Source organism: Urtica dioica, chromosome 1 (genome assembly GCF_054948205.1).
Source record: "Urtica dioica subsp. dioica isolate 48M chromosome 1, U.dioica_male_clone48M_v1_H2, whole genome shotgun sequence".
Classification (NCBI taxonomy): domain Eukaryota; kingdom Viridiplantae; phylum Streptophyta; class Magnoliopsida; order Rosales; family Urticaceae; genus Urtica; species Urtica dioica.
Genome location: NC_142756.1, coordinates 12,322,923 through 12,395,011, shown reverse-complemented (window position 1 = coordinate 12,395,011; position 72,089 = coordinate 12,322,923). Strand labels below are relative to the sequence as shown.

General features: G+C 37.5%; 4 protein-coding genes and 1 long non-coding RNA gene across 5 annotated transcripts; all 5 read left to right on the top strand.

Moving 5' to 3' along the window:
- Positions 1 to 22,528: 22,528 nt before the first annotated feature.
- Positions 22,529 to 24,694, top strand: LOC149407280 (uncharacterized). The gene is made up of 6 exons (XM_089619729.1): positions 22,529 to 22,610; positions 22,695 to 22,909; positions 23,036 to 23,315; positions 23,404 to 23,892; positions 24,139 to 24,185; positions 24,278 to 24,694. The coding sequence occupies exons 1-6, from the start codon at positions 22,529 to 22,531 to the stop codon at positions 24,692 to 24,694; spliced, it is 1,530 nt and encodes a 509-aa protein (XP_089475855.1).
- A 17,630-nt stretch (positions 24,695 to 42,324) lies between these two features.
- LOC149407279 (uncharacterized) lies at positions 42,325 to 43,100 on the top strand. The gene is made up of 3 exons (XR_016301386.1): positions 42,325 to 42,444; positions 42,593 to 42,678; positions 42,881 to 43,100. It is a non-coding gene; the product is annotated as an uncharacterized LOC149407279 (long non-coding RNA).
- A 7,164-nt stretch (positions 43,101 to 50,264) lies between these two features.
- LOC149407278 (uncharacterized) lies at positions 50,265 to 50,774 on the top strand. The gene has a single exon (XM_089619720.1). The coding sequence runs from the start codon at positions 50,265 to 50,267 to the stop codon at positions 50,772 to 50,774; it is 510 nt and encodes a 169-aa protein (XP_089475846.1).
- A 320-nt stretch (positions 50,775 to 51,094) lies between these two features.
- On the top strand, positions 51,095 to 59,418 carry LOC149407277 (uncharacterized). Its single transcript, XM_089612495.1, has 12 exons — positions 51,095 to 51,248; positions 51,457 to 51,552; positions 51,652 to 51,699; positions 51,827 to 51,898; positions 53,656 to 53,751; positions 53,851 to 53,898; positions 54,026 to 54,097; positions 55,855 to 55,950; positions 56,050 to 56,097; positions 56,225 to 56,296; positions 58,966 to 59,024; positions 59,196 to 59,418. The coding sequence occupies exons 1-12, from the start codon at positions 51,149 to 51,151 to the stop codon at positions 59,274 to 59,276; spliced, it is 888 nt and encodes a 295-aa protein (XP_089468621.1). The 5' UTR covers positions 51,095 to 51,148; the 3' UTR covers positions 59,277 to 59,418.
- Positions 59,419 to 64,413: 4,995 nt separating this feature from the next.
- On the top strand, positions 64,414 to 68,739 carry LOC149407276 (uncharacterized). Its single transcript, XM_089619715.1, has 4 exons — positions 64,414 to 64,665; positions 65,167 to 65,330; positions 67,830 to 68,160; positions 68,377 to 68,739. Exons 1-4 carry the CDS (start codon positions 64,414 to 64,416, stop codon positions 68,737 to 68,739), a joined length of 1,110 nt encoding a protein of 369 aa, XP_089475841.1.
- Positions 68,740 to 72,089: the final 3,350 nt, after the last annotated feature.

Sequence of the window (72,089 nt, the reverse complement as noted above, 5' to 3'; positions counted from 1 at the left end):
ATGTACTTCTTGTAGATGGATTGAAGGCAAACTTAATCAGCGTGAGTCAATTGTGTGATGCAGATAATCATGTGCTATTCAATAAAAAAAATGCCAAGTGTTCGACAAGAAGAATTAGTGTGTCTTGGAAGGGGGGAGATCTTCAAACAACTGTTATCTTTGGAAGCTGGTCGAAAAACGTCTCGAACAACATGGCTGTTGAGCAGGTCCGATGAGATGGATCTCTGGCATAAGAGGATGGGACATCTCAACATGAGAACCATGAAGAAAATTGCTACTGAAGGACTAGATAGAGGACTCCATACACTCAAGGGAGAGCTCAACATTGTGTGTGGAGACTGTCAGATGGGAAAGCAGACAAAGGCTATTCATAAAAGCACTGCACAAATCAACACCAAGAGACCACTAGAACTTCTTCACATGGATTTGATGGATCCTATGCAGACTGAAAGTATTGGGGTAAGAAGTATGTATTTGCATGTGTTTTGGACGGAACTTGGTTTAGAATATAAGCGGCTTTTTCGAGGGCACATCCCCAAAAGGAAAGAGGGAGTGATGAGTAACTCATGATTGATCTAACCATCTCTATAAGAGTTCGGTTTCTTCTCTCTGACACTCCGTTTTGTTGAGGTGTGCCAGGTGCGGTAAGCTGAGTAGCGATTCCTTCTTCTTTAAGAAAGTCATCGAACTCTCCAGACATATACTCACCACCTAGATCAGATCGAAGTGTTTTGATCACTTTGCCAGTTTGCTTTTCGACTAAAGCCCTAAAGACCTTAAATACGTTAAAGGTCTCGGATTTATGTTTGAGCAAATAGACAAAACCATATCGCGAGTAATCATCGGTGAAGGTAACGAAGTATTCGTATCCCCCACGTGCCTGTTGGCTGAGCGGACCATATACATCAGAATGTATTAGTTCCAGCAACTCAGTGGCTCTTCGACCCTTATCGGAGAAAGGTCGCTTAGTCATTTTTCCTTCTATGCAGGATACACAAGTAGGTAGTGAACCTATTGCAAAGGCTTGGAGTGGACCGTCCCTCACAAGTCTCTTAATCCTATCTAGACTGATGTGACCAAGTCTTAAGTGCCATAGGTATGTTGATTTTGTTAGATCGGAGGATTCAGAAAGTTTGATCCTCTTTGGCTCCCTAATTAGATCATTATCTATTTCGGTGTCTAAAATGGAAGGTTGAGTGGGATAAATGTAAAAAAGACCATTCTTCATATATGCATCAGTGACAAAAGAATTTGAAAAAAGAAATACGAATTCCATTCTTCATAAACTTTAAATAATAATGTTGCTCTAAAAGTTGAGCAACAGGTATTAGGTTTTTCCCAAAGGAAGGAACATAATAAACATTATTCAAATTTAAAGTGCGATCTTCAAAAGATAGCGTCACGGATCCCACAGCCTTCGCAGACACCACGCTCCTATCACCCCACTTGAAGCAGAAGTCGTCATCCTCTAAGCTTTTGTTATTCCTAAAACCAGTTAAGGAACAACAAATATGGTTAGTAGCAGCGGAGTCAATAATCCACGATGATACATTATCAGCTACTAAACAAGCTTCAGTAATAAGTACAATACCTTTTACTTTGGTTTTGAGGTAGGCGGGACAGTTCCTACGCCAGTGACCAGGCTCATTACAGTGGTGGCATTTGTCGTTAGACTTATCCACCTTCGGAGCCTTTGGCGCCTTCTTCTTCGTTTGAACCTTAGGTTGGTTCTCCTTCTCAGCCTTGCGAGGTCTCTTCTTAGATCCAGAGCTGGAGGCAGTAGCATGTACCTCTCCTAGAGCCCTCTTTTTCTTAGTGAGTGCCTCAGCGGTTTGAAGTTCCTTCATGAGCTCGGTAACAATGTACTCTAGCTTGTTCATGGAGTAATTCAATTTGAAGGTATCAAAAGTTTCGGGGAGAGTTTCCAAGATCATATCTATTTTAGTCTCCCTATCAATCTTAGATCCAAGGATCTCCATTTCATTTAGATAGCTAATGATCAGCATCATATGATCTCTAACGGGAGTCCCAGCCTTCATGCGACAGTTCATAAACTGTCGGACCGCTTGTTGCCTAGCTTGACATCCTTGCCCTCCAAACATCTCATGGAGATTGTAGAGCATATCGGTGGTAGTTTCGTAATCACGATGTTGTTGTTGCAACACATTGTTCATTGATGCCAGAATATAGCACCTCGCAATCTCATCGGATCGAAGCCAGGCCGCCAGGGCGTCTTTTTCCTCTTGCGTCGAATCTTTATTCGTTTGAGGACAGGGGGTGGTGAGAACCCATTTGTGCTTGTCAACAGTAAGGACTATGTCGAGGTTACGTTTCCATTCGACGTAATTGTCGCCTTCGAGTTTATTCGAGGAAAGAATGGTTGAGAGACATTTTGCCTATAAAAGTTGAAACAAGTTTATGATTAGTCTTTGGTTTAGGATTTAAGTTTTTAAACATTTGATAAAATCCAAAGGTGTTATAAACTAAACGATAATTTACTCCTTCGAGGGAAGGCCGCAAAAAATCTTCATTTATAAGTAAATGACACATCATTAATGCTTAGCCAAGGTGTCAATACACCAATTTTGACCAGCCACCTTTTAAATTGGTTTGATCACTCACATCCTTTCGCAGGGCCTCGAGGGAGGATTACTAGGGATTGAGTCTAAGTGTGTAACCAACCACTTAGTCCAAAATATTGACTTTGAAAAACAATCCGCCGAGGGGAGGTCTTGTCTCATTGTCTCACTCTTGGACTTAGCTCATTGAGCAATGATCAGTGCAAAGCGCCCTTGAGTACTCTCATTTAAGAGAGGGCCACGAGGGTGACTCTTAGTCTAGCGACAATTTCACTTTTCATTAGTGTTGGGGATCGTGGGTTACAAACAACAAGTATAACCCTCCCACTTAGTTTTTGGAGTTGGTTCATCGACTCTTGTAAGTTCGGAAACAGATTTCCTAGTTAGAGAGCGACAGAGCGGACAACTAGAAGAGAATCCTAGATCATCATGTTCAGAGCAGTTTAGTGCGTAAAGACACAAGGGACATACTCGGATCTTTTCCTATTTTCTATTTCGGGAAAGTGCGTGAGGGAAGTGTGAACTTCAACTCACTCGAACACTTGAGAGTTTGAGATTACACATCTTTTTATTTTTCGGCTTGTCTACAAGGAGACCTCCCACTCAAATTTTCAAGAGCATATAGATTTTGAACATATGTGATATAGATATAGTTTTGAAAACATTTTGAAACTTATTTGATTTGGATGACAAAATATTTTCAAGTTTGAAAACGAAAATGGTTTTTCAAAATTCAAACTAGTTTTTGTAAAAATTCAATTTCAATTAAACTTTCAAAAATCAAAACATTTTAATCTTACACATCATGTTTGCAATCATATGAAAAACATTTTTTCTCAATAAATTTTTCTCATTAGAGTTCTATAACTCATGGTAGTGGGGCTGAAAATCCGGAATTCTAAAAAAAACTGGACTTTCGGAACAGCCGCGCACCTCGGAGTAAAATCACCATAACTGGCGGCTCCGATGTCCTTTTGACCTGAAACCGGTGGCATTGGACAGACGACAGACAGAGATTTAATTTGAGTAAAGAATCATTAAATTTCAATAACGGAGCCGAGAGTTATGCCACTTTTACTGCGGGTTTTACTCCAGCTCGAAGAAAAATAAATAATTAAAGCTTGGTCATTTTTAGGTACGAAGAAGAATCGAGTGTAACAGAACGTTTTATGAAGGTTGTTAAAGCTTTTATTTGTGTTTTATCAACAAGGTAATAACATGGTATAAAAGAAATAACAACATGCATAAAACAATTCAAGTAAATAAAAGAAACTAGTAAGACAAGAAAACTAGTCACAAAATTTACTCGAAATTTTCTCAAATTTAAAAACACGATTTTTAATATAAAAAATTAAAAACTCTTAGAACTGATTCTAATGTGTTTTAATAACATCCCAAACTCATAGAAAATCAACATGATTTTTAATTTAAAGGCAAAAGCAATGAATTAAAAAAAAACTAAGATAACAATTCTAACTTGTCACAAAATTAGTAAACTTTCGAAAACGATTTTCAAGCTCATATTTTTAAATACATGTACATGCATATCTTTGACCATAGCTCTGATACCATTTGTTGGAATTGATCTAGGGTTTAAGAAAAAGTTTAACGCTTCGTTATGCGGCGGAATTTTTTAAAATTTTCTTTTTCAAGTAAAACAGTTTTTACTAACCTAGACAAAGTGCAAGCACATGTAAATAAAACTAATATGGGCATAATAAATTTACTAACCTCTTTAGAAGCTTGAACATTGATGAGCCTTCGGAAGGTTGAAAACGTTCCTCTCCCTCGCAGCACGTCTCTCTTTCTTTCCTCGGCAACTCGAGCAACCACAAAAGTTTCTATCACTAAATCACTCGAAATAAAAGGAATTAGTGTGTGGGCACTTTTAAACACTACGACTTAAGAACGAGTCTTGAAGTCGCAGAGCTAAACACTAGGTCAAATGAGGACCTAGGTGCCAAAACAATAAAATGAAATTGACTAGAGAGAGAGAGGAGAAGGGCGGCCACAAGGTCTAGAGAGAGAGTCTCTCAATCTCTAACTTATGTGGAATGAATAGAATGAGAGGAATGAGGGTCCTATTTATAGGAGAAGGGTTGGCCTTGGAAAGAAGTAGTTTCCTCTTATTTTCCAAGCCTTTATGAGAAATCTTTTATTGCCCATTCCCATCCAAGATAAGCGCCAACTTCATGCAAATCCCCAAGGGATTAGTTTCCTCTTTTGTTCCATGCCTTGCCTTTGACTCTCTCTTGGCCGAAATTCCTATTACCTTGTATAGGAAATTTGTTTCCTCTTTTTCTTTTGGCAAGTATCTTGATACATTCATGCACAAAATATTCTCTCTTTCTTTGGGTATGTTGGGCGCCTATAGCCTTCTAGAAAGGGCTTCTAGAAGCTTTTCCATTTGTTCATGACAACATGAAAAAGGCCCATTAAGAATTTTCAATAAAATTCTTATGAAATGAAATTAATCCACAAGGCCCAATTGAACTAACTTGGCCGAGTGATATCAAGTCATCAAATGACCTTGTCAAAAAATTTATTGACATTGATTTCATCCTATGTCTCAAAAGACAAAAATACCCTTTTGACAATTTTCGTTCTTGTTTTGACTTAACTTCCAGTTTAACTATTCCTACTCGATGTGATTCGTGATAGTGACCTCATGGACCCAAATGAACAAAGCTTGAGCTAAACACTTGGACTCAAAAGTTCACAAACCCTTTCCAAGTTTAGCTTAATGTCAACTGACTCCACTAAAGAGTTGACACTGAAAATCTCTCGGTTCAAATGAATTTATTTTCTACTCAAGAATTCAACCTAATTGTAATGAGTGGATCCACAGAATATTATCAGTGTTTACCCTTCATGAATATCATCAGCTAGTCGGGATTTACAAAATTACCATTTTACCCTTCTAGCTGTTATTTCCTCAACTCCTTTGTCGATTGTGAATAAGTTAGAAACAATGTATTGACGAGGAGCTAACAAGTCACATTGTTTCATCCAAAAGAGTTAGGACTCAATTTGGATACTGGCCAGTTCATTTATTTACACTCCAAGGAACAAAGCATGATGTGATATACATTGCATTTCAGCAATCTTGTACATGAATTCCATATCTATGAGAACTTCACAAAGTTACTCATGACATTCTCACAACTTAGTACTTCACCAATAGGCCTTGTTCGGAATCACATAGTGAGTCCAAACTCTGACTTTCTCAAATGAGAATACGTAAGGTGTGAAATGGCATGTCTCATTTCAGGATTAAGGTAAGCACGATGCAATTCATACGTAGTGACTTCGAGACATAAGAGGTTAAATGGTTTGTTCTTATCTTGTCTCTAGAAGTGCACTGGTCAATTCAGTACCTTCGGAAGATACCTAGAAGAACTATAGAGTCTCCAACTCCCAATGCCTCATAACTAGACATCAAAGATTCTTCTAACAATCATACTGAGGTCAATAGTCCTTTGACCCTTAGATTGCAAATATATCGTTTTAAGCAAACTACGAAGAGTTTGTTCATGCAAATCTACATTTGTCTCTTCGCAAGTTGTTAAGTTTGTTTATGGACTAAAGACTAATGTTTTATCATAAAGCTTCAAACAGACAAGGAAGAATGAATGAACGTTTCAACTTTTTATTAATGAATAAACAATTACAAGCAAGAGTCTTCATGAGACTTTATTACATCAAATGTACAATATAAGGATTACAACTCTTCTTGTGGGCACTATTGACAACAAGCTCAACAAAACGAATTGTCAGAGAGATGAAACCGAACTTTTATGGAGATGGTTAGATCAATGATGAGTTACTCATCACTCTCTCTTTCCTTTTGGGGATATGCCCTCGAAATAGCCGCTTACATTCTAAACCAAGTTCCATCTAAAACGGTTCCTGGTACTCCTTATGAACGACGGACTGGCCATAAAGAAATCTAGGCCGCATCAAGATTTGGGGATGCCCTACACACGTGCTGAGGCAAAAGACTAGCAAGTTGGCTAGTAGGTCAGAATTGTGTCTGTTCGTTGGATATCCATATGAAACCAAAGGTTTTACCTTCTATAGTCCCGAGGACGATAAGACTTTCGTCAGCACGAATGCTTGTTTCCTTGAGGAGGACTTTATGAAAGATGTAAAACCTAGAAGCAAAATTGTGCTTGAAGAAAAGTTGGGTGAGGAAGCTTCTACCTCATCTATAAGAACTGTTCTTACCCCAAATGAAACACAACCTAACTCTTCAGAATCTCGTCAAGTAGTAATTCGACGTAGTGAGAGGGCTACTCAAAAGCCTTACAGGTACATGTCTTATGGAGACACTCTCGTAGCCGTCTCTGACATGGATGATCCTGTTTCCTATAGCCAAGCGATGGCTTGTTCTGAATCAAACCTTTTGCTTAACGCCATAAAAGTTGGAATGCACTCGATGTATGTCAACAAAGTCTGGAAACTTGTAGACCTTCCTGAATGGATTAAACTCGTGGGGTGTAAGTGGATATACAAGAAGAAAAAGGGTCCGGATGGAAACGTCAAGACGTTCAAAGCGCGACTAGTGGCTAAGGGTTATACCCAAAAAGAATGGATTGACTATGAAGAAACCTTCTCGCCAGTCGCGATGCTTAAATCCATTCGCATACTTTTATCCATAGCTGCAGCTCTCGATTATGAAATCTGGAAAATGGATGTCAAGACTGCCTTCCTGAATGGCAATCTTGACGAGCGTATTTATATGGCTCAACCTGATTGTTTCGTGGAAGAAGGTCAAGAGACCAAGGTTTGTCAGTTGCTTAAGTCCATTTATGGATTGAAGCAAGCATCTAGGTCATAGAATATTAGATTCGATGAAACTGTGAAGAGATTCAGTTTTGAGCAATCAATAGATGAGCCATGTATTTACAAGTTAGTACACGAAGACAAAGTTGTGTTTCTGGTAATGTATGTCGATGATATATTACTCATAGGTAATGACGTGGGTAAGTTATCTGAGGTTAAGGTCTGGCTAGCAAAGCAATTCGATACGAAGGATCTAGGAGAAGCAGCGTACATTCTGGGGATCCAAATCTTTCGAGATTGGAAAAACCGGACTTTGTCGCTCTCTCAAGCATCTTATATTGATAAGGTGATGGATCGCTTCTCGATGCAAGACTCCAAGAAGGGCCAAACACCCTTTAGGCATGTAGTCTCACTCTCTAAGGACTAATCTCCCAAGACTGCACAAGAGATTGAGGACATGAGAAAAATTCCTTACACCTCAGCCGTAGGAAGTCTAATGTATGTTATGCTTTGTACTAGACCAGATATCTGCTTCGCAGTTGGCGTAGTTAGCCGTTTTCAATCCAACCCTGGACCCGAGCACTGGATTGCTGTTAAGCATGTTCTTAAGTATCTTCGAAGAACTAGGAACTTGATGCTTACATATTCAGGTACTGACCTGACTATGACGAGATATAATGACTCCGATTTTCAAGCGGATAATGATTCCAGGAAATCTACTTCGGGATCTGTGTTCATCCTTAATGATGGAGCTGTTGTGTGGAGGAGTATTAAGCAATCTTGCATTACTGAATGCACAACGGAAGCAGAATATGTGGCTGCTTGTGATGCATCCAAAGAGGCTGTATGGCTTAGAAAATTCCTTAAGTATTTGGAAGTCGTTCCAAACGTCCACGAGCCCATGACCCTTTATTGTGATAATAGTACGGCTGTCGCTAACTCAAAGGAACCTCGAAGCCATATGCGCTCAAAACATATTCAGAGGAAATACCATTTGATTAGAGAGATCGTGCAGCGCGGAGACGTGGAGGTGAAGAAGATCTCAACGGTGAACAACCTAGCAGATTCATTCACCAAGGTGCTAGCGAACAAGGTCTTCGACAAGCATCGGGAGGGATTAGGCATGAAAGACTACTCACATCTTCTTTGAGTCAAGTCGGATTTTGTTGTCAATGGTGCCCACAAGAAGAATAGTAGTGTCTATTTATGTACATTTGATGTCATATAGTCTTACGAAGACTGTTGCTTGTAACTCCTAAATAATCAATAAAAGTTGAAACGTTCATTCATTCTTCCTTGTCTCTTTGAAGCTTTCTGATTACCTTAGTCTTTAGTCCATAAACAAACCTAACAACATATGAAGAGACAAATGTAGATTTGCATGAACAAACTCTTCATGATTTGCTTAAAACAATATATTCGCAATCTAAGGATCAAAGGACTATTGATCTCAGTACGATTGTTAGGAGAATCTATGATGTCTGGTTATGGGACATTGAGAGTTGGAGACTCTATAGTTCTTCTAAGTATATTATGAAGGTACTGAATTGACCAGTGCACTTCTAGAGACAAGATAAGAACAAACCATTTAACCACTTATGTCTCGAAGTCACTACGTATGAATTGCATCATGTTTACCTCAATCTTGAAATGAGACATGCCATGTCTTAGCTTACGTATTCTCATTTGAGAAAGTCAGAGTTCGGATTCACTATGTGATTCTTAACAGCACCTATTGGTGAAGTACTAAGTTATGAAGATGTCATGAGTAACTTTGTGAAGATCTCGTAGATATGGAATTCATGTACAAGATTGCTGAAATGCAATGTATATCACCTATGCTTTGTTCCTTGGAATGTGAATAAATGAACTGGCCAGTGTCCAAATTGAGTCATGACTCTTTTGGATGAATCAATGTCACTTGTTAGCTCCTCGCCAATACATTGTTTCTAACTTATTCACAAACGACAAAGGAGTTGAAGAAATAACAGCTAGAAGGGTAAAATGGTAATTTTGTAAATCCGGACTAGCTGATGATATTCATGAAGGGTAAACATAGATAATATTTAGTGGATCCACTCATCACAATGAAGTTGAATTCTTGAGTAGAAAATAAATTCATTTGAACCGAGAGATTCTCAGTGTCAACTCTTTAGTGGAGTCAGTTGACATTAAGCTAAACTTGGAAAAGGTTTGTGAACTTTTGAATCCAAGTATTTAAGCTCAAGCTTTGTTCATTTGGATCCATGAGGTCACTGTCACAAATCATATCGAGTAGGAATAGTTAAACTAGAAGCTAAGTCAAAACAAGAACGAGACAAATTTTACGAAAATTGTCTAAATGGTATTTTTGTCCTTTTGGACATAGGACGAAATGAATGTCAATAAATTTTTTGACATTGTCATATGATGACAAATGAAACTATATCACACGGCCATAACAAGTTAATTGGGGCTTGTGGATTAATTACATTTCATAGAATTTTACTTGAAAAATTCTTAATAGGCTTTTCTTATGTTGTCATGAATAAATGAAGAAAAATCTAGAAGCTCCTTCTGGATATGTTGCACGCCCAAACCCAAAAGAAAGAGAGTTTATTTTGTGCATTAATGTATGAAGATACTTGCCAAAAGAAAAAGAAGAAATAAATTTCCTCTACAAGGAAACTAAAAGGGGCGGCCAAACCAAATCGGGAGCAAGCAAAATAGGAAACAAATTTGTTTCTAGAAGCAAAGGCTTGCTCGTCCAAATGAGAATGTGAAATAAGAAAATTTTGCTCATGAATATGTGATATTATATAGAAGAGTAAACTACCTTTTTGAAGGTAATCCTTCTTCTATAAATATAGCTCTCATTCCTCTCATTTCATTCATTCCAAAGTTTTAGAGATTGAGAGCTTCTCTCTCTAGCTTGGCCGCCCCCTCTCCCTCTCTCTCTCTAAGTTTTATTTTGTTTTTGTTTCGGCACCTAGGTCCACATTTAACCTAGTGTTTTATCTCTTCGACTCTTAGACTTGTTCTTGAGTCGTCGTGTTTAAAAGTGCCCACACACTAATTCCTTCTAATCTCGAGTAATTCATGTGATAGAAACTCTCATCGTAACTATAGATCCCGAAGAACGAAGAAAGACGAGCTGCGTGGGGAGACGAACGTTTCAACCTTCCTAAGGCTTCTCAACATTCAAGCTTCACAAAGGTTAGTAAATGAGTAATGCTTTTAATAGTTTTAAATGAACATGTACTTGCTCTTTGTCTAGGTTAGTAAAATCGTTTTACTTGTGTAAAAGAAAATTTTTAAATTCCGCCGCTTGCTCCTTCATAGTCACGGGTATTCGTACAAAAAAATAGTAACGTAATTGATAACAAAATATTCTCTAATAACTACGTAATAATCTCCTAATAACTACATAATATTCTATCATAATTATGTAATATTCTTACTCTATAACAGTCATTAATGAGAAAAACAGTTACAGAAATCTCTCTCTCTCTATCTCTCTCTCTCTTACATTTTGTTAGAGTGAGATTCTCTCATTTCAGTTTCCGCAAATCTCAACTTGGTATCAGATCGCTTCAATGGCGTTCGATTCCTCAAGCGAATTCTCTTTAGCATCAGGATCAAGCCAAGTTGTACATCAGAGGATGAATTCAGCCTCCTCTCCATCACTCAATTTCGCGATTTCAGTGAAGTTATCGTTAGAATTACTCCATATGGAGATCTCAAGTTCTACCGGCAATCAGATGTCATAATCTCCAAGGCTACATCTACAGAACGAAGACTTATCTATTAGAGTTCGTGGAGAAGAAGAATGCTGAATAAGGTGCGATTGTCAGAGAACCAAGTCTAGAATTCGATTTTTTTCTAAGTAGAAGTCTAACTTAGAAAATAAAGCGACTAATGCCATATGATAACATGTGACGTGCAAACAAGCACATAATAATGCATTGATGCAAATCTAACAACTTCTAGAGCATGACTAATGTGTGCACACTCTAACTAGTACTTGTCGTCTTTAAGGTTACACACATCCCCCGCTATAACCTCTAGAACGACAAGAGACCAGCCTTAGACTTCGAGCAGCAGTCGTCCGGCGGCCTAAGAGTTTTAACGTCTGTCTGGGATCCACTAATGGTACCACTTCATTCGACGTCGGCGCAACCCCCAGGTCCACATAGCCCGTCAAGGTGAATTCTTCAGGCCTTCATAGCCTGGCAACAAAGTCGGGTACGACTCTTGGTCGACTCCCCGAGATATGAGTACTCAACGCCATCCCCCATGCCCTCATAGCCCGTCAGGGTTCATTTCCTTTTGGTACCATCGACATATCAATTCTTTAGGGTTCGGGTACTCTGCAGCACTCAGAGTACACACTTATGCTACTTACAGGAGAGCGACTCGGGTTAAATCCCGAAAGAATTATCATTTCCCTTTTATGCTCGTTAGTGTTTTAAGTTGAAGACTCGGGATATGACTCCCGGTACTTCTACCCTCGGCTCGAATCCGAGAGTCCAACATGCTCTCCTGTCACCTCAAATCTAGCTAAACTCTATGGTTAGCAGAGGGATCTAACTACAACAAAGTAGCAACGTGGCTGGTTCAAGTTAGCATTTGAACCTATGGGTATAAACCCAACTAAATTTTCCAAAAAGAGTGGCCGAAGCCTTAATCTTTGGTGTTTGTGTCTTTTAAGGTTTATTATTAACACGTAAATGCACGTAAACAGGATTATTCCCTTGGTAAGTAGTTGACTTATGTCTCCACACTTACCTGGAATAGCTCGACAGAAAATTCGACGACTTCCGGCGATGTCTTGATTTTCACGCTCTCCGTGACACTTGACACTCGTCGAAACGTCAAAACAACTAGCATCCGAGGTTGGAAATCCGTTAGTTATTGGATTCGAGATTACTTGAAAAAGATAGGGTTCGTTGTCGAGATTAGGTTCGAGTCGGTTCGGTATTCGAGAATTCAATTTATTATTCTCCGGTTTTTCAGAAGTTAAACTTATTCAAGACTCGTATACTTTCGTATCGAGAATGATACGAAATAAAATTCAATAATAATTATGAGTCTTAAATAAGTTAATTAATCCGAAATTAAAATAACCAAGAATTCTAAAATGAATAATTAAATTAAATTCTCGAACGTTATTAAATAAATAATCATAAATTATTTATTTAAATAAATGAAATACATGGAAATAACCAACTAAGAGTATTAAAACGCTATAAGCGATTTAAAAAAAACTCACGAGTTAATCGAGCTTTAATTTCATAACTTTTTTTCTTTGAAAACTTCAAAATCCGCCTTCGTCGCCTTTGACTCGTCCGGTTCCCGCTCGTCCGTCCAAAACTGTCATCAAACTGCGGAATCCGACATCGAGTTAATTCCTTAAATTCAAACTCTTATCAATTTCCAAAATTTCAAATCCGACATCTCGACTCAAAAACCCGAGCCCAACCAAGTCAACAACCAAACACGAATCCAACTAACTTGTCAAAAAATCTTTAGACTTGTCATAAAAATTTCTAGACTTGTCATAAAAAAATTCTAGACTTGTCATAAAAACTTTAGACTTGTCATAAAATTTTTCTAGACTTGTCTTAAAAATTTTAGACTCGTCATAAAATTCAAATTTCAAAAACCCGAGCCCGAACGAACAATCAATCTCAAACATTACTCATCGATTTCAAAACTCAACTCTCGAATCATTCGATCAAATTCATTTTCTCAAATCAAAACTAAATTTCTCGAGACAATTCAACGAGCCCGGAAACATACTCGATTCAAAATCCGGACCAATTCAAATCCATTTCCAAATTTAATTTCAAATCAACCTCAACAAATCACAAATTTCAACTCGAGGCTCAAAATCACATCACGAAGCATAACGGCCCAAAAAACATCACACGGCAAAACATGCTCACACGGCCAAAAAAAAAATTTCAAACACGTTCATAATTTCCAGCTTCAATACCCTGTTTTCAAAAATCCATAACTCACTCAATTCTCAACGGATTTACACGTTATTGCTCATTTTAGAAACCTCATAACGCCTATTATCCAGGAAAAATATCAAAAAATCCAAATTAAATCGGTACCGAACTGTCCACGTCAATTTACAGAGGCTGTTCACAGCGAGCTCAAAATCCTCAAATAATTCAAAATCGACTCAATTACACAAATCCGAGCTAGGAACATCATTAATCAAGTCCAACAACCAAATAAAACCCATCAATTCCACTGATTTTAGCTCGGATCAAAAACCCCCAATATTTGAGCTATGAACCCTAGTTTTCAATTCAAACCAAGGAGATGAAATTTCTCACCGAATCAGCGAAATACCATTCACTCACTGCTTCCTCGTCCTCTTCCCGGTGATCTCCCCTTGCTCCGACGTCCCGGTGGTCCACGGCGGCCTCGCTCTTCCTCTCGGTGGCGCGCGCGCGGTGGAGAGTTCGACTGGAGGATGATGACGCTCGAGAAGGAGTAATGGCCGAGCAAGCTTGTTGTTTGATTTTTCTTTTTCTTGTTACTCTTTGCAGGTGTGGAGCTCGCGTGAGAAGAAGGAGAGAAGAAAGAAAGAGAAAGAGGGGGGTGAGGTGGCAGCGTGGGATAGGAGAAAAAGAAGAGGATAAGGACGCCACGTGGCAGCCTCCCATTGAGCCACACGTCTCCTGAAACCACCCCACAAAAATCTTTTTCTTTCACTCTCGTCCCTCAATTTGTTGCACTTAAGTCCTTCCCAAATAAATCCTCTCAAACTTGTCCTTAATTAATAAAAAAAATAATCTTGAAAAATAACCGAGAAATTCTTATTAATTCCCGTTATTTTAAATATATTTAAGGGATTTCGGAATTTATTCTCATTCTTGAGATTTCCAATTTCCGAGTATGTTCCGAATAATTTTGTTCGGAAAATAATATCGAGCTTACTCGAATATTCTTATTCCGAAATTTCATCGACCTTAAATATATTTATTATTATTATTTTTTCAAGATATTTAAAAATTAAGGACGTCTCATGTGCCACAAGAATTTGATTCAAAATAAAATTCGTTTATTTTATTCAAATTCATAGTCGAGCGTTACAAACGTTTGTATATTACCATTTTGAGTTAGTGGATTGCTTTTCACCCTGGACGTACCAGTCCCTCTGAGTAGGTGCATTTCACTGAACATGGTTGTTAGCAATTCTTTGTGTTCTTTATTGCTTTCCAGTATTGTTCGATTGATGGTTGATTTAATTAATCCAGTTAAAATTAATCAGTTGTTCAACCCGTAGTTACAACAACTAAGTTGAACAACCGTCTAATATTGCGTTAAGTAATTTCACATCGGACAAAGTCCTCCAAGACGTTGGCATCGTAATGAATTTGTGTGTTAGTTTGTTATCCCACATCTATTACGTTCTCCCAGTCTCATTAATTTAAGCAATTTTCTGATAGAAATGCGGAGATTATGAAATTTCTCAAAGAAACATAATTTCAATAGTTTTGATGTTTATTGGGTCTTCTTTTAGCTGCTCATCTTGTCATATCTTCAATAGCCGATGAATATAGAAGTCCACGTACTTCTAGGTATTTTTTTTGTTTTTTTTATTGTTAGGTTTAAGAACGCTTTTTACATGTACTTATCTAATTAATTTATGTGCAAAATAACTAATATGAAATTATTTTGAAGTTTAGCCTATAAAGTTAGAAAATAATTTAATTAAAAATTATACGGTGTTTAAAAGGCCACTACCGGTAGGAACTACCGGATGCTGGTTAATTCTGTTTTACAGTCCGTTTATCTATATCTTTTACGCCAGTAACTCAATTTTTTAACCATATTTTTATTTGGAGTTCGACCATTGGGAAAAGCGGTGAGGCAAACATGTTATAAAAAAGTTACTTCTGAAATAGAGTAAATGATATATAATAGTAGGGCAACCTCGGTTCCCGATCCTTAGCTTTCCTCATTATTGCTGTAATAAAGTTGCCGACAGGAATGGCATTATTGGTGTGCTAATTAATTCATATATCTTACATATCAAATACAGCAACTTCTTACCGAAAGAGATAATTTACCTATCTTTATGTTATTGTATAATTGAATTACTGTTTCTTTCTTGAATTATTGTTATATAATTTACCAATCTAGTAATTGATTTCAAGAAGGGAAAATAACACATGTGTTTTAGTGAAATGTCGAGTTTAACCCTCGGTTTTCAAAAATGTCGAAATTATACACTCTGTTTAACTAAAATGACGAAATTATACACTCTGTTTAACTAAAATGACGAAATTATACCCTGAAATAGACAACAGTGTCACGAATATACTTTTTTATTGACGTTGACTATAATATTTATATATAAACACCAATTATCTTTATTCATTCGTGCCATATATGTAATTTATTTAAAAACTAAAAAATAAACAACAATCTCTTAATCGTGAAGAACATAGAAAGAGGCAAATGGGTAAACATCGATAGTTGATAGTCATCAAAATCGCATATTCGAACAGAGAATCCAGGATTTAGAGTTACAATTCGAACACGGAACGAAGTCATTTCTTAGGAGGTATGAGTTTTATTATTTAATTTCAATTTAATGCTATTTTTATTTCAAAATTGAGAATTTGGAAGTTAGGGCACTGATTTAGATATGATTTGGTTTTTCTTATATAAGAGTTAATATCAATAAAATGGAGATTTGTGACGCTGTTATTTATTTTAGGGTATAATTTCGTCATTTTAGTTAAACATATGGTATAATTTCGTCATTTTAGTTAAACAGAGGTATGAACTCGACATTTTTGAAAACCGAAGGTTAAATTCGACATTTCACTAAAACACAGAGTATAAATGTGTTATTTTCCCTTTCAAGAATTGCTTCCCCACCCTACAAGAAATATATATATAGCTTTAGCAACCGATTGCGCGGAGAGATTAAGCGATGGTTTGTGGGGTGGCCGCTACTGAAAGAACCAACGACGACGACTTAAATAATTTAGTGCTTAAAAACCCGCTAGTATTAGGCTTTCAAAGTAACAACTGGGCCTATATTTAATTTACCCGCCATATCCCCAAAATATTCAAAGCAAAATCCTCAAACTATCAGTACTAATCCAATCCACACCATATTATTGTGAGAAGTGATAATTGTAGTGTAGGTTTTCTCCAATCCTTGCACAAAAAAATAATGTGATGAATAGTGTATCATTAAATTTTATGTTATATTATTCACCCACACCTTTTAGTGCAACACTTTTTTATTTGTAAAATAGTACTCCAAAAAATATATTTTATAACTTTGACTTATTTAATTTATTTTATAAAAATAAATTATATATCGTTAACTAAACAAAGTGTAAATAACATAACAATAATATAACGGGCGCTCTAGTTTACTAGCCTTTTTAAAACTTAAAATTGTGAAATAGCCAACGTTTTAGTAATATTTAGTAATTAGCCAATTTTTTGATGCAATAAGGCATAATTACCCTTATTTTTCCCCTAATTCTTTGCCAAAAATAAATTAAATAAAAATAATTTATCTATACCTAAATACTCTCTCTCTCTCTCTCTCTCTCTCTCTCTCTCTCTCTCTCTCTCTCTTTTCGTTACATTTTTAGCCATAAGGGAGGTTAAAAAAACAGCATCTCGTTGTTAATAGTCTGTAATAACTATTAATAGGTTTCTACCAAAAATATATTAACAGTTATTACCGACTATTAGTTAAAGCAGAAACCTATTAACAGTTATATTAACTGCACTTTTTATGTTTTTGACATTTGTTCATGGCTAAAAAAATGTGACGAGAGAGAGAGAGAGAGAGAGAGAGAGAGATAGAGAGAGAGAGAGAGATATAATTGAGATCATAGTAAATAAGGATTTTGAATAATAAATTAGATTTTATTAATTTCGAAAATAAATTATATTAACTAATTAATAAGAGTAAAAATGGTATAAACAGTGTGCCACATAAGCAGAATGACTATAAATCAAAAAAATCTGAAACGTATGACAAAATGAAATTCTTGGGTTTGAGTAGGCTTAGTCAGTTACAAAACTCTAATATAATATACATGAACTATACAACAATACATAGTTAATAAAATACAAGAGTCTCGAATGTAATATTAAAGTTTACCTATGTAATGTAATGTTTATTAATATACAAAAAATGTGATAAGTTTTTATAAATGTATTATTTAATATTATTATAGAGAGACTAATATAATTTTAATAGGATTGTTATTGACATAAAAAAAATTAATAGAGGGTTTATATGCAAATTATAGGATATAAAATTGAAAAGTATAAAAAGAGAATATTTTTTTTTGGTGTGGAAAATGGAGTTGTGGATTTGAGATGAAAATTATTCTGGTGCAAAAGTTGCATCATTTTAGTGATGTGTGTTGGAGATGGTCTAAAGCTCACGTAAAATTAATACCTAAATTTCTCACGTAAGAATACCTAAAATTTCAGCGATCCCCTCCATCCATTTCACCATTTTCCTATTCCTCTGCCGGTCACCCATTAGGCCGGTCTATGTAGCCTTGAGCATACTGATCAATGCTCTCTATTACGATGGAAATTTACTAGACCATCCTTAACACCGAACCATCGTGAAACGTCGAACATAATTGTTCGAGTTCTAAACATGTGGGAAACGCTCAGGGTCATAAGTTGAAACCTGAATACCAACCAACAGAATTGAAAGTATCGGATAAGTGCTTGGTATAAGTGAAGACTAGTTTAATTACTCTTACAATGGCACGTAAGCGAATATAACCATTTGTTAGATCTACGAGAAGATTAGAATGATTACCACTCACACACGTACGATGTGAATGGTTACTAAGAAACTGTCTGGGACATGGGAACTGGTCAACCCACGTCCAGACATGACCCCCTCTTTAAATAGCACCAAAAGACAACAAATAAAAGGTTGCAAACTTATTCGCAGAATACACTTACGCTGCACGATTTTTCATCTGTATTCCACATTTATATTGAACTTTCTTGTAATTTGTACTTCTTGTATTGATATTTTTCTAATATAAGAAAAATCTGGTCTTCACACCCGTTACAATACCGAATATGTTCGGCATATATGTGTGATCGCCGAGATAATTGCTGTATCTATTTCTTGACATCTACAATATAGTGCTAGAAGGAGGGGATTTCATCGTTAAATTTTGATGGCGAGATTGTCAGCAACGCTGAGACGTGGAGTGGAAGTAGACCGTCGGAGTTAAGAGCACAGGCACATTGAGCACCATAACAAGACCCCATCGCTGACTGTTGAGGATATTGCAGAAATGCTCCTACAACCGAGTCTTCCAAAGTTATTCAGAGAGATGCATGAACATCTATCACAATTACATAGGAAGAAAAACGACTCTGAGGAGCATATCAGAACCAAATGTGCCATATTGCGTAGAGTAGTTGCAATACCTGAGGATGATACTCCCCACAAGAGGCCGAGAAAAGAAATCGATGGTGCTGAAGATAGGTCTAATTAGGCAAAGAAGCACGCCAGAGACAATCTGTTCAGATGCAATATATGAAAAATATAAATGTAGTCCGTAAAGAAACTAACACAAACAATGGTAATCCAGTTCGGTACAACATCACCTACTCTGCGGGACACATTGCCCCGTGGAAAGGAAATTCACTATATGTAAGTACTCAATAGTACAAGTTGGTCTTATATGAACGATCCCCGCTTCAAGGCCATTTTCCTATTACTACCTGTGAATTCCAACTCAAGCTCCCCCTGAATCTGAGATCTCCTCACTTAAACTCAAAAACTCTCCAAGTGTTTGGTAATTTTCAACAATAATGTCCGTGAACAATAATCACGAATTACAAAACCCAAAAGAAACTCTAGCGCTTAATAAGAAGATATATAACGCATATAGTATCACACCACAGCCACCAAACGATCAGTTTCCCAACCCGCAGCTCTTGCATGTCTAAGAACCCTAATTGTGTGAATAAATATGTCCAAGACCACTAAGGGTAGAGGCTTTCTATTATAGTAGTCATACATCTCTGGAAGTCAAATTCGAGTTTCCTTACCTATTCACACAGTAAAAATATATGAAGAAAGTCTTCCTTGGACAATTTTTCGCAGAACAGGAAACTTTTCGAAACTAAAATTATGCACACAGCGGCCAAGATGTCTCAACACATCATGGAGCATGTTGCAAGACATCTTGACAAATAATTTTTCCGTAAAAAATAAGTCAACAACACACGTAACAACAGCTTGGATGGATCGACAGACATAGGCTTGGGCGCCATTTGAGATCTCTTCGGGGAACTCCCGTCTCTGAAGGAGTAACAAGTCTCTTCTCGGAGGTTTCGGTCGACACAATCTTGAAGTACTTCGGCAATGCCAAATCACTAGGAAGAGCTGGAAGATTGCGCATCTCTACAAAAACACAAAGAAAATGGTGTAAGGATAAATATACACCAAGTAACAAATACTATAGTCAACAAAATATACCAACTGAATGTGGATTTGCAGGATGAAAGACCCAATAATGTCTAGCAAAATTTTCAGCAGTCCAAATTTTGAAATATGATCTCTCCACGGTAGGGATTTTCTTGAGTAAATCGATGTTGCAGGTCTCCGTTCGAGAACAAATCTAACCTTCTGAATAAAAAAAATGACGCAGAACGATCAACTTAAAGCTCTTTCTAAATTTATCATATATATATATATAAGCACCAAACAAATAAAATACACACCGAATGTGGAATATGAACAATGAACTGAATATTCACTCTTAAGCAAGTCAGAATGCCGATGAAGAAAAATTTATCTTTTCAGTCCTTTTTAGAGGTCGGCCATTCAAGAACAACATTAAATTTGCACTTTACTGTCAAATTACACCACCCGTTGCACCCAAGGTTCAACTTAAGCTTGTAAAAAATGTTGTACTTCAGATGGGTGTGGATATGAACTATATGTCCATCTGCACAGGATGATCATGGAGATAAGAATATTTATGTAGACATTTGGGTTCAATTAAGTTGGGGCCATATTCGAATCCCTCGTAACCTTTTTGATGAAATGATGAAAAAGAAGCCCACCGAGGGTTTAGAGCCACCGAGCTTGGCAGAGGACGACAAGCAAATCGGTGGAGCAAGGAGAGATCAACTCGATATTCTAATCAATCTCCATTGTTCTTCGGAAAGTCTTAAGGTGCTTATTTGTGATTGTTGACGAAAAATGCTTAGCTGAGAAATCAATTTGTTTCTTTTTCTTGGGGTATTCATGAAAAACGACTTCGCAAGGCAATCTTCCTCGACATCTTCCCGACCAGAGCAACCACTCCCTTTACCATATTCCAAGCTAGTGCCTTCGGTGCTGTTACGCTCCGAGGTCTCATCACCCTTCCCAGCCTCACTTGAACTAGAGTTCGCCTCTCCTCTAGACTGTTAAATACAATGCTAAGATCTAGGGGGCATAGATTCTTCTTGGAAGACGCCTCCTATGTCTTCAGCTGCCGATCCCAAAAACGAATCTCTCTAAGAAGATATCTCCCTAAAAATGAGCCAAAGAACAACATTATTTCCCAAGTCCTCACCATTATTCGCTACCTCATCATCGAAATATATGAAGGAGCCAAAATGATTTGTCCACAATAGAACCGTAATGACATATGGCTCCCATCCTAACTCCTTGGTTCGTACTATTTCCATCAAATGAGCAAATTCTACCATTTCTCCTATGTCCATGTAAATACCGAAGACATGATCTGGTTCATCTAAAAAACGGAACCCATTTCCTAAGAAAGTCCAACCATGGTTTTCTAACGGAAATAAATACTCGAGTCAGATTCATTGTTCTATTAGGAACCTAAAACCCTAAAATTATTAGAGAAACCAGATGCGAAGACATATCTAACAAAAGACTATACGCCAAATTGAGCCAATGTGAACACGTGATCCAAAATTCTCCGAATAGATTGATTCAAATAAACCCTTAATTAATACCCAATTCGACGTTTAACGAGTTTAAAGAACGAAATATAAGGTATGATCACATACCTCTAAAACTGCAAAGAAAGATTAGCCGAGCAAGTGTCAAGAGAAGCAATTACGAAAATGAAGCGAAAATCCCAAATGAGTGAAAATACTCATATTTATAGGCCAAAAATCCGAAGCGACGCAATAAGACTTCCGGGAGAAGCCAAATGAATCAATGGTTAGGATAAAAAGACAAACGACGATCCATGTCACGTAATGCAATCCAATAGATGAAATCTGAATCGTCTCTCAGTGATAATTTTTTTTTAGTGAATTGTCATCTTTAGTACATCTCCAATGGAGAACTCTAAAACTCAATAAATAGATTTAGAGTTCTCCAAAACTCTATAAAACTCTATATTTGGTGTAATATGGACACCAAATGAAGAGAGTATTACACCAAATTTGGTTTAACACTATTCATTTGATGTCAATATTACACCAAATATGTAAGCATTATTATAATCTAATTAATTCATAATCTATTATTAAAAACACGTGGTTTAGTTAATATATGTTTAATATATATTTTTTTTAAGAAAAATTAGTCAATCTAAGTCACATCAAACGTTGCAATTGTAAACTAGCAAACGTTTCAATTATTTTTCGAATCTAGCCAATTTTGATGACGTGGCATATTTATGTACGATTGTATTTACTATATTAGCCTTCCTTTCAATTCAAAATGACTAGCCCACGTTTGAGTCCGAGTTATATAGCCAATATTGTTATATTCTGTTTTTTTATTCGTTTTTTAAATATATTCCGTGTATTTATTATTTTTATTCACGGAATTGAATCATGATAAGTTGACCTTCCTTTTTTGTAGCCACATTTAATGGAAAGGAGAATATATCAACGTTACATCAGATTGGAAGATTATCCCATTTTTTAGGGATTAGATTTGTTTATTTTGAAGCTAAAATTTTGAAATATATCGCTCACATTTATTCACTGGATCAAATTGCTACGCAATTCAAAATTTGAAAAGTTATGTTCCGCCTTAAATTGAACGTTCCTTTCCACTTTTTCTCGTGTTTAAGAAATTTTATCGCAGTTTCACTGGTGAGAATGGTTTATTTTGGTTTATTTTTTGAAAATAAGTAATTTTTTACATATGTTACATCATGTTAACGCTGAATATATTGTTTCACAGACTTATTCGAAAGAGCATCATGAATGGTTCTCAGTTTTCTTTGACTGAATCAAGTATGTCCACTCTTAAATCATCAATAATTTGTCTTCTAGATTATTGTAACGTTTTTAATTTTTTTTTTTTGTATATTTTCTAAGTTTTAACGTTTGAGAGACAGAGGCTTAGTCAGTCAACTGCAGTTGTTTCGAACGACGGAGAAGATTTATCTGAAGATTCAAAACTGACTCTTTTTGGTCAGGTTGATGTCGACAACTTCCCGATGAACATTGAGTTGAATGTTAATGTTATATTCATCAATAAAGAGGTGATGGTCGATGCTTTTGGCGTACTAGCCGTTCGGAATAATTTTGAGGTCAGAGTGTCTAGATCAAGCAATTCGCGCTATAACTTGATTTGTAAGGTTTCAAATTGTCCTTGGAAAATGAATGCAACTGTATGTCGTGAATCAAAGCTTTGGGTTATTCGTACTTTTGTGAAGACTCATAATTGTTACAGTCACGTCTCTTCGGCAACAAACAGACAATGTTCATCCAATTTGATTAGCAAAATGGTCAAGCAAGATTTCATGGGTGATCAAGCTGATTCCATTAAACCAAAGGGTGTTATTGATATTATGCGCACACGTTTTAAGGTTGAAATAAGCTATTTTAAGGCTTGGAAAGGGCGTGCTGAAGCTTTAACAAAGATTCGCGGTTCTTTCAGTCAATCATATTCGCACTTGCCTATAGTTGCTGAAATGATAAAAGAAACAAATCCCGGTAATGGCAATGCGATTAATTTTGGTTTATTTACACGTACATTCTGGTTTGTTTTGATTAATTTATGTTTATTTTTCAATGTGTGTAGGTACTTTTACGAGTATCGTGGTTGATGACCAACAATATTTAAAGTACTTTTTCCTGGCCCTAGGTGCGTCTATACATGGATGGAAACATTGTCGTCCGGTCATATCGGTTGATGGAACTTTCTTGAAAGGCAAGTACCGTGGCACTTTATTGCTTGCTACCGCCCAAGATGGAGATAACCATTTATTTTCCTTGGCCATGGCAATTGTTGACTCTGAAAACGATAAGTCATGGCATTGGTTTTTATCTCAATTAAGGTATGCATATGGTGTTCGAGATGAGATGGTTATTGTTTCTGATCGTAATAGTTCTATTCCCAAGGCGGTGCATTCTGTGTTTCCCGAGTGCAAATATGCTATATGCATGCAACACTTGTGGTCTAACATGAAAAGTAAATTCGGGAAATCATACATACAACCTTTGTTTTATAACTGTGCAAAGGCGTATACTGTTATACAATATGAGTATTGGAGGGGTTTGTTGGTGGCTGGTAATACTAGAATTGAAAAATATATTGATGATGCTAATCCACAATTGTGGGCAAGGTGCATGTTTCCTGGTAGAAGGTTTAACTTGATGACTACCAATATTTCCGAATGTCTCAATTCGGTCTTGAAAGAAGCTCGGGGGTGGCCCGTAGCTTGTCTTGTCTTGAGCTTTAGAAGTTTGCTACAACGGTGGTTTAATGAAAAATGAAATTTAATCCCTCTCATGGTATCTGGACTTACTGGTAAAGCTCTAAACCTCTTCACGAAGGCTGAAGCGGATGCACGTACTATGAATGTAAGCGTCACAGTGTTAATTTTTGTAAATTTTTGTTAATTCCATGCATTTTGAAAATTTCTGTTAATTATCGTAAATTTATCACTGCCCAGGTGGAGCCGATCAATGCCGACCAGTTTGAAGTTATCGACGGGGTTATTCACAAGGTTGTTGACGTTGCCAACAAGACCTGTTCATGCGGTGTTTGGCAATTGGATTTGTTCCCATGTTCGCATGCTTTTGCTGCTTTGTGGAGGTTGAATCTCAAGCCAATGGATTTTATACCTCAATATTACACACAAAAGGGTTATGTTGCTACGTATTCCATGGACGTTAACCCAATTGAACATGACGGAGATTGGGTCTTACCTCCCGAAGCTCAACTAATTCATCCTCCAATTCACAAAGTTCAAGCAGGAAGACCGAAACTGAAGCGATATCGTGCTAAGAGTGAGACCTTTCATCCATATCATCAAAGATGTGGAAAATGTGGACGAGTGGGACATAATAAGCGTTCTTGCAAATTGTAGTTACTTTATCTTTTTTCTTTCATTTTCAGTACAACTATGTTTTGGATTTTTGTTTTTCAATTCAGTTTGGTTTTTCATAGTTGAATAAATTTACCTCTTGACCTGGTTTATTTCTGTAAATTATGTTACACCTTATTCAACTTCACTTGGTTGATTTCTGTTAATTTTGTCACGTTAATCGTTTATTCTGAGCCTCGTTTATCTATCTTTTGTTTATTTTAGCTTCAATTATGGTACCCTTTTATTTTGTTTTTCCTCATCTATGTATCTACACATTACTTTCTACACGTTACACTCAGTACACAAGTAAAAAATAATTATACGTAATTAACATAAATAAACCATCTCCGGAATCATATAGAAAGCACATTTAATTCATAGAAATCAACTAACATCTCTATCATAAACACAAACCAAAATAGAAAGGGTTTCATACATTCCGCTAATCTTACATAATAAAACCAAGTCAAATGACCTTAAATGACCATAAGTAGCAGAATATAGTAAGTTAACATAATAGTCTAAATATCATCAAGATTCAAATTGAAACTTGGTTGGCTGCTTGCTTCTCCTTCATTTCTTTTCGTCTTCTTCTCTTGAGTGTAAGGTGTCTTTGTCAATGCTGAAGGTTTTGTAGCCCGCTTTGGTCGTCCATAGTCTTGTGATGGCTCAGACTGAAGTTTGGCAATTCTAGCTGACCTCTTTGGCGCAACAGCTTGAATGTACTCTTGCGGTTGAACCTGAGAAAGATTCTCAGTTCTAGAGTCAATCGAAACACCAAAAAGATTTATGTTGTCTATCATAAATGCTAAATCGTCGTTTAACTGCGTAACTTCTGCCTGTAAATATAATCAAACTTTGTGTTAATTTCAGTTAAACTAAACCCGGACCGTTTATTACGGTTAATTTGGGCTAATTCTTTTAAGTTCACACTTACTTGCTTCAAATGTTGAGCGCTTTTTAAACTTCCGAATAATGGTGACATTTTTTCTACACCCTATTTATATCAAGACTTGTTACTGCCAAACATTAATAAATATATTTTTTAAAGTTTTAAAATGTTGAAAACTTACCGGAGGTGTTATCTCATATGTCTGGTTGGTTGCATCCTTTGGTGTTGCAGCAGCTGCCTCCTTAATTTCAGATGCTTTATTTGGTGTCCACTTTTTTTATCTAAGCAAAAAAACACAATTAGAAAAATCATTATCATGTTCAGCAAACAATAGAGACACTCATTTTGAGCATGTTGGGGATATACTTACTTCAGCCATGGTTTCTGAGGACCCCGGATTCTCAACTTCGTTGACATTGCTTTCGTAATTGGTATTGTCGTCATCCTCGACACCATCATCCTAAATACAGAAATTTACAAAAATAAACACATTTCATCTATTCAAAATAACAATTTTAAAGTTACCTCTTCTACAAATTCAGCAGCCATGATGTCTTCAAAATTCATATTTCCACTAGCATCTTGGAAAATCTGTGTACGCAATACTCATGGTTAGAATACATATAAATGTTATGTAAACAAGATTGTTTGATTGTTCAAGAAATTTACCTCCTCAATCCTTGTTTCTTTTTGTCCTTCCTCTAGGAGCTGAACTTTGTTCTTCAATATTTTGATTTCTTCCATATCTTCCGTATGCTTTCGTTTCAGATCATTGACCTCTTTCACTGTTTCTTCAAATTTAACACATATGTATTCATATCCTCTAAAAAGATTTTCTATTTTTTCCAATACCACTGGATCACTATCTTCATTCCTCTCTGAAGTCCCTACTGCTTCTTTTCCTTTTCGGCTTGGTGTGTTTTGTTCAGGAATACCATCAACTACCTCTCTTTCAGTGTGACCCAAATCTTGTTCTTCCCGTGTGGCTGTTATAGTAAGCACTTCAATCTACATTTACGGAAATTAACAACAGTCAATATGTATTAACAAGAATTAATAATTTACAATAATTAACAATGTAGTTATAACATACCTCCCCATTACCAAATATCTTGTCAACGAGATCATCGTAATCTGGATTATTGTTGTACGTCCATTTGAACATTCTTGGATAGCTCACGTCGTTGTTCCTTGTAGTGAATTCTTGATCAACAAGGGCTGGTATCACTTCGTATGCCCATGCAAGTAACGGATAAATAAAGCCTCCAATATCATAACCTGTCAAAGTTTTTGAGGAAAGCTTCAACGAGAGACTATGCATCGAAGAACATAGTGCATTGAAACTTGCTCGACCCCAAGGATACTCTGCAAACTCTTCGGGATTGGCAGCAAGTCGGAGATGTTCTTCTTGTATCAACACTTTTGGTTGCTTCGACATCAAGACGTGTTCGACTACAGCCAAATTTACAAGCGACACCCTTTCTTCATCATTCGCTTGGAGGATTGATTTCAAGAGTACTAAGAGAGTTCCCGGTAATTGCATGTCTCTTATTGGCATGAAACGTCCTGCTAAGTTGTTCCCCAAATTCTCTTCATTTGGTACTGGAATTTCATCACAATTCAGCCCTGTATTCAAATGAAAACCAACAGTTCTTGATCAAATAATAACATAAATATGCGCAAATAAACATTAATTTACAGCACCAATATGCGCAAATAAACATTAATTTACAATACAAATTAAACAAGTGCATGAGAATTAAACCAAATACTAACCTGACATGAGGAGAAAATCAAAGAGTGTGAAGACTAAAATTTTGCCGCCAATTTTGAATCTCAGTTCATTTGCTTTTTTGCTGTTTACTTGATGCAAAACAAGCAAATGTGCAAGCTGTTTCGGAAACGTGTCACCAATAAATTGTGTCAATTTTCCAAATGGTCCATCAAGAAATAACCATCTCTGTTCCTCAGTTGCTAGGCAAGCCAGTAGATCCTTCAAAACTCCCAGTTTTAAATGTTGACATATTCTTATTTTTGGGTTCCATAATTCTTGATCCACTACAAAATCACCAATCTGCGATACATTGATTTATTATTACGTATATTTATGCAGGATATAGATATGGCATAGCTTATATGTAAGGGCATACCTTAGTTGATGATCTTGTACCCTTTTTCCTTGAATATTTACTCCCACTGCCTCGTTTGCCCATTGTTTCCTGTTTATTCACTCCCACAATGCGTTATAAACCAAAATAAACACTTCGATTCATTAACCTATTTATCAGTGCAAATCATTACCAGTTCAAGAATAAACCAAAATAAATAGTTCAAACTAAACTATTATATTCTCAGCCAATTTAAAAGTCATCAACCAATTGAATTGCTCATAAACCGAAATAAACCAATAACTAAACCATCTCCAGATCATCACCATAAATCATCCAATTAACCATACAAAAACAATTTAAAAAATAGATAATTCAGCATTAACCGGTCAAAAATAATCTTTCACATTAACCCATAATAATTCTAAACGACAAAAATACACCTAAACATACCATTAAGCAAGAATCGACCCATACACACCCTACCATAACCAAGAATCAACAATCACCAAAAAGTGTTTGGAAAAAAACAATAACAGGACAAAAAACAGGACATTAAACAAAAAAACAAACCAACAACCATTTACCTTAACAACCCAACAAAACAAATCACCCCCATAAAACTGACAATTACCCCCATTAAACAAATCACCCCCATTAAACAAATCAACCCCACTACAAGATTAAACAAATCAACCCGACAAATACCTAAATAGACAAAAAAACAAGATTAGAACCATGACACACCAATACAAAATATACCTAAATATACAATAAACAAAACATCAACAAATCTAAACAGGTTATCGGAAAAACCCCAAAAAAAAACCCACATTTAACAATAACCCGACAAATACAAAAAAAAAAAATACTAAATCAGGACAAAAAAACAAGATTAGACCCACGAAAATATACCTAAATATACCTAAATAAACAATAATAAACCGGCTTTCGAAAAACAACCAAAAAAACATAAGAATCTTCCATACCTCTTTCGGAATCTTCGACGCCTTCAATACTCTTTTATCCTTGAATCTTTGTGGGGTAGCTACAAAGGTTACTGGGTTTATTTCCGGGATGGAGACATTTTGTGGGGTATGTGGGGTTAATTTTAGGGACCGTCGGAGAGGTGGTTTAGGGATGAGAATCGAAAAAAGAAAAAAAAAGAAAAAGGGAAACTTGAGAAAGTGACGGTTTAGAAGAGAGAGAAAGGGAGAAACAAGAAATGCACGGTTAGAAGAGAGAGAAAATCTTCGGGCATTAAATGGTATACCAATTTCACACGCATAACAAAATTTTTTTTTCAAATTTTAATTTCAAAAATTGAACGGTTAAAGCCATGTATTCAATGACGTGTTTTGACTTTGACCTATTCAATAATAAAAATTTAGCTTCCTCTTTTAATTTTGCTAAATATCTGCCGAATCTCAGCTTTTAATGGCTAAATATCCGACTAAATTGTGAAAACATCAGATATTAATTACGTGTACACAATTCTTAGTAGTCAAACGTGGGCTAGTACTTATATCTATACCTTATAAGGAAAAGGGTAAATAAGGAATTTTCTACCCGTAAATTTCAGTAAATGGCTACTTCGCAAAATTAACCAAACGTTGGCTAGATTCTAAAAACCATGTTTCAAAATGGCTACGTTGCTAGTTTGCCCTTTTTTTAAATTGTTTAGAGCTTATTATTTCATTCAATACAACTTAAATAATTTAGTATGCTAGTTTTTATGTAATTTTTTTTTTAAATTTTATAGTAATTAATTTACTTAATATTATGTAATTTTCATATATATTTTTTTAATAGGTGTATTATTTATTCACAAGAAAAATGTTGTACTATATATGTAATGAAGTTTATTAATTTTTAATATTTTTATATTTTAAAATAATTTATTATTAATTTGTACTAAATATTACACATATTTAATAAATAAAATATAATTAAATTATTATATATAATTAGACATATAAGTAATAACTATTGAAATTAATAAGTTTAATCTAACATCATATTCTTAGAATATTCTCTTTAGTGTAAAGTTTGGTGTTGTACTGTGGGAGTAAAATCAAAATTTGGTGTAAAAGCTACACTGTATTTAGTGTGAAAATTACACAAAATATGATGTAAGCATTGGAGATTCTCTTAATGATGACTTATTCAAGTAAATCGATGCTTTGGCTGATGCCAACATGTGTCCAAATCAATTTATGAAAGAAGGTTTTCTTTAGAAAATATCTGATTAGTGTATTATAGAAATGCCGAATGCATATAAGTTTCTCACCACTCAAAAATATATTTGAGAAACTAGAGCGTGATACGATGGGAATTTACCTTACCATTCTTAACACCGAACAATCGAGACATGCCAAACAGAATCGTTCTGCGTGTAAACATGTGGAAAATGATCAGGGTCATAAGTTAAGACCCAGAGACCGACCAACATATCCGAAAGTATGGAAAAGTGCTCGATATGAGTAAAAACTAGTCAAGTTATGCTTATAATGGCCACACAAGCACATATAACCGTTTGTTAGATTTGCAAGAAGATCAAAATGGTTACCACTTACGCATGATGTGAACGGCTACCAATAAACTGTCTGGGACGTGGGAAGTGATCAATCCACGTCCAGACATGAACCCCCCTCCATAAAAAGCATCAGAAGACAACAGAAAAAAGCGACACACTAATTTTCACAATACACTTACGATGCACGACTTTTCATCAATATTTCACCTTTCTATTGAATTTCCTTTTAATTTGTAATTCTTGTATTGACATTTGTATGATATAAAAACAATCCGGCCTTCACATCTGTTATAATATCGAATCTGTTCGGCATACAATTATTTTATTTATTTTTTGACACAAACTCTCTCTCTCTCTCTCTCTCTCTCACAATAAAAAATTGATTGCTTTGTTCCTTTGTTCATGTCTCTGACTGATTCAAATATTTTTCTTTTCAGGTCATTCCTCATAAGGTGAGGGAATCAATGATCACTGCGCAAGATTCAATTTAACTTTTGTTGGAACTTTGTAACCGCCTAATGAATTGTGCAAGTCAATGATGACTATAACAGAGAGTAAGAAGTGTTGATATGATTTTATGTATATATATATATATATATATATATATATATATATAAAAGCTAGTATATATGTCGTAAATTTTTGTTAATGTTGTTTGATTATTCTCCAATCGATTGTTTTGTTGTGCAATCTCTTTCTCTCTTTCTCAAATCTCTATTTTTCTTAAAATCTACGTTATTTGTTTATTTTCCCAAATTTGTTAGTAAACGTTAATTGATGTAAATTAATGTTGTTTTTAATGTCCTCAAATGTTTTATCGGAATGTTATATAGTTAATTATTGTTAATTAACATTAATTAATTTTAGTTTTTTTAGGAAAGCAGCTACAACTAATTTGGGAGTTTTAATTATTTATATTTCTGTTTTTTATTTTCTAAACATAAAAAATATATGGCCAGTTAGAATTATTTTCGTAAGTTAATAAAAGTAAATGCCTATAAAATTAAAACGTTTGAAAAATTGGCTAAATTAAAATTATAACGTTTCAACATGGCTAGTTTGCTAGAGTACTCTTCAATTAGTGTGGTGATTAACTCTGGTCTTGGTTGTTTCTTTTTGGTTAATCATTGCTTCATGTGAATTTGAGCACCATAAAAGCTAGTATATATGTCGTAAATTTTTGTTAATGTTGTTTGATTATTCTCCAATCGATTGTTTTGTTGTGCAATCTCTTTCTCTCTTTCTCAAATCTCTATTTTTCTTAAAATCTACGTTATTTGTTTATTTTCCCAAATTTGTTAGTAAACGTTAATTGATGTAAATTAATGTTGTTTTTAATGTCCTCAAATGTTTTATCGGAATGTTATATAGTTAATTATTGTTAATTAACATTAATTAATTTTAGTTTTTTTAGGAAAGCAGCTACAACTAATTTGGGAGTTTTAATTATTTATATTTCTGTTTTTTATTTTCTAAACATAAAAAATATATGGCCAGTTAGAATTATTTTCGTAAGTTAATAAAAGTAAATGCCTATAAAATTAAAACGTTTGAAAAATTGGCTAAATTAAAATTATAACGTTTCAACATGGCTAGTTTGCTAGAGTACTCTTCAATTAGTGTGGTGATTAACTCTGGTCTTGGTTGTTTCTTTTTGGTTAATCATTGCTTCATGTGAATTTGAGCACCATTTAATCATTCTCTGTTGGTTAAAAATTCCATGTGGTCATATATTATTTATTAAATGCATCAGTAATTATTTTACTAAGTTTCAAAATAATTTTGCTCCTAATTGGTTCTCTTCCATTTTAAATCCTGTTTTAAGAATAATAATCGATCTTATGAACAATATTAACGAACAATAATAATACGGTTAACTGTGGCTATATTGACGAGTGGCCCCACTCAAAATAAACCTCAATTAATTCCATTATTTCATATACTTTATTTTGATATAGCAAATTATCGATGCAAGACATTACTCTTTTAAAAGCTTTAATCTAATAAATAATATCCTTGAATCGTCCTTAAGAAAAATAATAATAAGCTAACTTCTCAGTATTTCTATTTTTTTTTTTTTTTTGTTGATTGATAATAGTTAATATTCTTGAGAAGTAATTAGAGATGTCTGACTTTATCATCTTTCATAGTAGAATCTTTTTCTAAAGTTTTAAGACGTATCTTTTTAACTTGATCAGCTAAGATGTTTGACGATCCTCCTCCTTTAATCTTTCTCAAAACTATTACCATATGACCTCGATAGATAGACAAATAACGTTGTTGTCTCTCTTCCTCGAGTCTCTCGAACAATCTGTTTCAATTTGAGATAGATAAACAACTATATATTAACAAATGATATGTTCGATAAATATAATTTCTCACATGTATATATTTTGTGATAACTAATAGATGGTTAAAGGTATACTCATAGTTAAGAAACTAATTATTGCACGGCTAGTGGTCCTGGATATATCTATTCATATTTATGATAGTTAATGCTCTTCCATCTACCACTATTGGTTTGTGTTTTTATTTTTCATTTTTTATCGACACATGTTTAATAATTTACATGATATTTAATGCCCTTCTTGAGAACATATTAAGCTACAAATAATATCTAGATATACCCTTCAGGTCTCGGCTATAAATATCACTTGTAAGAATCCAAGGCTATCTCAAGTTAAACACTCAATCTGAAATTCTGATTAGTTGCAAAGGCAAGATGTCGCACACAATGTGTTGACAATGTGTCCGACAACTTGCTTGAACACAGATATGGATAAACAACAAAAAGTGCAGTAAACAAAGTACACAGGATATGGTTACCCAGTTCGGTGAAACACACCTACATCTGGGGGCACGCTGCCAGTGGAAAGGATTTTCACTATCTTGTAGTCAATAGTACACACAAGGTTATATCTGATTACAATCAACAAATCAATAAAACCTAGAGACTATTACTACCAGTGATCACCTAGACAGGGACTCCCCCTGAATTTGAGCTCCGTCTCAATTCCACCCTTCGAGCAACCTCCTGGCTCGGATGACCTTCAGTCTTCAGTAGTACGTGAACCTTCAATCACGAAAAGCACAAGAACCCAAATCTCACATACACTCAATCTGTAGAATAGTGTTTGAGAGAATACACCACTTAAAACCAAAACACACAGCCTCCCAGTCCGCCGGTCTTGCACGTCTAAGAGCTCTGAGTGTTTGATCAAAAGTGTCGAGGCTGCTAAGGGAGAGCACACAGCTTTTATAGCAGCTGGACAATCCTGGAAGATATCTCGGGTTTCCTTACCCGGCCTCATGCGAATATCTCAAAGTAAAGACTCCATCAAAGAGAATATTCGTGCAATGAAGATAGCAGCGGAGGATATCTTGCAATGAAGGCTCCAGCGAGGCAGATATCTTGTAATGAAGACAGCAGCGAGGCAATAACTCAGCAATAAGTCACCAGCGAAGCAATCGGTCGAAACTGGAAACTTGCCTGAAATACTGTCTGCATACACGAGGAAAGATGTCAATCCAGAAGATGAAACATAACATCCGACATCTTTCCATACCACTTGCACTAAAAAATAAAGCCAACAAAACAACGTAACAACAATCTCCCCCTTTGGCTATTTTTTAGGCAAGCACTTCCAGGACCAGTTCTCATACAAGCGTCAAAACCAGAAAGAGAGTCAAAATAAATGACCTCATGACGCCTCTCCCCCTGATTGCCTCAAAAAGATACCAAAGGCAAGGATCGACCAACACAGAGGGAGGAACAAAAGCCTGAAAAAGGAATGAGAACTAGGAAAAACAGCATATCATTCAGCAGAAAAAGTACGATAGAGCTGTCTTACAAACCATCCAAGAACAAACCACATCAGTCTGAAGCACAAAAGAGAGAAAAAAAAAATGTCTAGAAACGAGAAAAATACAGACCAGGAAAGAATCAACCAACAGTATCCTGATCATTCTCAGAGACATACACATCATCTTCAGAATCAGAGTCTTCAGTGGTTTCAGAGATATGAGACCCAGCGGCAGGACCTGGTTGAGACGAGGTGGCAGAGCTCGGGGCAATAAGATCTTTGAGAAGAGCTTCACACATGACTTTCCTGGATGAGAGAGTCTCGATGGTCTTTTTCAGAATCTCAACCTCTTCAAGGAGTTCTTTCACCACTTTTCTCTGAACACCTTCCGTCATGGAACTCAAGTGAAGATTGCTCGCAGGTGCGTCAGATGTCTCGCCAGAAGGTCCATCACATCAGAGCTCCTCAAGATGTTCTTGTTTTGATCAAGCAGAATCCCAGTGATAAGAGAGGGAAAGCCGATGGGAAGCTTTACTGCAAAAGACTTGGCATGTTTTGCCAAGTGATCAAAAACAAAATCACCAAAGTCGAAAGAGGAGCGAGTACCTATCTGAAAAATGAGCCGAGCGAGATCTGCTGTGATGCTGGACCCATGAGAGGAGGGAGCCCAGTTGGCGATGCCAATGCGATACAGGACAGAATACTTGACGGTGAGCTCGGCAGAGGGCAAAGTTCCCTTAGAGGGCCAGACCTTGGTCTCATTACCAGTAATTTCTTGCACGATGACGTCTAGAGAGGGAACACGATCAGCAGTGATGATCTTCCCTCGGCCCAAAAACTTGTTGATCACATCAGGAGAGATCTCAAAACAGTGACCTCTGACAAAGACCTTCCTGAACTCTGGGTCTTCTGGAGAATCAAAGGAAGAGGAGAGATTAACAATGAACTCTTTGACCAGCGCCGGATAGAACACTCCAATGCCAGTGACAGTCCTCAGCATCTCGGCGTCGTGAAGAAGCTCCATAATGGCATCAATTTTCAGCGCCTCAGTGGACAGTTCCTTTTCAGGAAAAATGGCGCGATGATAGACATATCTCCACTTGAGAACACCGTCTTCTTTGTGGAAGGAGACATTATCCATGGGAGCAGCAGGAATATTCTTTGGCAGCTTTTGTCCTCCTACAGACCTTTTGTTTCCCAAACCGAGAGGGATAACAGAGTCTTCTTCTTCAATCACCTGATCCTCAACAACTGGGGACAAGGGAGTCTGAGCCGGCTTCTTCACACGTTTCTTGATCATGCCCATCTTTTCCCTTTTCTTTTTCTGAGCCGGGATGGGGATAACTGGAGAGCTTTCTTCTGAAGACTTCATCTTCTTCCTCTTTTCAGACAGAAGAGTAGCCAAGCACACATCATCATCTCTCTGAGTCTTCTTCTTCAGAGAAGCGAGGATGTCCTCTGCAGCCTCCTGAACCTGATCACCCTTCCTCTTTTGCCCTTGGGAAGATGTGGGCACATCTTTCGTGACATCTTTGTTCAAGCCCATCATGCCACCAATGACATCCTCAGGTGTAGGCTCATGATCATCAGGGCGCGAAATCTTATTTCTAGAACTAACATCAGGGACATTAGGAGCTTTGGGGTTACCTCGAACAATCTTATGAGGGCTCTCGATAGGAGACTCTCCAGACCTGACTTCTTCTTCGCGATCAGCAATGTCTTGTCCCTTTTCCGAGGAGGAACTGCTGGAGCTTGCTTCTCCTGTGATGTCGGCAATGGAAAGAGCAGCTTTCTTCAAAATAGCACTTCTGGCGGCAGAGAGAGATGGGTTCTTAGGAGGGACCGTCAACCCAGCGTTCGCACCTCTGGCCTGACCATCGGCGCGTATGCTGGGGTTCAGACCTCGAACCCGGACACCATGCATGTTACTCTCAGCCCCAGGTTTCTTTGAGGCGACATGTTTCTTCTTCATCGTGGCTTTCTCAGAAGGAGTGGTAGTACTGATTCCACTTCTCGTCCCAACCATTTTGAATAAAAATTTAGGGAAACTGCCACAAGGGTAACTGTCAAAATGGGTAAGAAAGCAAATTCGGGAAACAAATCTTAAGAGCACTGAAGAAGAATAGGAAATTTCGAAATTCAAACAGGAAATAACTTCCCCTTCTTTCTCGGAAGAGTAACCCTCTGCATGAGTGAGAACATGGCAAGAAAAACGACGTCGCAACTTCAAGTGGGCCTTGAACGTTCCTAGGCCCTGAGAGACAACACTTGGCAATATAGCCCGGCAAAACAGTCGAATGGGCCAACCAGAAACATGGGCCCATGAGAAAAATAACACACCAGTAACAAGAGTCAGCGAAGGATTAGCGTAAAAGTTAAGACCAAAAAATCCTTTGATAAACAATAATTGCTATTGATCAATAACACATAACCCAAGAGAAGATCTGAGATTTTCAAACCGGTTAGCATCCAAAGCCTTGGTGAAAATGTCCGCAAGCTGTTTCTCAGTGTGAATGTATTCGAGTTTGATCTTCTTTTCTTCCACAAGATCTCGAATAAAATGATGTCTGATCTCAATATGCTTGGTCTTACTGTGTTGAACAGGATTCTTTGAGATGTTGATGGCGCTAATGTTGTCGCAGAATAATGTCATGACATCTTGTCCAACATCATACTCAGCGAGCATCTGCTTCATCCAGAGAAGCTGAGTGCAACTACTCCCAGCAGCGATGTATTCAGCCTCAGCTGTGGACAAGGAAACACAGTTTTGCTTCTTGCTGAACCAAGAGATGAGATTGTTTCCAAGGTAGAAACACCCACCAGAAGTGCTCTTTCTATCAACCGTGCTACCTGCCCAGTCAGCATCACAGTATCCCACAAGCGTAGAGGAAGTATCATAGGTATAAAGTAAACCGAAATCAGCAGTACCTGAGATGTACCTTATGATTCGCTTAGCTTGAGCCAGATGGCTAGCTTTGGGATTGGCTTGATAGCGCGCACAAACACCTACTGAGTAGGCTATGTCTGGTCGGCTGGCAGTGAGATAAAGAAGACTGCCAATGATGCTCCTGTAGAGACTTTGATCAACAGATTCTCCATGCTCATCCTTAGTGAGTTTGATGTGAGTAGCGGCCGGGGTCCGCTTGTGAGAGGATTTCTCCAGGCCAAACTTTTTCACCAAGTTTTTGGCATACTTACTTTGGGAAAGGAAGATACCATCATTCATTTGTTTGATCTGAAAGCCCAGAAAGTAGGTTAATTCGCCGACCATACTCATCTCAAATTCTGACTGCATTTGTCGAACAAAAAGATCCACCATCTTGCTTGACATTCCTCCAAAGACGATGTCGTCAACATAAATCTGAGCTATCATGAGATTGCCATTCTCCTTTTTCACGAACAAAGTCTTGTCAACGCCACCTCGAGTATACCCATTATGCACAAGAAATTGGGTCAATCTTTCATACCAAGCACGAGGGGCCTGCTTAAGGCCGTAGAGAGCTTTTCTGAGTTTGTAGACATGTTGTGGAGAGCTGGGATCTGTAAATCCTTTTGGTTGAGCTACATAAACTTCCTCATTCAGGTACCCATTGAGGAAAGCACTCTTAACGTCCATCTGATAGAGCTTGAATTGCAGGTGACACGAGATGCCAAGCAAAAGTCTGATAGCTTCTAGTCTCGCAACAGGGGCAAAGGTTTCATCAAAATCAACGCCTTCCACCTGTGAATAGCTCTGCGCCACAAGTCTAGCTTTGTTCCGGGTTATATTACCATGTTCATCAGATTTATTCTTAAAAATCCATTTAGTCCCAATGACATTTACATTGTTAGGCTTGGGGACCAGCTCTCAGACTTGGTTTCTTTCAAACTGAACCAGTTCTTCTTGCATAGCATTAACCCAGTATTCATCATCAATAGCCTCGTTAACATTTTTTGGTTCAATCTTAGAGACGAAACAGAGATTACCAATCATTTCCCGGTAGTTAACAGGAGGTTTTGGACGAGTCTTTATTCCTTCACTGATTTCGCCAATCACCTCATGAGCAGGATGATTTTTCTGAATTCTTCGAGAGGGGATTCTCTGTTCAGTCTCAGGAGGGGAGCCTTCATCTGGAATAATGTCGCTAACTTTTTCATCAGCATCAGTCCTGACATTTGGGTTTCCAGTGGAGATGTCGTCCAAGGGGTTATCAGCATCTGTCCTGACATCTGGGTTACTGGGAAAAATTTCATCCTCATCATTAGGACTGTTAGTAGCATCATGATCATCATCATTTATCACCACATTTATTGATTCCATTATAGTCTTAGTGCGTTTGTTAAAAACACGGTATGCACGACTATTTCTAGAGTATCCAAGGAATATACCTTCATCACTTTTCGGGTCAAATTTACGCCGTGGATCCCTGTCAGCAAGAATATAACACACCGAACCAAAAACATGGAAGTATTTCACATTTGGCTTTCTCCCCCTCCATATTTCATAATGAGTGCTGGAAGTACCTGAACGAATAGTAACTCTATTGTGAATATGGCAGGCAGTATTTAGAGCTTCAGCCCAGAAATGTGGTGGAATATTCTTAGCCAACATCATTACTCTAGCCATCTCCTGAAGGGTTCGATTTTTCCTTTCAACAATTCCATTTTGTTGAGGTGTGATAGGAGCTGAGAACTCATGTGCTATCCCTTCTTCAGTACAAAACTTAGTAAAGCTTATGTTCTCAAATTCCCTCCCATGATCACTCCGGATTCTGATCACTTTGCCTATGCTCTCTTCTTTTTCTCTCTGAACCTTCTTACAAAGAGCTTCAAAAATAGCAAAAGTGTCAGATTTTTCACGAATAAAATCAACCCAAGTGTACCTGGAGTAGTCATCCACACAGACGAACACATATCTCTTCCCTCCAAGGCTCTCGACCTGCATCGGTCCCATCAGGTCCATGTGGAGAAGTTCCAGAACCCGAGATGTGGTAAGATGTTGCACCATCTTGTGGGACTTCTTGACCTGTTTCCCAATCTGGCACTCACCACAAATTTTACCTTCGACAATCTTCAGGTTTGGGACACCGATGATAGCATTCTCAGAGACAATTTTCTGCATACTTCTGAGATTTAGATGACCAAGCTTTTGATGCCACAGCTTGGTTTCATCAGCTTTGGTCAAGAGACACTTGCTGATTGGTGCGGGGTTCCACATATAGCAGTTGTCACGAGATCTGTTTCCTCGCATAAGTTCATCCTGATCTTCATTAATCACCACACACTTATCACGAGTAAAGTTGACATGCAAATTCAGATCACAAAGTTGACTAATACTAATGAGATTAGCAGTGAGTCCTTCTACCAACAAAGCCTCAGTCAAACAAGACATACCAGGATAGTTTAATTGACCTTTACCCACAATTTTGGCTTTGACTCCATCTCCAAAGGTAACATGGCAGTTGGAGTAAGGTTTTACGTTGGTCAGAAAGGTGTGATCCCCAGTCATGTGACGAGAACAACCACTGTCGAAGTACCAGTCATTCCCGGTGGAAGCACTCAGAGAGGTGTAGGCAATATTGGCACGATAAGAGGTATTCTTCACTCTCCATTCCATCCGGGTAGCAGGTTGTTGATGAAAAGAGACATTTCTGTGGATGGACCTGTGTTGACGGACATTTCTCCCATACAAACGATAGCAGAAAGGACGAATATGTCCCTTTCTTCCACAATAATGGCATACCCAGCGAGGTCTGTTGAAAGGAGACCTGTTTGGTCCAGATTGATGATATCGAGAAATGTCATGAAATTTGTTGTTACCAGATGGTTGAGGCAAGTTTCGTGACATCTGGCTAGTCTGCTTTTGAGGAACGAAAGTAGTCTGGGATGATGAAGCTCCATGGGTATATCCAAGTCCCTTCATGTTCTTCGCAGGTTTGCCGATGGTGAGGATTTTGTCAAGACTGTCAGTCCCAGAATTCAGCATTCTAACAGTTTTAGTCATGTGCTCGAGTTCGCCATTCAGACGACTGACTTCCTTCTTTAGAACCACAATAGTCTCCAGAAGTCTTGCTTTATCTTCAGTCAGGGTAAGGATGAGAGCACCCTGTTTGTCTAGAATCTGAGATTCCTCAACCCATTTGGTATGAAGGGTATTGTAGGCTTCATTCATAGCATCGTCATATAGTTCATCATCAAGAACATATTTCTGAGAGCATTCACCAAATTCATTAGTAGACTCATGAGTATGAACAGAAGCAGTAAAGGCTACAAAATTACTTATCTGATCTGAGTCGCTCTCTTCATCTTCTTCATCCGAAAGAGTAGCGTTGCATCCCTTTTTCTGTTTCTTGAGGAAGTTGGGACACTCCTTCTGAATATGTCCAAATCCTTCACACTCGTGGCACTGAATGCCTTTGCCTTTCCCAGATCGTTCACCACTTTTACTATTCCTGTGAGGATAAGTATTTTTCTGGAAACGTTGTTGGAAGTTGTCCTTGACATCTTGTGAGACATTTTTCCCATTCATCTGATTAAGTCTTTTCATGACCCTGCCATAGTTTTTTTGCAAGCATAGCAATAGTATCATCAATATCATTGTCAGAGTCTGAATATACCTGATCCCTTGGTTCATGAACAGAACTTTTGAGGGCCATCCCTCTTTGTTTCTTTTCCACCTTAGGAAGAGAGAGTTCAAATGTCATGAGAGATCTCATTAGTTCGTCGAATTTCAACGTCTTTAGGTCATGAACTTCCTCAATGGCCGTGATTTTCATCTTGAATCTGGAGCTCAAAGCTCTCAGGGTTTTTCGAACAAGATCTTCATCTGTCATGGGTTTTCCGAGAGAATATGATTCATTGGTGAGATCACGAATGCGAACGTTGAACTCAGCGACAGTTTCGTCCTCGAGCATCGTGAGAGCTTCAAAATTGGTTGTGAGGTACTGAAGTTTTTGTTCCCGGACCTTTGTAGTTCCCTCATAGGCAACGGCGAGAATTTCCCAGGCCTCTTTGGCAGTAGTGCAAGTATTTATCAACCTGAAAACATCTTTATCAACACCATTAAATATAGCATTGAGAGCACGGGAGTTACCAAGGGCCGCCTCATCCTCAGTGGGGGTCCAGTCTTTTTCCGGCTTGGTTCCAGTACGGGCTCCTTTGTCATCAGTAGTCACAGGAGCTTCCCACCCATGTATCACAGCTTTCCATGTTCGACTATCCAGGGACCTCAAGAAGGCGGTCATGCGTGCCTTCCAATATCCATAGTTGGTTCCGTCGAGTACTGGAGGGCGATTGACAGAGCCTCCTTCTCGGGAACTATCCATAATAGGCAATCAGAAAGAAAATACAGGAAACCACCTAAGAGATCAAGGTGCCTGCTCTGATACCAATTGAAATTCTGATTAGTTGCAAAGGCAAGATGTCGCACACAATGTGTTGACAATGTGTCCGACAACTTGCTTGAACACAGATATGGATAAACAACAAAAAGTGCAGTAAACAAAGTACACAGGATATGGTTACCCAGTTCGGTGAAACACACCTACATCTGGGGGCACGCTGCCAGTGGAAAGGATTTTCACTATCTTGTAGTCAATAGTACACACAAGGTTATATCTGATTACAATCAACAAATCAATAAAACCTAGAGACTATTACTACCAGTGATCACCTAGACAGGGACTCCCCCTGAATTTGAGCTCCGTCTCAATTCCACCCTTCGAGCAACCTCCTGGCTCGGATGACCTTCAGTCTTCAGTAGTACGTGAACCTTCAATCACGAAAAGCACAAGAACCCAAATCTCACATACACTCAATCTGTAGAATAGTGTTTGAGAGAATACACCACTTAAAACCAAAACACACAGCCTCCCAGTCCGCCGGTCTTGCACGTCTAAGAGCTCTGAGTGTTTGATCAAAAGTGTCGAGGCTGCTAAGGGAGAGCACACGGCTTTTATAGCAGCTGGACAATCCTGGAAGATATCTCGGGTTTCCTTACCCAGCCTCATGCGAATATCTCAAAGTAAAGACTCCATCAAAGAGAATATTCGTACAATGAAGATAGCAGCGGAGGATATCTTGCAATGAAGGCTCCAGCGAGGCAGATATCTTGTAATGAAGACAGCAGCGAGACAATAACTCAGCAATAAGTCACCAGCGAAGCAATCGGTCGAAACTGGAAACTTGCCTGAAATACTGTCTGCATACACGAGGAAAGATGTCAATCCAGAAGATGAAACATAACATCCGACATCTTTCCATACCACTTGCACTAAAAAATAAAGCCAACAAAACAACGTAACAACACAATCCATAACAATAATACAAGGGAAACATGAGTTCTAGAGCTTTGTTTTTATTCGCTGTTCTCGTAGCTGCTCTCATGGTCGTATCTTCAGCAGATGTTGAGAAGAATACGGCTGCGAACCTAGGTTCGAATAACATTTATGTGGCTATAGCTAAAGATCATTCTTTCATTAAATCATTTTTAACTGCCATATATTATATTGAAGGCAGAGAGTCAATTTTTACGATGATAAATTTAAAATATTGTTAGTATGTAATATATCATACTTGCAGTTGGTGATGTGACCCTGGACCAGCCACTCTGCTGCAAGTTCGATGCGAATTGGAATTGCATTGACTGGTGCTACATACCTCTGAACGTACGTACGAAATCTTATTTTGTAAAGTTCATATTTTTAGTGAACAAAATGTTGGCTTTCTGGGTACTAACTAGTTTCGTGAGATGACATACACGTATCGTGCTTTTAATAAGTTTTTAACCGTGCATTTTCATATGGATAAGGAAAGGCTAGGCGTATAAGCTATATATAAATCTATATTTATGCTGCGTCATATTTACAGACAGAGGAGATCAAGTACGATGGAGGAGGGAGAAAGCTCGGATATGGCGGTGGTATCGAAATGGTATCCAACAATTAGGAACTTCGGTCAGGCCAAGAGCTCACTCAATGATGATGTATTCAAAATAATTACTTCCCATAGGAAGTATATGATAAAGTGTACACATTTTAGTGAGAGAGCGGTTATGAATAAAATGGCGTTTGACCTATTTGATCTGAACTACTTCTGTTTAGAATTCCGACTTTGGTTTTATTTTTCTTTGCATTACTGATACATAGAAGTTTCTAACGGAAACGTTGAGAGAAAAGAAAGTATACTATGAACGTTGAATGTAATGGTTGTATGCTAACAAATTTATCGTCTAACCGTTCCATCGTGAAAAATATCTGGAAAATATCTCTCATCACATGTTACTTGCAGAGAAGATTTGAGAAGAAAGGGAATAGAGAGAGATTGGGATTCGATCACAGAAGTTCTCTTAATCGTGAATGAGAACTGTTTGTAGACACTTCACTTGTACCCTTCTATAAAGAGCATAGGAATTGGACCCAAAGATCAGCATGGACTAGCTCTAGAGGTTTTCTACATGAGAGTTAGATCTAGGATATGATAGGTGATGAGATTTGCCAATGTCGCAAGCTTTGCATAAAGCAGTATCATTAGCATTGCAGTTTGTAATTTTGTCAGCTTTACAACATGATCAAACACCTTAAGACAAGGGTGACCTGGTCTCTTATGCCACATGTCGGTCTTGACACTAACAAAAACTGCAATTTTTTAACATCATCACTTGTCATTATTGTAAGCATAAATCATAATATGCAATTCAAATCCCTAATAATTGCATCAAACATAATAGCCAAGATCTTAGAACTAAATGATTTTAACAAACAATAAAAGATCAAGAAAACATATACCATTGATCCATGACTAGAGCGTGACGGTGGCGGCGGAAGCGGTTAATCATCGGGATTGATTTATCTCTCTTGACTTTTAGGTTTTGACAGCTTTCTTTTGATGGTTCAGGAAAACTACGTTATGGGTTGAGAGAGGACCAATCCCTAGGGTTAGTTTTATATAGACCCACCATCAGGGTATAAAGGGAAGTAACTTTTTTTATTTATTAACCAATAAAATTTATCTTATTTATTATTAAACTAATGAATACTAATACACTTGGGCCATAATTGTCAGCCGACCTTTTACCACAAGAGATCACTTACCACCAACGAAAGAAGTTCCTCTCCGATGCTCGGCGATACTATTGGGAGGAGCCGATCTTATACAGACAGTGTGCCGATTTGGTGATCAGACGATGCGTTCCAGAAGACGAGATGCTCTCCGTACTCCGCCACTGCCATAAACTAGAGTGCGGAGGACACTTCGGGCCAAACAAAACGGCGGCAAAAGTCCTCCAAAGCGGCTTCTATTGGCCAACACTCTTCAAGGACTGTCGTACCTTCGTCGAGGCATGCGATCGATGCCAACGGACGGGCAACATGTCGAATCGGAACGAGATGCCACTCACGAACATCATGGAGATAGAGCCGTTCGACGTATGGGAGATTGACTTCATGGGACCCTTCCCATCATCCTATGGAAACAAGTACATCCTCCTCGCTGTCGACTATGTGTCGAAGTGGGTCGAAGCAAAAGCGACTCCGAAAAACGATGGAAAAGTGGTGCTCCGCTTCCTCAAGAAAAACATCTTCACACGGCATGGCACACCGAGAGCGATTGTGAGCGATGGAGGCTCCCATTTTTGCAATCGGCAATTCGAAGCCCTACTCAAGAAGTACAGTGTCACACATCGGAGGGCATTGGCATACCATCCGCAATCCAACGGGCAAGCCGAGGTGTCTAACCGTGAAGTGAAGAAGATTCTAGAGAATACGGTGGGGAGCTCGCTCAAAGATTGGGCCCACAAGCTCGACGACGCACTATGGGCGTACCGGACAGCCTTCAAGACACCGATAGGCATGTCCCCGTACAGGCTCATCTATAGCAAGGCGTGCCATCTCCCGATCGAGCTCGAGCACAGGGCCATGTGGACTATGAAGACGCTCAACTTCGACCACCAGGCCGCGGGGCAGCAACGACTCCTTCAACTAAACGAGCTCGACGAGTTTCGTCTCAACGCCTACGAGAACGCGAAGATCTATAAAGAGAAAACGAAGGCGTGGCACGATAAGAATATCGTGCCGAAGGAGATCCTACTGGGCTAACAAGTGTTGCTCTTCAATTCTCGGCTGAAGCTATTTCCGGGAAAGCTCAAGTCACGATGGTCTGGGCCGTTCAGAGTCAAGCAAGCATTCGCGCCGGGTTGGTTCGAACTCGAGAGCAAAAGTGGAGCTATATTCTCGGTGAACGGACAATGGATCAAGCCATACAACGGTGGACTCTTCGAGAGTGAGAAGACCATGGCCTACCTTGACATTCATGCATAAATCGGTACCCCGTCAAGCTATTTGACGTTACCTATAGCGCTTCTCGGGAGGCAACCAGTGATTCTTCTTTCGTCGCATTTTAATTTAAAAATAAAAATAAAATAAAATAAAAAAAATCATGTTTTCGAAGTTAATTTAGTTTTTAGTTTTATTAAAAAAAATTAAAAAATTAAAAAAAAGGCCTGTGCGACGCACAGAAACCCAGAAAAATCCTGTGCGGCGCACAGGCCCGCGGCAGACTCTTTTAAAGTGGTTTGAGTTTAAATTTTCATTTTTTTTCAAAACCACTCCAACTCTTCTCCCTTCCCCTCCGCCTCTAACATTTTCTACACTCAAATCCGTCACTTTTTCACGAAATTAACACCTAAATCAACACCATCAACACTCGTGTAACATCAATCTTCATTCCATTTCTTCGATCTACGTCGATTTGTGCATTCGTTCATCATTTTTCCTGAATCACGTAAGTTTCCGATTCTTAATTTCTTCGAATTTCGTTGCTTGCATTGAGTTATATGAGTGTTTAGGACTTTCATTTCATTGATTATAATCGTTTGTGGGCAAGTTTGATTCATTATTGTGCCATTCTCATCATTTTTTTGGCTTGCCCACTACGTGTTCGTAAAAATGTCCGAATGAAATTGGTGAGGTTTATAGCGTTAATTTAAAGTGATTTGTGTTTGGCATATGTTTATAAAGTATGGATTATGAGTTTGAATAAGAAATTGTTATATTTGGGAGTGATTTGATAGGTTGTGTGGTCTCGGGTTAGGTTACCAATACCGAGACCCGAGAGCGTGCATGGACTTAACGTGTGTTGTTGGTGTTATGTGTAGTATGTCGACAAGCCGGAGAACGAAGAAAGCGAAGAAGAACCAAGCTCCGTCAACTGCGCCTTCTCCTTCCTCGGCGGTCGGATCGAGCACCGCGATTGCCCGGAGACTTCAACCGGGAGCGGATGTGGCATACAATAAGCTCGTCATGCAAAACTACATACCGGAGAGAGAGATCAATGTCATTGATGACGCCAACCTCTGTGGCAACATCCTCCACCAAATCCAAGCGCGGCATTGGCAAGGGTTCACCACGATCAATACAAAGCCAAACCTCTCGGTGGTGCGAGAGTTCTACGCGAACTTGAGTGTCGTTCTCAGCGAGGCCACGACGGTGAAAGTCCGGGGAGTTAATGTACCAATTTCTCCCGACAACATCAACGAATACCTTGAAATCCCTGAAGTGGACACAACGTGGTTCGATAACCACGAGAGGAACCCGCCGCTCGATGACATCATCCGTACCCTTATTAAAAAGGGTCATAGGCTGTGGAGACTAAACCCGGGTCAAAATGCAGCGAAAGCATTTCCCGTGGTTTATGCCAATCGCTTCGCTCGTGCGTGGTCACACTTTATCGGTTCCAACCTCATCCCACACATGCGAAACCACGAGCCGACAAAAGATAGGGCAATGGTCCTCTATGCCATTGTGGTTGGCCATGCACTCAATGTCGGGAAGATCATCCAGAAACAAATGGAGTCGATCGCAAGCACACCCGGGAACTCAAACATGGGTTTTCCCGGTCTCATCACCGACATGTGTAGGAGTGCGAGAGTAGTCTTCTTCAACAATGATGAATACGGCAACACGGGCCAGAAGATCAACTCGGCCTTTATCCAAACCCTTCACGATACATCTTTTGGTACGGTCAAACCAAATGGCCAAGGCTTTTACGAAGACGATCGCAACTCCGACTCCGAGGACGAAGAAGAAGAAGAAGACGAGGCGAGAGAAGGAGGAGATGACCAAGCCGGTCCAAGCGAGCAACATCAACGCGGTACCACCGACGCGTACTACGAGCAACCGCTAGAGAGGATGGACCGGCTCACCACCACCGTGGAACGCCTAGATGGGCACAACAGAGAGCTCCATGATTATGTGGCTCAATGGTTCGATAGGCAAGATGACCGCCTCAACCACATTGACTACCGACTCAATCGAATCGACGCCTTCAACATCGAGTATGGAGAGCGAAGCACCGAGTACCACCGATTTCAAGAGGAGGCCTACGATACATGGGTCTCGCGCTACGCACCTCCACCACCCGACACGGGAAGTGCATCCACGTACTACTCCCCCTTCCCGGCTTATCCTTCGCGTCTTTCGACTCCCTACGAGCAACCACCGCCATACTATGGAGACATTCCCACCCCGCCGTACGACCAACCACCATATCACCATTCACCACATCCGCCACCGTACGAGTAGGGGAGTTCGACCACCCCCGCAAGATAAGTTTTCTTCCCATTTGTGCTCATTGAACTACATTAGGGACAATGTAGATTTTAAGTTTGGGGGGGGGGGGGGGGGGGGGGGAGGTTCTTGTTTTGTGGATTTGTATATACTAGGATAATTTTTGTTTTTTTTAGGTAGAAATTGGTGTGAATTGTCTTGATTGATTGTTATATTGTTTGCCGATGATATTGTAATGCCTTAGCTTTAGAGGTGAGATTTGTTCATGAACTACTAGGTGAGAAAGAATTTGTCGAGTTATAGAGTTTCCATATTTGACCGGAATGATGCATGTCTCGACCCTTTAGGTAACCTTGGATAGCAACTTGACCGATCACTTGATTGAAAACACCCACAACACACTAGAACCTTCTCTAATTCCTAATCGAGGCAAAATAAATTACACACTAATCTAAGTCGAAATGAAGTAAGCATTAGGATGAGCCACGTGGACCTAAAAAACCGACCTGATCATGGATATCCATTAGAACCCTTTTTAGGAAAAGCCAAACACGACCCATCTCGTTCTAAGTCACTAAATGAGCTTAACCACAGAAGACATTCCCACAAAAAACTCATTAAGCCAACTAGGACTTCATCGCTTATTCACCTCTATATGACTTGTTCGTAGAACGATCTTCTGAGTCACCAAAAAAAAAAGTCAAAAGCTCGTTAAATACCGTCGTCGTTTTTTTCATGCACTGTAAAAGAAAAAGAAAAAAAGGAAAAAAATAAGAAAAGAAAGAAAAAGTAAAATAAAATGCAATGAAGAACGCTCATCTTTAGCGTTTTGTAAATTATGTTTATTTGTTTTGAGTTTGTTTAAATGAGTAGTTTTGACTTGGAGGAGAGTTTGAGCGAGTCTAAGGAGGTGTTTAGTTACCCTAGTTAGCTTAACCATGAGCCGTGAAAATATCCATATCTACCCGTGACCTAAGCCTAACATTACAAGCCTTAAAGACTTACCGATTGACTAGAAATGATGTGTGTAAATTAGTGGAGACTAAGGGAGAAGAGGGGGCGTATGGGTGTGTTGAGCCGAAATTCGCGAAATTAGGCATAAGAGTGTTTATTGAGAGGGGTTGGAAGAGTTGCAAAGCCTTGGGAGTCGAGAGTGAGCGAGATACGAAAGCATTGAAAAACGGTCAAGGTAACTCGAGCTTGTAATCTTTCTTTCGCATTTAGTAGTTGACTTGAAGTTTAAAATCATGAATTCTCACTTGTATGTAAGTCTACGCATTATGGTTGAGGCAAGCGATTATCGGTCGATCTGACGGCCCATATGAGCTCCGAAAAACTTAGGAAACCTACAAAAACACTGTAATTTATTTAGAAACATATCTTTGCTTTTGTTTTTAGTTTTGTTTCTCTTATTCGGCCGCAAAAATACCGGGACAGAAGAAGCATTCAGAGAGGATCATCGTCGCCACAATTTCGTTTTCATCATTCACAGTTTTCATCTCTATTCTCTGAATCTTTGAAACTCCCGTTTTTATTAATATAATTCAGTTTTATTCATGAGTGCTTTATATTCATCGCCGTTTATTTTCCGTTCAATCATGCACTAAATTCCTTAAGGGCTATGGTATAGCAAGTTAGGAATATGGTTATGGATTCATTCATGTCAAATTAATGTTCATATGCTCTATCATGTTTGTTTATTTTAATTCCGTGAGTAATGCTTGAATTCGATTAGCTACCGTATTCATGATATTAGGATTGCTTAATGCTCGGAAGAGATTAGGTTAGTCGTGCACAAGGATTAATTTACCGGCATACATTCCTAGGCTAGACATAGCTAGGCTGTTTCGGAGTCGTGTGAACGTTCTTGTTTTTAATGCTAGCCGTTGTTTTTAGGGGTTGAGATCGAGAGAAGATATCCCGGCATAGGTTAATTAGATTCTTAGATGTTCGAGAGAAATCTTAGATTACCATTATCGTGAGCGTGATTAGCAAACATAAGAGTGTGTGTTTAGTGCTTAATTCCCGAATCCAAACCATAGGAATAACTTGTGAAGCCATAATTCTTGCTTTCTCATTATCGTGATCTACCGTATTTTAATTGCTTTTAATTTTCGTTCGTCTTGATAACCATCACAATCATCGGGTTCAATTCGTGCTAGTAATCTTGTCAATTTAATTAAACATTTTTCTCGTGGGATCGACTCGTACTTACGAACTCTACTACTTGAGCGACTACGTGCACTTGCGTACGGAAAAATCGCAACACCGATGAGGACGAAGTCGATTCCCCCGGCGGCGAGAGTGAAGCCGATTCCGTCGATGAGGACGAAGCCAGATCAATCATCTGGTTAAAGTTTTTGAGAGATGGCTATTTTACCAAACAAATGAAACTATGCCTATTTCGCAAAAGTAATAGTTTGGGATTGGCTTGTTCATACCATTTTTCCTAAATATATCTTCTCATGTAAAAAGAAATAGGTACTGTTAATCAATCTAAAATAAGTAAGATTGATTAATTGCAACAAATTTTTAATTAATAAATGCAGTTCAAGTAAGCGCAAGAAAATAATTTAATAGCAAGTGGTCCTGAATGAGAATCAATGCACTCATCTTTTATTATTTTATTTTTCCATTTTTATACATTATTGATGTTTATGTGAAATAATGCTATCTCATCCACCAAGCCTATGTGGATTCCTCCGGCGCAAGGAACAATCTCGGTGACTGTGGATGCTGCTCTAGATCGGGACCAGGGAGGATTCGGTGTGGGTTGCATTGCCCGTGACCACACCGGAAGGGTGTTAGCCTCGCAAACACTTTCCCAAGCTAGGAGATTTACCCCCCAGCTTGCGGAGGCGTTTGCGGTTCTCCATGGCGTAGTTCTAGCTCTCAGCATCGGCGGGTCGACACTGGAGCTTCATTCGGATTGCTCGGAGGTGGTCAAGGCGGTGGCTGGGGGGAAGACCCCTACGACCGAGCTCGGGACGATCTTGCATCTCATTGAGAAGGAGGTGAGTAAGTTGGTTGAGTTTAAGATTATGTTTATCCCTCGTCTCGGTAATATTGCGGCTCACAACTTAGCTCGTTTTGCGGTTGTTCATCATTCTAACTCGACTTGGATGGGGCTTGTCCCTCCTTGCTCGGAAGAGGCTATTAGAGCTGATGATAGGGAGACCCATCCCCGTACTCCGGGATAGGGCTTTCCAGTTTTGTGTGTAGCTTGGTGACGTGGTTGTGTGTGTGTTCTTCTATCTCTTATAACCACGGTTTTCCTCCGCCATACGTGAGGGTTTTTAATGAAATCTCCGTGGCACCGCCCACGTTTCTCAAAAAAAAAAAATCCACCAATAATGCAGCTAGTGTGCCTTTTATACATTATTGACGTTCATGAGAATTAATGATATCTCATCTACCAATATTGTAGTGTGCCTTAATAAAATATTGATGTTTATTTTATGAGAGTTAACGCTCCTCATCCACGAATTTGTGTATTTCATACCACTCTCGCCGTAGCTATAAATACCCCTCGTGAGAACCCAAGGTTGTCACAGTAAACATTGAAGACTGAAACATGTATTCAAGAGATATTATTTTGTTTGGTCTTCTCTTTGCTTCTCTTCTTGTCGTATCTTCAGCAGCTACTGCGAAGATTAATGTTGATGAAGTCCAAGGTTCGTATCACTTAATTTAGAAGTGCAACGACAATTCAATTTTTATACTAGAACGAAAACCAATTTTACGTGGTGACTGGCTCTATCTTAATAAAAAAGAATTCTTTTAATTAACGACTCTTATTAGAAGACAGATAACATATTTTTACCATGATCAAAATAAAAAATAATTGTTGGCCGGCTTAGCGTAACAAAACAATGCTTGCAGTTGGTCACGTGACTAAGGTTGGCGAGTACTGCTGCGGTGGATACAGTGGTTTTCCACTTGATTGCGACGAATGGTGCGACGTTAACATAATTCAAGGTTTATATAAACACATACTACCCGAATCTTATTCATATATATTAATTATTTGAAACACTGAAGAATGAAAACATGAGTTCATGAGGTTTTTTTTGCTAGGCGATATCGTAGCTGCTCTTCCCATGTCTTCAGAGAAGAAAACCAATGGTTCGTAATCGTATCCTTGAATCTATTTTTATAACAAAATAAAAAAATTGTTATCATTTTACGTTGATGGATTAAACAATATTTATGTGGCTTAACTAACAGAACATGAAATTTCTCATCCTTACAGTTGATCAAGAGAGAGCTGATGTTTCTGTGTCATCTTCAGAAGTTGTTGAGATGAACAAGGTTAAAACCCAAGGTTCGTATTATTTTTACCATTTTTATGCGGCTTTCCATCTAAATAGTATTTTTCATTAATTACTATAAGGGAAAATAACATATATACCATCTGTTTTAGTGAAATGTCGAGTTTAACCTTTGGTTTTCAAAAATATCGAGTTCATACCTTATGTTTAACTAAAATGACGAAATAATACAATCTGTTTAACTAAAATGACACAATTATACCCTGAAATGGATAACAGTATCACAAATCTCCCTATCATTCATGTTAACTCTTATATAAGAATTCGATTAGCTACCGTGTTCATGATATTAGGATTGCTTAATGCTCGGAAGAGATTAGGTTAGTCGTGCACAAGGATTAATTTACCGGGATACATTCCTAGGCTAGACATAGCTAGGCTGTTTCGGAGTCGTGTGAACGTTCTTGTTTTTAATGCTAGCCGTTGTTTTTAGGGGTTGAGATCGAGAGAAGATATCCCGGCATAGGTTTAGATTCTTAGATGTTCGAGAGAAATCTTAGATTACCATTATCGTGAGCGTGATTAGCAAACATAAGAGTGTGTGTTTAGTGCTTAATTCCCGAATCCAAACCATAGGAATAACTTGTGAAGCCATAGTTCTTGCTTTCTCATTATCGTGATCTACCGTATTTTAATTGCTTTTAATTTTCGTTCGTCTTGATAACCATCACAATCATCGGGTTCAATTCGTGCTAGTAATCTTGTCAATTTAATTAAACATTTTTCTCGTGGGATCGACCCGTACTTACGAACTCTACTACTTGAGCGACTACGTGCACTTGCGTACGGAAAAATCGCAACACCGATGAGGACGAAGTCGATTCCCCCGGCGGCGAGAGTGAAGCCGATTCCGTCGATGAGGACGAAGCCAGATCAATCATCTGGTTAAAGTTTTTGAGAGATGACTATTTTACCAAACAAATGAAACTATGACTATTTCGCAAAAGTAATAGTTTGAGATTGGCTAGTTCAACAATTTTTTCTAAATATATCTTCTCATGTAAAAAGAAATAGGTACTGTTAATCAATCTAAAATAAGTAAGATTGATTAATTGCAACAAATTTTTAATTAATAAATGCAGTTCAAGTAAGCGCAAGAAAATAATTTAATAGCAAGTGGTCCTGAATGAGAATCAATGCACTCATCTTTTATTATTTTATTTTTCCATTTTTATACATTATTGATGTTTATGTGAAATAATGCTATCTCATCCACCAATAATGCAGCTAGTGTGCCTTTTATACATTATTGACGTTCATGAGAATTAATGATATCTCATCTACCAATATTGTAGTGTGCCTTAATAAAATATTGATGTTTATTTTATGAGAGTTAACGCTCCTCATCCACGAATTTGTGTATTTCATACCACTCTCGCCGTAGCTATAAATACCCCTCGTGAGAACCCAAGGTTGTCACAGTAAACATTGAAGACTGAAACATGTATTCAAGAGATATTATTTTGTTTGGTCTTCTCTTTGCTTCTCTTCTTGTCGTATCTTCAGCAGCTACTGCGAAGATTAATGTTGATGAAGTCCAAGGTTCGTATCACTTAATTTAGAAGTGCAACGACAATTCAATTTTTATACTAGAACGAAAACCAATTTTACGTGGTGACTGGCTCTATCTTAATAAAAAAGAATTCTTTTAATTAACGACTCTTATTAGAAGACAGATAACATATTTTTACCATGATCAAAATAAAAAATAATTGTTGGCCGGCTTAGCGTAACAAAACAATGCTTGCAGTTGGTCACGTGACTAAGGTTGGCGAGTACTGCTGCGGTGGATACAGTGGTTTTCCACTTGATTGCGACGAATGGTGCGACGTTAACATAATTCAAGGTTTATATAAACACATACTACCCGAATCTTATTCATATATATTAATTATTTGAAACACTGAAGAATGAAAACATGAGTTCATGAGGTTTTTTTTGCTAGGCGATATCGTAGCTGCTCTTCCCATGTCTTCAGAGAAGAAAACCAATGGTTCGTAATCGTATCCTTGAATCTATTTTTATAACAAAATAAAAAAATTGTTATCATTTTACGTTGATGGATTAAACAATATTTATGTGGCTTAACTAACAGAACATGAAATTTCTCATCCTTACAGTTGATCAAGAGAGAGCTGATGTTTCTGTGTCATCTTCAGAAGTTGTTGAGATGAACAAGGTTAAAACCCAAGGTTCGTATTATTTTTACCATTTTTATGCGGCTTTCCATCTAAATAGTATTTTTCATTAATTACTATAAGGGAAAATAACATATATACCATCTGTTTTAGTGAAATGTCGAGTTTAACCTTTGGTTTTCAAAAATATCGAGTTCATACCTTATGTTTAACTAAAATGACGAAATAATACAATCTGTTTAACTAAAATGACACAATTATACCCTGAAATGGATAACAGTATCACAAATCTCCCTATCATTCATGTTAACTCTTATATAAGAATTCGATTAGCTACCGTGTTCATGATATTAGGATTGCTTAATGCTCGGAAGAGATTAGGTTAGTCGTGCACAAGGATTAATTTACCGGGATACATTCCTAGGCTAGACATAGCTAGGCTGTTTCGGAGTCGTGTGAACGTTCTTGTTTTTAATGCTAGCCGTTGTTTTTAGGGGTTGAGATCGAGAGAAGATATCCCGGCATAGGTTTAGATTCTTAGATGTTCGAGAGAAATCTTAGATTACCATTATCGTGAGCGTGATTAGCAAACATAAGAGTGTGTGTTTAGTGCTTAATTCCCGAATCCAAACCATAGGAATAACTTGTGAAGCCATAGTTCTTGCTTTCTCATTATCGTGATCTACCGTATTTTAATTGCTTTTAATTTTCGTTCGTCTTGATAACCATCACAATCATCGGGTTCAATTCGTGCTAGTAATCTTGTCAATTTAATTAAACATTTTTCTCGTGGGATCGACCCGTACTTACGAACTCTACTACTTGAGCGACTACGTGCACTTGCGTACGGAAAAATCGCAACACCGATGAGGACGAAGTCGATTCCCCCGGCGGCGAGAGTGAAGCCGATTCCGTCGATGAGGACGAAGCCAGATCAATCATCTGGTTAAAGTTTTTGAGAGATGACTATTTTACCAAACAAATGAAACTATGACTATTTCGCAAAAGTAATAGTTTGAGATTGGCTAGTTCAACAATTTTTTCTAAATATATCTTCTCATGTAAAAAGAAATAGGTACTGTTAATCAATCTAAAATAAGTAAGATTGATTAATTGCAACAAATTTTTAATTAATAAATGCAGTTCAAGTAAGCGCAAGAAAATAATTTAATAGCAAGTGGTCCTGAATGAGAATCAATGCACTCATCTTTTATTATTTTATTTTTCCATTTTTATACATTATTGATGTTTATGTGAAATAATGCTATCTCATCCACCAATAATGCAGCTAGTGTGCCTTTTATACATTATTGACGTTCATGAGAATTAATGATATCTCATCTACCAATATTGTAGTGTGCCTTAATAAAATATTGATGTTTATTTTATGAGAGTTAACGCTCCTCATCCACGAATTTGTGTATTTCATACCACTCTCGCCGTAGCTATAAATACCCCTCGTGAGAACCCAAGGTTGTCACAGTAAACATTGAAGACTGAAACATGTATTCAAGAGATATTATTTTGTTTGGTCTTCTCTTTGCTTCTCTTCTTGTCGTATCTTCAGCAGCTACTGCGAAGATTAATGTTGATGAAGTCCAAGGTTCGTATCACTTAATTTAGAAGTGCAACGACAATTCAATTTTTATACTAGAACGAAAACCAATTTTACGTGGTGACTGGCTCTATCTTAATAAAAAAGAATTCTTTTAATTAACGACTCTTATTAGAAGACAGATAACATATTTTTACCATGATCAAAATAAAAAATAATTGTTGGCCGGCTTAGCGTAACAAAACAATGCTTGCAGTTGGTCACGTGACTAAGGTTGGCGAGTACTGCTGCGGAGGATACAGTGGTTTTCCACTTGATTGCGACGAATGGTGCGACGTTAACATAATTCAAGGTTTATATAAACACATACTACCCGAATCTTATTCATATATATTAATTATTTGAAACACTGAAGAATGAAAACATGAGTTCATGATGTTTTTTTTGCTAGGCGATATCGTAGCTGCTCTTCCCATGTCTTCAGAGAAGAAAACCAATGGTTCGTAATCGTATCCTTGAATCTATTTTTATAACAAAATAAAAAAATTGTTATCATTTTACGTTGATGGATTAAACAATATTTATGTGGCTTAACTAACAGAACATGAAATTTCTCATCCTTACAGTTGATCAAGCGAGAGCTGATGTTTCTGTGTCATCTTCAGAAGTTGTTGAGATGAACAAGGTTAAAACCCAAGGTTCGTATTATTTTTACCATTTTTATGCGGCTTTCCATCTAAATAGTATTTTTCATTAATTACTATAAGGGAAAATAACATATATACCCTCTGTTTTGGTGAAATGTCGAGTTTAACCTTTGGTTTTCAAAAATGTCGAGTTCATACCTTATGTTTAACTAAAATAACGAAATAATAAAATCTGTTTAACTAAAATGACACAATTATATACTGAAATGGATAACAGTATCACAAATCTCCCTATCATTGATGTTAACTCTTATATAAGAAAAACCGAATCAAATCGAAACCAGTAACCTAATTTTCAAATTCTCAATTTTAAAATAAAATTAGGCTTAAATTGAAATTAAATAATAAAATTCATATCTCGAAATAGATTATTTCATTCCGTGTTCGAATTGCAACTTTAAATCCTTGATTATATGTTCGAATTTTTGATTTTGATAACTATCAACTGTCAATTTTTACCCATTTGCATCTTTTTGTGTTTTTCACGACTAAAAGACTGTTGTTTATTTTTTAGTTTTTAAATAAATTACATATATGACGTGAATGAATAAAGATAATTGGTGTTTATATATAAATGTTTTAGTCAACGTCAATGAAAATTCAATAAAAAGAAGATTTTTGGTGCTGTTGTCTATTTCATGGTATAATTACGTCATTTTAGTTAAAATGATGGTATAATTTCGTCATTTTAGTTAAACAGAAGGTATGAACTCGACATTTTTGAAAACCAAAGGTTAAACTCGACATTTCACTAAAACACAGGGTATATTTGTGTCATTTTCCCTTACTATAAACTACCACAAAAACATTTATCAAATCCAGACTATTATGATTTTCGTTATGACATCTATCGTATCCAAATCTTTTCACTTTGCACACGACTCAAATTTTTTTACGTAGTTTGTTTACACTTATAAAACCGTAGCGAAAACATGTTATTAAATTCATACATATTGTAGCATATGTAGTGTATATTGATCTCATCAATAAAAACTACAATGTTAGAAAGTAGTTTTATTTTATTCAATTAATATATATTATGAGCTACCGAGTTTGGTGGTAGTCAAATCATACGACATCATTATTAATGTGGAGTCCTTACGTATTTGGTTATTTAAGACTACTTTTTCTATAGGGCAATACATTTTATTATTCAAGTTTTTCTATAAAAATTTATGCTTATATAAATTCAAAACATAACAAAACAAAATACAATACATAATCTCATATTTAATGAAATCGTCAAAAAGATCATTACAATTTACAAAAGAAAACTCACTAAATGAGCACCTTCCTCCACTTCAAGTCTTGAGCCATAGAACACCCCTTGTATTAGCCGCAACTTCTGCAAGCTGTGGAGAGTTGACTCGGTGGCAGAAATAAATCAATGAAGCTCCTGCCATTCCAAGCCTTGGAAGAGACCTTGAGTTATTTGGAACACGACGTGTAGCTATACGTCCATCACCCCGCTCAATCTCCACCACACGTTGTTTTTTTTATGGCCACTTTCTTCGAAAGCTCCCTGTCAATATCCATTACACTTTAAATGCTTCAGATTAATTTACTACAATTCATAAACCAGATTGATTCTCATTAAAAAAAAAAAAGCTCAGCAAGAACAATTAGACTCGAAGAATAAAATTGATATCATTTATACTGACTGCATAACATAAATACACCTGCTAAGAAATCACCAAGTCATAAATATCACTCTACTACAGAGAAATAAACCTACCATACATTGTGTCTTATACCTGCTACTGACAAAGGATATAGTAAAATAATCAGCTCTAGTGGAACAACTTGAAACTAATTACATAGAAACATTGGGAATGAGTATCCATCAAGGCACACACATACACACATAATGGTGCCAAGGTCGAGTTAAGTGCACGACAATAAAGCATTACAAAATAAAAGTAGAGCAAATATCTAGATAGTTGCAAAGAACAAAGTAAGCTAAATACATGAGTGAAATAGAATGCTTACCAAAATCAGATCAAGGATCTTCTTCGGCTCAGCCTTAATGATTGAATCCCAAAGCCATCACCGATTGAACTCTCTCTCTCTCTCTCTCTCTCTCTCTGATAGAACCTGAAAAAGAAACGTATGAATCCCTAAGCCATTGCCGATTGAACTACAACATATCAGATCGAGGATCTTCTTCGGCTCAGCTGCGAGTTCGATACAAGATTAGGACTAGACAAAATCATGCGAACAATCTTTGATAACAATATGAAGCAGAGTAAAAATAGGTACCAGGAAATTTCTTGTTTACACTATATTTTTATAGCGACTGTAGTGGATATAAAGCGAATAACTCCAGTTTTAAATCTGACTGGAGTCTAATAATTGTAAAAAATATGATGACCGTAGTCTGTTTCAACAGACTCTAATTTAAGACAAAACCGTAATCTTAAAAATTAAAAAACATAAAAATAAATAAAAACTGTAGTTGATAAACACTTTTGTGGTACTATGTAAACTAAGGACTCATTTTCTATGATGATGAAGCAAACAATATTTTTGTGGCTCGATGTAAGAAAACATGATGTGTGGCTCCATATCAACGTTATTCTTCATTAATTATTTTAGCTCTATACATGATTTGAAATAGCAAGTCAACATTTACAAAAATAAATTATTTTTCATACATGCAGAATGCTGCTGGTATAATCTTCACGGTATATGCGTTGAATTGTGCGACCCAGAATTAAAGGTATGTAAAAACATACACACGAAATCTTGTTCTATCAGATAGCACATGAGGTTTCAGTGAACAATATGTGTGGGCTTTCTGGTCAACACGTCATTTGATAACCTTTGATCTGCTTTTTAACCATAAATTTTCACAATTTATGTATATATATATATATATACCATCTTACAGTCAAAGGAGAAGAAGTATGCATTCGGTGGAGGAAGAAAACTCGGGTACGGAGGTGCTATAGAAATGGTATCCAATAATTAGGGAAAGTGAGATCAGGCAAGAGCTTCCTTAACCATGATGTTCACAAAATAATTACTTCTTATATGAAGTATATGTTAAAGTGTACACGTGTGAGTGAGAGAGCTTTATGAATAAAATGGCCTCATATGTATTTTATAATTAATTCTGTTTAATCCTCTACTTTGATTAATTATAATTCTTGGGGTAATGAAGTTTCCAAGTTTTAAATAGAAGGATGGAAGAAAAGAAACTATAATATGAATTGTTATAATAGCTTATTACTAGACATATTACAAACTGATTGCACAGCAGGGTATAAACGTGATGATTTTTTTTTTAATTCAAATTGGGACTGTCGTCAGTGACTATCTATAAATTTAAATCAGTCTGGGGTCCAGAAATAAAAAATAAAAAATAAAAAAATGAAAGAAAAAACAATCTAATATGATGTGTTTAAGTTTCATGACCGTGTAATTATCGTCGAACTGCGCATAGGGGTGCAAAAATATATAGACGGCTTTTTTTTTCTAGCTAAAGAAAATGTAGAAAATAATACAAACATCTATTTCCTGTCATAAATGTGCCAATCTTTCAATAACTTTTATTGAATTATTGGTATGCAAATGGGTCACAAACTGATAAGCACTTTATGATTGAAATAAGATATGAATAATTGACAACTGGTATTTTTTTAATCAACATCGATCTGTTGAAATCAACAAGATTGATCACAAAGTGTAATTGAATCTTCACGTTAACAAGAATATATGAATCACAGTTGTGATAATATTCCTTTATTTTGAAAGCCGAATAATTAAATAAAAAATAGAGCTTGAGAAATTTAATTTTGACAAATTAGTCAACGTTTAATTAATGAGAAATTGCTCAAACTACCACCATATCAATAATTTTTTCCAAAAATCCACCAAAGTATAATTTTGACAAAAAATACAAGTTGTCTCAAAGTGAACAACCAAATATATCATCAACCTTTCTTTCAATTTCACACCTACCTCATTTAATAGAGGAATTGCCATAACTACCACCAACTCAATAACAATTTCCAATAATCCACCAAACAATAATTTTGGCCAAACATACCACTTGTCTCTATGTGTAAAACCCTAAATACCATTAAAAAAATTATTCTTTATATTTTATCATTTAATTCTTTCGCTCTCTCTCTCTCTCTCTCTCTCTCTCTCTCTCTCTCTCTCTCTCTCTCTCCCTAGCGTCTGATACATTTTCAAAATCTCATCACTCAAACCCACCCAAAATCAAAACCATTCTTCTTCTTTGAACCACGATCGAAATCCTTGCCCAAACATTTCAGCGAACGAAACTCTTTTTCTTCTCCACGAATCTCTTCTCCTTTTCCACGAATCTCTTCTCCTTGCCCGGATTCTACTTGGTTAGTTTCAGCGAATCTCTTTGCTAAAGACTCTACTTGGTTAGTTTTAATGTTTTTTCTTATAATTTATTTCGTTTTTGTGTATGTTTATTCTGGGTATGTTTAAATTTGGGGCAAAAATAAGGTTTTCGTGATTCTGGGTAATTTTTGAAGTTGTTCAGCGAAGTTCGTAAGTTTCTTCAGATGTCAACAGTTGACGTCAACAGTTGATGTCAACAGTTGACATCAACAGTTGACATCATTCGTTGACATCTCATGTCAACAGTTGACATCAATTTGTTGACATCTTATGTCAACAGTTGACATCAATTGTTGACATCTTATGTCAACAGTTGATGTCATCTGTTGACATATATTGCTGATGTATAATGTCAACAGTTGAAATCTGATGTCAACAATTACTAACTTTGGATTTCTTCTTGATTTGTACGCAGTGATGGCAGAAATTTATTGAGGACGTCACTGTAATGGAGAGTTTGCTGAAGTTTGGATTGTTGAAGAAGAAAGATGAGGAAAGGTGTTGGTACAAGCCACTAGAAGATAAATTGTCATAGGGATGGAATTTCACAGAAGTTGAAATCAAATTGAAGAAATTTTACTAAGAACTCTGGACCGAAGAAGAATGGCTTGGCGATCAGGTACGACAATCAATTCTATTGTTGTTTTTTAATGGTTTTGACGTCAATTGATGACATTGATGTCAACAGTTTACGTCAATTGTTGACATTGATGTCAATAGTTGACGTCAATTGATCAACAATTGACGTCAACTGTAGACATCAATTGCTGACATTAACGTCAATTGTTGACATTGATGTCTACAGTTGATGTCAATTGTTAACATTGATGTCAACGGATGACGTTAATTGTTGACATCAATGTCAACAGTTGACATCAATGTCAACAGTTGACATCAATGTCAACAATTGACATCAACCGTTGACATTAATGTCAACAATTGACGTCAATGTCAACTGTTGACGTCAATGTCAACTGTTGACGTCAATGTCAACTGTTGACGTCAATTGTTAACATCTGTGACATATGTGATTTTTGAGCTCTCTGCAAGATGTCAAACAAGAGGAGATGTACATGCACCGGCAAAAGTTCACGATCGACTTATACCGGCACGGGGCAGTGAAGTTAGCGACCCATGTTGGATCGGACATGGAGATTTATGACAATTAGGAAACAATGTAAACAATAGATAGCAATGTGTTTCACATACTACTTTTATCTTAATCTTTTGGTATGCTTTTGATAGCAATGTTGTTCACGTACTACTCGTATCTTATTCTTTTGGTATGCTTTTGATAGCATGTTTAATGAATATCAACAATATATCAATTTGTAGTTGTTTTTAATGGTTTTGACGTAAATTGTTGACATCAATTTCAACAGTTGACGTCAACTGTTGACATCTGTGATTTATGAGCTCTCTGTTTATTGACATTGATGTCAACAATTGACGTCAATTGTTGACATTGATATCAACAGTTGACGTCAATTGTTAACATTGGTATCAACAGTTGACGTCAATTGTTAACATTCATGCTGTTGGCATTGATATCAACAATTGATGTCAATTGTTCATATTGATATCAACAGTTGACGTCAATTGTTGATATTGATGATGTTGACATTGATGTCAACAGTTGACGTCAATTGTTGACATCAACGTCAACAGTTGACGTCAACAAGTAGTCTGGATTCTCTTTAACAAAAGTAGTTTGAACAAAAGCATAATGAATTAAACAAATAGACTCTTAAACAAAAGTAGTATGAACAAAGCATAATAAAAAAAAAGTAGTTTGAACAAAGAATTAAAAAAGTAGTCATCCAATCCTAATGTAGAACGAATTGCCGATTCATGAGTTGGGACCGAATCACACCCTTCCTCGAGTATTGATGACATAAGGGGATTCGATGGCATAAGGGTACGTATTGAACAAAGCTAGCGAAGTTCGCTTCAGACGACACCATAATTCCGAAATATCCTTTCTCATGATACCGACCAGGTTCAATCCAAGTACTACTGTGCTTGAATAATAAATAAATTTCCGCCATCACTGTACAAATCAAGAAGAAATCCAAAGTTAGTAATTGTTGACATCAGATGTCAACAGTTGACGTCAACAGTTGATGTCAACTGTTGACACTATACATCAACAATATATGTCAACATTTGTCAACATATGACATCAAATGTTGCCATAAGATGTCAACAATTGATGTCAACTGTTGACGTCAACTGTTGACATCTGACGAAACTTACGAACTTCGCTGAACAACTTCAAAAATTACCCAGAATCACGAAAACCTTATTTTTGTCCCAAATTTAAACATACCCAGAATAAACATACACAAAAACGAAATAAATGGTAAGAAAAAACATTAAAACTAACCAAGTAGAGTCTTTGGCAAAGAGATTCGCTGAAACTAACCAAGTAGAATCCGGGCAAGGAGAAGAGATTCGTGGAGAAGGAGAAGAGATTCATGGAGAAGAAAAAGAGTTTCGTTCGCTGAAATGTTTGGGCAAGGATTTCGATCGTGGTTCAAAGAAGAAGAATGGTTTTGATTTTGGGTGGGTTTGAGTGATGAGATTTTGGAAATGTATCAGACGTTAGGGAGAGAGAGAGAGAGAGAGAGAGAGAGAGAGAGAGAGAGAGAGAAAGAATTAAATGATAAAATGTAAAGAATAATTTTTTTAAGGGTATTTAGGGTTTTACACATAGAGGCAAGTGGTATATTTGGCCAAAATTATTGTTTGGTGGATTATTGGATTGAGTTGGTGGTAGTTATGGCAATTCCTCCATTTAATATCATTCCAAATTAAAATTTCTATTTTTTATTCAAAATTATTTATCGCTCTTTCTCTCTCTCTCTCTCTCTCTCTCTCTCTCTCTCTCTCTCTCTCTCTCTCCCCATAACCGTGTAAGTGTAGTTTGAGAAACCCTCTCTCAGTCGAACTCACTCAGACCTCACCCAAACTCACCCTCTCGATACTCTCTTTCTTCTTCCCTGAATCGCGACCGAGACCCACCCCGAACCCGAATCCTTCACGACCAGTCCCACTCTCTCTCTCTCTCTCATTCAACTTTGAGCTCACCCTTCGACACGCTCAAGGAAACACGACCAAAGCTCATAGATCCGGACTCAAGGTTAGTTTTGTTTTGTTTTTTGTTTTATCAAACTTTTCTTTGGTTTTTGGGTATGTTTATTCTGGATATGTTTGAGATTGAAAAAAAGAGACTATTTTTGTTCTGGGCAATTTTTATTGTTTTCTCTTGTTTTTAGGCGAAGTTCATGAGTTTTTGACATCAGATGTCAACAGTTGACGCAACTGTTGACATATGATGTCAACAACTCATGAACTTCGTTGATAGTAATGTCATCGAAGTTCATCAGTTGTTGACATTAGATGTCAACAGTTGACGTCAATTGTTGACGTAAATTGTTGACATTAACGTCAACAGTTGACGTCTACGGTTGAGATTTAGAGATCAACTGTTGACATCTGAAGTCAACAGTTACTAACTTACCTTTGTTTATTTGTATGCAGTGATGACGAAAATTTATTTATTATTCAAGCATAGTGGTACTTGGGTTGAACTTGGTCGGTATCATGAGAAAGGATCTTTCGGAATTATGGTGCCGTCTGAAGTGAGCTTCGCTAGTTTGATGCAAATAATTTACGCGTATTTGCGCAAATCACCATCTACCCATACAATTGACGTTTCCTATGCGATGGCTGGTGCAATGATACCTATTGAGATAACCAACGACGACACGCTGAAAGGTTATTTATACTTGAGAAGAAGGAGGGAAGATGACACGGAGAAATTACAATTGATATTGGAAATAAAAGAAAAACCATCGAGGCTTGATTCTTCAAGAGTTGGATCCACTCGCAACAGCCTTGATAGTGGTTGTGACGGAAATCCCCTTATGCCATCAATACCCGAGGATGAGTGTGATTCGGTCCCAACTCATGAATCGGCAATTCGTTCTACATTAGGATTGGATGACATTAGGTTGTCAGACAATGAGACACAACAACAACGACAAGGCTTCCCACCACGAAACCCAACTCCTCCTCCACCACGACGAAACTTCCCTCCTCAACCACCACGAAACTCTATGTCTCCACCACGACGAAACTCCCCTCCTCAACCACCACGAAACTCTATGTCTCCACCACGACGAAACTCCCCTCCTCAACCACCACGAAACTCTATGTCTCCACCACGACGAAACTCCCCTCCTCAACCACCACGAAACTCTATGTCTCCACCACGACAAAACTCCCCTCCTCAACCACCACAAAACTCCCCCCCTCCACCACCACGAAACTCCCCTTCTCCACCGCGAAGAACAAGTCCTCCACTGTCCCCTCCACATAGTGTGCCAAGTTCGTCTACTACGAGAGAGGACACCCTTATTTTGGATGGTGATTCCCCTGTATTTATTGAGCGTTATGCATTGTACTCGAATAAAAAGACTTTAACGAAACACTTGATATTGTTCGCCATAAGCAACAACTTCTCGTATATGACAAAGAGCTCGGACAAAAACACCTTGCACGTTGTTTGTCCGGGAGAGCATTGTAAATGGGCTGTTCGAGCTGTGAGAAAGGAAAACACACCCATATTTCAAATTAGAAGGTAAACTCTTTGTTGAATTATGAATTTGAATTAGAGTTATCAACTGTTGACATCAATTGTTGACGTCAATTGTTGACATCTGTGAGATATTTCCTCTCAGTCAACAGAAGGCAAATAATTCACAGATGTCAACAATTGACGTCAACTGTTTGATGGAATTGATCTAGGTTTTAAGAAAAAGTTTAACGCTTCGCAAAGCGGCTGAAATTTAAAAATTTTCTTTTTCAAGTAAAACGGTTTTTACTAACCTAGACAAAGAGCAAGTACATATAATAAAAACTATAATGAGCATATAATAAATTTACTAACCTTTCTTGAAGCTTGAACTTTGAGAAGCTTTTGGAAAGTTTGCAACGCTCGTCTCCTCGCAGCACGTCTCTCTTTCTTTCCTCGGCAACTCGAGCAACCACGATGGTTTCTATCACTAAATCACTCGAAATAAAAGGAATCAGTGAGTGGGCACTTTTAAACACTACGACTTAAGAACGAGTCTTGAAGTCGCAGAGCTAAACTCTAGGTCAAATGAGGACCTAGGTGCCAAAACAATAAAACGAAATTGACTAGAGAGAGAGAGGAGAGGGGCGGCCACAAGATCTAGAGAGAGAGGCTCTCAATCTCTAACTTATGTGGAATGAGAAAAATGAGAAGAATGAGGCTCCTATTTATAGGAGAGGTTTTACCTTCAATAAGGTAGTTTCCTCTTCTATAGAATATCACATATTCATGAGCCAATTTCCTCTTTTCCTCTATGACATACTCGGCCAAGGTAGGCTTCATTAAGCCTTGGATTTTTTCCTTTTTTGTTCCTTGTCTTGCTTCTTTCTCAACTTGGGCGCCTACCTCATTTCCCTTAGAGGAAATTTGTTTCCTCTTTTTCTTTTGGCAAGTATCTTCATACATTTATGCACAAAATATTCTCTCTATCTCTTGGGTATGTTGGGCGCCTATCTCATTCAAGAAAGGCCTTCTAGAAGCTTTTCCACTTGTTCATGACAACATGAAAAATGCCCATTAAGAATTTTCAATAAAATTCTTATGAAATGAAATTAATTCACAAGGCCCAATTAATCTTATTATGGCCGAGTGTTACTTGTCATCAAATGACCATGTCAATAAATTTATTGACATTCATTTCATCCTATGTCTCAAAAGACAAAAATACCCTTTTGACAATTTTCGTTCTTGTTTTGACTTAGCTTCCAGTTTTACTATTCCTAATCGATGTGATTCGTGACAGTGACCTCATGGATCCAAATGAACAAAGCTTGAGCTAAAATACTTGGACTCAAAAGTTCACAAACCTTTTCCAAGTTTAGCTTAATGTCAACTGACTCCACTAAAGAGTTGACACTGAAAATCTCTCGGTTCAAATGAATTTATTTTCTACTCGAGAATTCAACCTAATTGTAATGAGCGGATCCACAGAATATTATCAGTGTTTACCCTTCATGAATATCATTAGCTAGTCGGGATTTACAAAATTACCATTTTACCCTTCTAGCTATTATTTCCTCAACTCCTTTGTCGCTTGTGAATAAGTTAGAAACAATGTATTGACGATGAGCTAACAAGTCACATTGTTTCATCCAAAAGAGTCAAGACTCAATTTGGACACTGGCCAGTTCATTTATTCACACTCCAAGGAACAAAGCATGAGGTGATATACATTGCATTTCAGCAATCTTGTACATGAATTCCATATCTATGAGAACTTCACAAAGTTACTCATGACATTCTCACAACTTAGTACTTCACCAATAGGCCTTGTTCGGAATCACATAGTGAGTCCAAACTCTGACTTTCTCAAATGAGAATACTAAGGTGTGAAATGACATGTCTCATTTCAGGATTAAGGTAAGCACGATGCAATTCATACGTAGTTACTTCGAGACATAAGAGGTTAAATGGTTTGTTCTTATCTTGTCTCTAGAAGTGCACTGGTCAATTCAGTACCTTCGGAAGATACCTAGAAGAACTATAGAGTCCCCAACTCTCAATGCCTCATAACCAGACATCATAGATTCTTCTAACAATCATACTGAGGTCAATAGTCCTTTGACCCTTAGATTGCGAATATATCGTTTTAAGCAAACTACGAAGAGTTTGTTCATGCAAATCTACATTTGTCTCTTCGTAAGTTGTTTAGTTTGTTTATGGACTAAAGACTAAGGTTTTATCATAAAGCTTCAAACAAGGAAGATTGAATGAACGTTTCAACTTTTTATTAATGAATAAGCAATTACAAGCAAGAGTCTTCATGAGACTTTATTACATCAAATGTAGAATATAAAGATTACAACTCTTCTTGTGGGCACCATTGACAACACTGTTGACATCAATTGTTGACGTCGGTGAATTATTTTCCTTCTTTTGATTGAGAGCGAATATCTCACAGAAGTCAACAATTGATGTCAACAATTAATGTCAACAGGTGATAACTCTAAAATCAACAGTTGACATTTGTGTTTTGAAACTAATTGTGTAATTTTCATATTTTAGATTTGACAATGAGCACGCTTGTCCCCTAAACTTAAGGCAAGGACGTCACCCTCAAGCAACAGCTTCGTTAATAGGAGAGATGGTTAAGCATAAGTGTATTGATCCAACCGTGGGAATGAGCAAACCAAAAGAGATAAGGAATTACATGCAAATGGATTACGGAGTGTCTATGTCTTACAAAAAGGCTTGGCGGTCCATAGAAGAGGCTCTAAAGTCCCTCTACGGCAATTCGAAAGACTCGTACAAGTTCTTGCCTAAGCTAAGGTACATGATCGAGACTAAGAATCCGGGTTCTTTTTTTGACCTTGTCACTGGTGATGGCGGTGTATTTGTAAGTTTTTTCATGTCACTCGGGCCATGGAGAACGGGGTGGAAGTACGTAAGGCCTATTATTATTGTTGATGGTACGCATTTGAAGAATTATTACAAAGGGACGTTATATACGGCATGTGGGATGGACGGAAACAAGTAGGTTTTTCCACTAGCCTACAGTCTTGAACCTTCAAAATCTAACGAGGCTTGGATTTACTTCTTTGAAAAATTAAAGGACGCAATTGGGGAACGGGAGCAACAAGTATTTGTATCCGATAGACATGCTGGTATAATCAATGGCCTCAAGACGGTATTTCCAAATTGTGATCATGGTTTTTGCATGTTCCATCTACACGGTAATTTGAAGACTACTTTCAAGGGGATCACGAAGGAGGTGAAGTTGAAATTTTACGGTGCCGCAAAAGCATACACTCAGCGGGAATTTGAAAGTTTTATGGTCATGTTGGACGCTGAAAATCCTGAAATACGTCGCTACTTAGCCAATGATGTCGGGTACCAAAGATGGGCAAGGTGTACGTTCAGGGCAAAGAGGTATGGTATCATGACGAACAACAATGCGGAGTCATTAAATGCATGAAATGTAAAGGTGAAACAATTTCCAGTTTCAAAATTGATGGATTGGCTGAGAGAGCGAAGTATGAGATGGTTTTATGAGCGTCGGGAAGCTGCGGCAAATACACAAACCATTTTGACAAAAGAATACCGAGCCAGAGCAGAAAAATACACTTCATATGCTGTTCGAATGTTGGTAAATGTTTATTTAAATGAGAATTAACTAAAGATGTCAACAATTGACGTAAATTGTTGACATTGATGTCAACAGTTGATGTTAATCGTTGACATTGACGTCAACAATTGATGTTAATTGTTGACATTGACGTCAACAATACGTCAACTGTTGACATCTGTGATTTATGAGGTCTCTGTTTGTTGACATTGATGTCAACAGTTGACGTCAATTGTTGACACTGATGTCAACAGTTGACGTCAACTGTTGACATCTGTGATGTATGAGCTCTCTGTTTGTTGACATTGATGTCAACAATTGACGTCAACTGTTGATATTGATGTCAACAGTTTACGTAAATTGTTGACACGGATGTCAACATTTGACGTAAAACCATTAAAAAGACAAATACAGATTGATAATTGAAATATTGTTGATATTCTTTAAACATGATATCATAAAATAAAGAGAAATGAAAAGTTTGAGAAGTTTCCTAATTATCATCTATTGTTAACATTGCTTTCTAATTTACCAAAAGATTAAGATAATAGTACTACGTGAACAACATTTTTTCCTAATTTTCATCTATCTCCATGTCTGATCCAACATGGGTCGCCAACTTCACTGCCCCATGCCTGTATAAGTCGATCGTGAGCTGTTGTCGGTGCATGTTCATATCTTCTTGTTTGACCCCAAGCAGATCTATGTCGTGACTCATTAACTCCATAGCCTTGACGACAAACATGCCACAATCACCACTGTTTTGAAAAAATTTGCGATTAGGCAACTTGTTCATCATATAAATACGGTATTATTAAATAATAGTTATATATGTACCCATTGCTCTGCTGTGGCATGGTGAGCGACGTGGATACTGTGAACGGGGCTGAGCTCGTGTCTTCAATACTCATACGATCAAATGCGTCAATAGAGCAGAGGACTAGTGGGAGGAATTCTTCAATTTGTTGGACGTGGCATGTCACCATTTTTTATGAGGCTTGTTGCTTGACATAGAATCATAGATTGTGATGGACCGTTCTAGAATCGATACAACCAGAAGCAACCAGTGCGTCCTATCCTTGAAACAACAGGGCAAATAGACGTGATCGACGTCTATCCAGGGCCAAGAGTGTGTCAAGGACTTGTTGGTCGCGGTTATGTAATCATAGATCCGAGACTGCCTTGACCAATTAAACTTGTCCTTGTCTTTGCATTTCCTCCAAGCGTCATACCCAAGGAGGCAATAGGTGACAAAGAAAGCTGGCATAATTGTGAACGACTTTTGCAATTTCCCAGTCCTTCTCTTCTTCCGGAGGTAGTAAGAGATGATATCAACATGCTGCCACAAAATATTGAGGGATTAATATTAGAGAACAAAGAGCTTTTAAGTCACAGATGTCAACAGTTGACTTCAATTGTTGACACAGATGTCAACAATTGACGTCAACTGTTGACATCAATGTCAACAAACAGAAAGGTAATAAATCGCACATGTCAACAGTTGACGTCAATTGTTGACACCAATGTCTAGACTTCAAAACCATTAAAAAACAACAGTAGAGTTGAATGTTGTACCTGATCGCTAAGCCATTCTTCTTTGGTCCAGAGGTTACGGAAAAATGTCTTTGATCTAATTTCAACTTCTGTGAAATTCCATCCCCATGGCAATTTATCTTCCAGTGGCTCGTACCAACGTTGTTCATCATCTTTCTTCTTCAACAATCCAAACTTTAGCCATGTCTCCATTACAGTGATGTCCTCAAGATTTAATGGTGTAAAAGGAGGAGTCAATGGATTTTTGAATGGACGCGAAATTCCTTTCGTAAACTTCACGAACGGCCTCGGAATGGGTGTATGAGTGTACCTATCCGGCGGTCGAGTGATTCTCACAGGTCTTTGCGGTGAATCGTCTATGTTAATCGGAATCATCTTCCATGAATCCCGATTTTCCTTATCCTTTGCGGCATTTAACTCGTCCTCCATTTCCTCGCGGGTTCGTCCCTCCGGAACCGAGCCTACAAAGATGAGTTGACTATCATCATACATCTCATCTTCAAACTGCTCACAATCTAATTCTAGAATGCGGGCTCTCGATTAAGACTCAGTTAGTTCTTGACTTGATTCTAACTGGCTCTCTTTGATCAACCCTGAATTTAAAAAGATGAATGTCAACAATTGATGGTCCACAGTTCAACAATTGACGTCAACTGTTGACATCAATGTCAACAATTGTCGTCAACTGTTGACATCAATGTCAACAATTGACGTCAACTGTTGATATCAATGTCAACAATTGATGTCAACTGTGGACATTGATGTCAACAATTGACGTCAACTGTTGATATCAATGTCAACAATTGACGTCAACTGTTGATATCAATGTCAACTGTTGACGTCAATTGTTGACATTGATGTCAACTGTTCAAGTGAATTGTTGACATTGATGAACATAGATAGACATCAAAAAAAATTTCAAAAACCACAAACCAAAAACTTTTCAAAAAACACAAATAACAAACTTTTCATAAAACAAAAACCAGAAACTTTTCATCAAACACAAACCAAAAACTTCATAAAACACAAACCAAAAACTTTTGATAAAACACAAACCAAACTCGACTCTTCAACCAATAATACCTTCTTGAGTCTCTTGTGTTTCTCTTATGTCATCTCATATGCTGACAACCGGCTCAACATCTCCTTCTTCTTTGTCTTCATCTTTTTTTTCTCTTTTCAGCCTCTTCCTCATCACCGTCTTTCTCGGTCGAATCTTCTGGATCCTGTAGCTCTTCAGGTTGTGCATCTTGGACAGCTCCCGATATCTGTTGTCGGTCGTTTTCGGAAAACCCGAGACGCCAAGAAGGCACGTCGCTCAAAGGGCCGATGGTCAGGCCGGAGGTCCTGAAGAGCGGCAAGTCTTCAAGCCTTCGCCCAAACTCTTGACTCTTTGAGTCGAGCCTAGCCCCTCGAGTTGAGACTTGAGTCGGCTCCCCGAGTTGAGCTTCGCTCCTTGGGTTGAGCCTTGAGTCAGTCTCCTCGAGTCGAGCTTCGCTCCTCGAGTTGAGCCTTGAGTCAGTCTCCTCGAGTCGAGCTTTGCTCCTCGTGTCGAGTCACTCTCGTCAAATGGAAACCTTCATATTTCAAGTGGCAAGAATGGTATTCAAAGGCTCGCAAGAGCCCGACAAAAGTGGCCGTGCGCC

Bases quoted from the DNA above. Each gene is read 5' to 3' on its own strand.
- LOC149407280 (XM_089619729.1), top strand. From the start codon at position 22,529: ATGTTAACGCTGAATATATTGTTTCACAGACTTATTCGAAAGAGCATC. The intron at 22,611-22,694 runs GTATGTCCACTC...ATATTTTCTAAG, and splicing joins GTTTTCTTTGACTGAATCAA to TTTTAACGTTTGAGAGACAG. The intron at 23,893-24,138 runs GTAATACTAGAA...TTACTGGTAAAG, and splicing joins GAGGGGTTTGTTGGTGGCTG to CTCTAAACCTCTTCACGAAG.
- LOC149407278 (XM_089619720.1), top strand. From the start codon at position 50,265: ATGTGGATTCCTCCGGCGCAAGGAACAATCTCGGTGACTGTGGATGCT.
- LOC149407277 (XM_089612495.1), top strand. From the start codon at position 51,149: ATGTATTCAAGAGATATTATTTTGTTTGGTCTTCTCTTTGCTTCTCTT. The intron at 51,553-51,651 runs GTTTATATAAAC...TTTTTTTGCTAG, and splicing joins CGACGTTAACATAATTCAAG to GCGATATCGTAGCTGCTCTT. The intron at 56,297-58,965 runs GTTCGTATTATT...TCATACATGCAG, and splicing joins GAACAAGGTTAAAACCCAAG to AATGCTGCTGGTATAATCTT.
- LOC149407276 (XM_089619715.1), top strand. From the start codon at position 64,414: ATGGCTGGTGCAATGATACCTATTGAGATAACCAACGACGACACGCTG. The intron at 64,666-65,166 runs GCAATTCGTTCT...TCGAATAAAAAG, and splicing joins CGGTCCCAACTCATGAATCG to ACTTTAACGAAACACTTGAT. The intron at 65,331-67,829 runs GTAAACTCTTTG...TTCATATTTTAG, and splicing joins CCCATATTTCAAATTAGAAG to ATTTGACAATGAGCACGCTT.